The sequence below is a fragment of the Drosophila miranda genome, assembly GCF_003369915.1.
Source record: "Drosophila miranda strain MSH22 chromosome Y unlocalized genomic scaffold, D.miranda_PacBio2.1 Contig_Y1_pilon, whole genome shotgun sequence".
NCBI lineage: Eukaryota > Metazoa > Arthropoda > Insecta > Diptera > Drosophilidae > Drosophila > Drosophila miranda.
Window position 1 is genome coordinate 37707134 of NW_022881603.1, and position 71885 is coordinate 37779018.

Consider the following 71885-nt stretch of genomic DNA (forward strand, 5'->3'; position numbering starts at 1 on the left):
CCACAAATCTAATATACCCCAATACTCATTTTGAGTATCGGGTATAACGAGGGGGAACGTTGTGAGTTGCTGCGGACACCGCAACTCTACGGTTATACCCGATACTAAGTCAGTAGATCCAAAACATCGTTGCTCTAGCTCTTATAGTCTTTGAGCACTAGGCGCTGAAGGGGACGGACAGACGGACGGACAGACGGACAGACCGACAGACGGACAGACGAACGGACGGACAGACAGACATGGCTCAATCGACTCGGCTGTTGATGCTGATCAAGAATATATATACTTTATGGGGTCGGAAACGATTCCTCTGGACGTTACACACATCCACTTTTACCACAAATCTAATATACCCCAATACTCATTTTGAGTATCGGGTATAATAACTCTCCTCCGGCAGACGCCGCTAATATTAAACGACACGACAAAGAGTGCGTGCGAGAGAGACAGAAAATCAGTCTGAGCGTGACTTTTTTTTTTTTTTTTTTTTTTTTTTTTTTTTAATTTTTATTTTATTAGAAATCAGCTTTACTTAAACTATGATCTAATATTAGTGATATTTACATTGGCTTACTACATATTATAAGAGTTTAATGATTAGGTTTATATATACATTTTAATGATGTGTTATTCAGCAAATTTTTCTATTTTTTATGTTCAATGGGTGGAGACGTTTGAGTCTGCGTGGGATTTGGGGGTGCAGTAATCCTCTAGCTGTTTCATTTGGATGGTTAATGAGCCTATCGTTGTATCGACTGCTATTGGTTTATTTGATCTCCAATTTTTGGGATGAGGAGATCTCTTTCCAGCATTGTGGTCCGAACAAACCCCGGGGCACCTGTCATCGCCCTTAGAGCCTTCGCTTGCATGACTCTGATTTTATTCAGATGCGTCTTCGCTGCACATCCCCAGACTTGAATGGCATATGTCCATATAGGGATTATAATTGCCTTGTACAATATGACTTTATTGCGTAGGGGAAGCTTACTTTTTGAGTTCATGAGCCAGTGCAACTTTTTGAGTTTGTTTTGACATTTGATGACTGTAGCTCTGATATGCGGTCCCCAAGTTAGGCTTTTATCGAAGTGGACACCGAGGTAGCAGTGACTGCTCTTGCGCGGAATTATATTTCCGTTGAAGGTTAGGTCTGGTGGGTGCTTGCTTCTTAGAGTAAAATTTACGTTAACTGACTTTGTTTCGTTAATTGTGATGTTCCATTTTTTTGCCCATTTTTCCACGGATTCGAGGTAGATTTGAAGTTGTTCAGCAACGGCTCTGTAGCAGGTGGATGACGAAAGAATAGCAGTATCGTCGGCGTAAGTGGCGACCAGGAAGTTGCTTGGGTTGACGTGCGGTAGCGGCATGTCGCGTGTAAACAATGTGTACAGGATTCGCCCAAGGACGCTGCCTTGTGGAACTCCAGCTCTGATAATTTTTATGTCTGAAATAGCGTCCTTGATTGTGACAATAAACGTTCTTTCTCCCAAAAATGACTTTATGACTGAATACTGGGGGGCGGGTAGTAGCATCTTTAATTTATATAAAAGTCCCTTGTGCCAGACTTTGTCGAAAGCTTGTTTCACGTCGAGAAACACCCCTGAGCAGTATTGCTTAGTTTCATAAGCGTTGAGGATGTGTTGAGCCACTCTGTGTACTTGTTCCGGAGTCCCGTGCTGTCTTCTGAAACCGAATTGGTGCTGTGGAATAGCTTCCTTGACGCAGCTTTCAGCCACCATTCTGCTCAAGAATATTCTTTCGAATATCTTGGAGAAAACTGGCAGTAGGCTTATTGGTCTGTATGACTCTAGGGCTGACGTTGGTTTACCTGGCTTTAGTATCATCACAATCATTGCACACTTCCATTGGGTGGGGAAGTGGCCGATGCGGAGGATGGCGTTGTAGAGTGCAACTAGAAACATAACTCCCTTGCGTGGAAGCAGTTTTGCGATGCGGGCATCTATTAAATCGTGCCCAGGAGCTTTGTTGTTCACAAGAGCTTTTATTTCCGCTTGGACTTCAGAAGGTGAAACTGGCTTGGTTGGTATCGACATCTGTAGGGGCGCTTCTAAGTACCAGGAGAGTGCTCGCGTGTGATCTTGAGGTGCTACATCGGCTGGAGTGAATCTGGTCTCTAAATTTCTAGCGAACGCTTCTGCTTTTTCCAAGTCAGACTTCACCCAGGTACCGTTGTCGTTTCTTAATGGAAAGCTGCACAGTGGCTGCCTCTTGATGCCACGGGTGAGTTTCCAGAGATTGACCTGGCTACTTTCGGTTGTATCGGCTCTTTTTAGCATTTCGTCGAAGTGTTTCCTGCTTTTCTCAGCGAGGGCCTTTTTTAAGTTTCTGCCCGCTCTGTGCATCTGAGCTTTAGTGTCTGGGTCGTGAGTTCTTATGAAAGCTTTCCTTAGTCTTCTCTTGATACGCACAAGGTTTTCGATGTGAGGGTCAGGTGATGCAGCAGGTCGGGTCGAGCGCTCCTCGGCCGTGGGTGGTTCTGCGGAGAGAGCTGCTTCCTGAATGAGGCTATTAAGCGAGCGTACAGCCGCGTCAATGTCTTCTGGAGACTCGAATCTCTCGTTAAGTCGGATGTGATCTTCCAAATGGGTTTGAAAAATCTCAATGTTTGCTCGACTGTGCAGGAGCTTCTGTTTAGTGGGGTAGTTGACAGGGGATAAGTGCATTTCTATGAGAAGCGGTAGGTGATCGGAGGGAAGGTCGAAGTTCGCTTGTATGTGCAGGAATCTATGGGGAACGCCTTTGTAGATAGCGAAATCCAAGGCACTAGGCGATCTGTTGGAGTCGTATGGGTAGTGGGTTGCAGAGCCAGTGGCAAGAATGTTGGCTCCACTTGAGACTATATAGTCGTGGATTTCGCGACCTCTAGGGCAGGAGCGAGGGTTTCCCCACCATTGGTGCTTCGCATTCCAGTCCCCAGCTGCAATGTATTTTGGCCCAAAACTAGATAATAAAGAGCGGAACTGAGAACTTGTCCATAGGGTAGCAGGAGGACAGTAGATAGCCAAGATAGTTATTTCTCCTAGAGAGGTGCTTAGCACCATGTTAGCGGCTTGAATTTGGCCATCTGTAATGGGGTTGATTGGGAAGTGCTTGAGGCTGCTGCGGATGAGGATAGCAGATCCTCCTCTAAAACTATCGGAGGGATGATTTGCAGTGTAGAGTTCGTATCCTATTAGTTTGAATGTTGTTCTGCTGCAGAAGTGCGTTTCCGAGAGAAGCATTATGTCGATTTGATTCGATGCAATGAAGTTTTTGAGTTCTAGGCTTTTGTTGGCTATGCCCGACGCATTCCAAATACCTATACGGTAAGGCATTTTGAGAGGCTAGTGGCTGAGAGAATGTTGAGGATCTGCTCTTGCATTTTCATAAGCCTGTTTTGCATTAGCATGAATTGGTCTAGCTTATCTGCAAGATTCATTAGCTTGTTCTCAAGAGGCGTGTTGTGAGGTGATTCTGGTTGGGTACGAGTACGGGATGGGTTCCGGTTTCCTGGTTCTCTTGCTATACTCCTTGATCGGTGCTGGGCTCCTCTAGCGACCTCAGCATAGGATATATGTTTTTCCTGACTTTTTGGCTGGGAAATGGACATATCGTTGCGTGGCATGTCCCTCTGTCTGCTGCTTCTCGAGAGCGAGCGAGAGTTTTTCTGGGTGCGCCCGGAAGTATTCTTTCCCCTAGGTTGCGCCTGATGAGTGTTTTCCCAATTTACCTGTGGTGGTTGTGGGTAAAATTTCAATAGAAGCTGTTGGTAGACCCTACAACCTCTATAATTGGCAGTGTGGGAGCCAAGACAGTTGGCACACTTGGGCTCGACGTCTTGTGGCTTTGAGCATTCTATGGTGGCATGCGGACCCCCGCATTTAACACAAACAAATTTTTTGTTGCAATATCTTTTGGTGTGTTCGTATTCTTGACAACGGTGACACTGTGATATCTCCTGTTTGCGTTGTGGCTGCTCAACAGTTATCTTTTGTCTGCAGAGGTCTGATACTTTGAAAATCTCTTTATTATTTTCATTTGGCTCTAAGTCCACGAAAAATAAGTTGAGCTGCTTCTTGGTCGCTCTGTTAAGAGGATTGTGGATGAATCGGGCTAGATGCCCCTTGGCCATGAGATCTTGCTTAATATAATCAGTTGGGGTGGAGTGGTGAAGATTTTTGATTACTACTCTATATGACCGTTCTTCTTTCAACTGGTAGCTATGACAGAGAACGCCTTTAGCCATCAACGCGGAGGCGATTTTGCGGTAAGTGGTTGAGTCGTTGCATAGGAGTCTAATTTGTCCTCCAGTGCTTGTTTTTATACGGTAATTTTCGGGGCTTGCCAACGTATCCAGCATTGACCAGAACATTGCGATGTCGTTTACCCCGGGTATGATGATTGGAGGAGGCAGAGGGTTGCGTTTGGTTATAGGGGATTCATTACATTCCTTGTGAGGGCTGAGGTCCATATCTTCGGTACCGTCGGCAGTTGAGTCGTCAGTGTCCGCGAGTGGCGCATAGTAGTTTGCGAAAGAAGGGTTTCGACTACTTGGGAGACTGCGTTCAGTTGAGTGAAGTTTCTTTTTTGGAGGAGGGAGAGCTCCTCTGTCCTGCCAAGAAACATGAGGGTCGTCAGTTGGCTGTGGGCATGGTAGTGGGGAATGTTATTGGGACCATCCGTAGCACGTTGGTCGTTAACTTGCTTTTGCGTAGAATTAAGTATTGTCAGTTCTGAAGTGAGCTGGGCTTTAAGAGCTGAGGCAGTAGCAGAACTCATTGGATCAGCAGTTGACGGTTTGTTAATGCTACGAGAGACTTTGGGAAGGGACTTAGATGAACGTAGTTCCATTTTTAAGTCAGGGAGATTTGGGCGTTTAACCCAGACGAAGTTGAGGTCTAGTCTGTAGGCGCGTGCACTGACCGTAGGTCGCGCCCGCTTTGGGGGCCCGCGAGCGACGGGGCCAAACACGAGTACCGCGCGCTAAGGAACCCGAGCGGCGCTTAGTGCCACTGGTACCGCGCGCTTAGATTCACGAGCGGCACTTAGTTTCACGAGTACCGCGCGCTTAAACGTTTTCGCACAAGTAAGTTGTTTGTTGTTGCCACTGTAGTGGGCTTGTCCGTTTTTATTGCTTTTGCAAAGTCTTTCACAGCGATGTTGGAACGCGTCCGTATTCAACGAGAGCATGATCGAGACTTACTTTTGTAATTAAAGATTTCTTCATTTTCGTTATTTTCGTATTAATGCAAAAAGTATGGGTAACTAATCACAGTCGCATAGGTGTGAAGCACCTGCTGCCGCTGATCTGCGCTAAAGCTTAAAGCTTCCAAAGCTCTTGAGCTTTTCGTGGGCTTAAGGCCTCTTTACAACAAAAACGAGGGGGAACGTTGTGAGTTGCTGCGGACACCGCAACTCTACAGTTATACCCGATACTCAGTCAGTATGGCTCTCCTCCGGCAGACGCCGCTAATATTGAACGACACGACAAAGAGTGCGTGCGAGAGAGACAGAAAATCAGTCTGAGCGTGACGTCGGGCGCTGCGTAGCCAGTGCAAATTGATTTGTTCCTTTTGGGTATAAAAATGATCCGATCTGATCCAGATTCAGCAGTCTGATAGATATGGTCATTATCTATGATTCTGCGTTTTTATTTTCTCGAATCTGCAATATTGTGGATGCAACAGATTTTCGTCCTTTGTGGGGGCGGAAGGGGGTGGGGCGAAATTCTGAGATATACGTTTTATAGTGAGATCTAACAAAAGTGCGGATACCAAATTTGGTTACTCTAGCCTTAATAGTCTCTGAGATTTGTGGATGCCCCAGATTTTCGTCCTTTACGGGGGCGGAAGGGGGTGTGGCGAAATTTGGACACGAAACGGTCGAGATCCGATATCACAGGAGTGTGGATACCAAATTTGGTTGCTCTGGCTCTTATAGGTTCTGAGATCCTTGAACTCATATTTTGCAATTGGCAAAGCCGACCATGAAACCTGTGTGTTAGAGAGAGACAGAGCGAGAAAGAATGAAATTGTTTTCTTGATTCTGGCTATAATAATTATACGATCTGGTTGAGATTTTACACTCTAGAACATATAGTCATCCTCTGCGATTCTGCGTTTTGGTTTTATCGTATCTTTAAACATGTGGATGCCACAGATTTTCGTCTTTTGTGGGGGCGGAAGTGGGCGGGGCGAAGTTTTGAAATATTTTTGTAGCAGTGACATATCACAGAAGTCTAGATCCAAAACATCGTTGCTCTAGCTCTTATAGTCCTTGAGCACTAGGCGCTGAAGGGGACGGACAGACGGACGGACGGACAGACCGACAGACGGACAGAAGGACAGACGGACAGACAGACATGGCTCAATCGACTCGGCTGTTGATGCTGATCAAGAATATATATACTTTATGGGGACGGAAACGATTCCTTCTGGACGTTACACACATCCACTTTTACCACAAATCTAATATACCCCAATACTCATTTTGAGTATCGGGTATAATAACGAGAGAGACAGAAAATCAGTCTGAGCGTGACGTCGGGCGCTGCGTAGCCACTGAAAATTGATTTCTTGCTTTTGGCTACAAAAATAATCCGATCTGATCCAGATTCAGCAATCTGATAGATATGGTCCTTATCTATGATTCTGCGTTTTTAGTTTTCTCGAATGTACAATATTGTGTATGCAACAGATTTTCGTCTTTTGTGGGGGCGGAAGGGGGTGGGGCGAAATTCTGAGATATACGTTTTATAGTGAGATCTAACAGAAGTGCGGATACCAAATTTGGTTACTCTAGCCTTAATAGTCTCTGAGATTTGTGGATGCCCCAGATTTTCGTCCTTTGCGGGGGCGGAAACGGTCAAGGTCCGATATCACAGGAGTGTGGATACTAAATTTAGTTGCTCTGGCTCTTATAGGTTCTGAGATCCTTGAACTCATATTTTGCAATTGACAAAACCGACCATGAAACCCGTGTGTTAGAGAGAGACAGAGCGAGAAAGAATGAAATTGTTTTCTTGATTCTGGCTATAATCATTATACGATCTGGTTCAGATTTTGCTTTGTAGAAGATATGGTCATCCTCACCGATTCTGCGTTTTTGGTTTTATCGTATCTTTAAAAATGTGGATGCCACAGATTTTCGTCCTTTTTGGGGGCGGAAGTGGGCGGGGCGAAGTTTTCAAATATTTTTGTAGCAGTGACATATCACAGAAGTCTGGATCCAAAACATCGTTGCTCTAGCTCTTATAGTCTTTGAGCACTAGGCGCTGAAGGGGACGGACAGACGGACAGGCGGACGGACGGACAGACAGACAGGGCTCAATCGACTCGGCTATTGATGCTGATCAAGAATATATATACTTTATGTTGTCGGAAACGATTCCTTTTGGACGTTACACACATCCACTTTTACCACAAATCTAATATACCCCAATACTGATTTTGAGTATCGGGTATAACGAGGGGGAACATTGTGAGTTGCTGCGGACACCGCAACTCTACGGTTATACCCGATACTAAGTCAGTAGATCCAAAACATCGTTGCTCTAGCTCTTGTAGTCTTTGAGCACTAGGCGCTGAAGGGGACGGACAGACGGACGGACAGACGGACAGACCGACAGACGGACAGACGAACGGACGGACAGACGGACAGACAGACATGGCTCAATCGACTCGGCTGTTGATGCTGATCAAGAATATATATACTTTATGGGGTCGGAAACGATTCCTTCTGGACGTTACACACATCCACTTTTACCACAAATCTAATATACCCCAATACTCATTTTGAGTATCGGGTATAATAACTCTCCTCCGGCAGACGCCGCTAATATTAAACGACACGACAAAGAGTGCGTGCGAGAGAGACAGAAAATCAGTCTGAGCGTGACGTCGGGCGCTGCGTAGCCAGTGCAAATTGATTTGTTCCTTTTGGGTATAAAAATGATCCGATCTGATCCAGATTCAGCAGTCTGATAGATATGGTCATTATCTATGATTCTGCGTTTTTTTTTTCTCGAATCTGCAATAGATTTTCGTCCTTTGTGGGGGCGGAAGGGGGTGGTGCGAAATTCTGAGATATACGTTTTATAGTGAGATCTAACAAAAGTGCGGATACCAAATTTGGTTACTCTAGCCTTAATAGTCTCTGAGATTTGTGGATGCCCCAGATTTTCGTCCTTTACGGGGGCGGAAGGGGGTGTGGCGAAATTTGGACACGAAACGGTCAAGGTCCGATATCACAGGAGTGTGGATACCAAATTTGGTTGCTCTGGCTCTTATAGGTTCTGAGATCCTTGAACTCATATTTTGCAATTGGCAAAGCCGACCATGAAACCTGTGTGTTAGAGAGAGACAGAGCGAGAACGAATGAAATTGTTTTCTTGATTCTGGCTATAATAATTATACGATCTGGTTGAGATTTTACACTCTAGAACATATAGTCATCCTCTACGATTCTGCGTTTTGGTTTTATCGTATCTTTAAAAATGTGGATGCCACAGATTTTCGACTTTTGTGGGGGCGGAAGTGGGCGGGGCGAAGTTTTGAAATATTTTTGTAGCAGTGACATATCACAGAAGTCTAGATCCAAAACATCGTTGCTCTAGCTCTTATAGTCCTTGAGCACTAGGCGCTGGAGGGGACGGACAGACGGACGGACGGACAGACCGACAGACGGACAGACGGACAGACGGACGGACGGACAGACGGACAGACAGACATGGCTCAATCGACTCGGCTGTTGATGCGGATCAAGAATATATATACTTTATGGGGTCGGAAACGATTCCTCTGGACGTTACACACATCCACTTTTACCACAAATCTAATATACCCCAATACTCATTTTGAGTATCGGGTATAATAACTCTCCTCCGGCAGACGCCGCTAATATTAAACGACACGACAAAGAGTGCGTGCGAGAGAGACAGAAAATCAGTCTGAGCGTGACGTCGGGCGCTGCGTAGCCACTGAAAATTGATTTCTTGCTTTTGGCTACAAAAATAATCCGATCTGATCCAGATTCAGCAATCTGATAGATATGGTCATTATCTATGATTCTGCGTTTTTAGTTTTCTCGAATGTGCAATATTGTGGATGCAACAGATTTTCGTCTTTTGTGGGGGCGGAAGGGGGTGGGGCGAAATTCTGAGATATACGTTTTATAGTGAGATCTAACAGAAAAGCGGATACCAATTTTGGTTACTCTAGCCTAAATAGTCTCTGAGATTTGTGGATGCCCCAGATTTTCGTCCTTTGCGGGGGCGGAAAGGGGTGTGGCGAAATTTGGACACGAAACGGTCAAGGTCCGATATCCCAGGAGTGTGGATACTAAATTTGGTTGCTCTGGCTCTTATAGGTTCTGAGATCCTTGAACTCATATTTTGCAATTGACAAAACCGACCATGAAACCCGTGTGTTAGAGAGAGACAGAGCGAGAAAGAATGAAATTGTTTTCTTGATTCTGGCTATAATCATTATACGATCTGGTTCAGATTTTGCTTTGTAGAAGATATGGTCATCCTCACCGATTCTGCGTTTTTGGTTTTATCGTATCTTTAAAAATGTGGATGCCACAGATTTTCGTCCTTTGTGGGGGCGGAAGTGGGCGGGGCGAAGTTTTGAAATATTTTTGTAGCAGTGACATATCACAGAAGTCTGGATCCAAAACATCGTTGCTCTAGCTCTTATAGTCTTTGAGCACTAGGCGCTGAAGGGGACGGACAGACGGACAGGCGGACGGACGGACAGACAGACAGGGCTCAATCGACTCGGCTATTGATGCTGATCAAGAATATATATACTTTATGTTGTCGGAAACGATTCCTTTTGGACGTTACACATATCCACTTTTACCACAAATCTAATATACCCCAATACTCATTTTGAGTATCGGGTATAACGAGGGGGAACGTTGTGAGTTGCTGCGGACACCGCAACTCTACGGTTATACCCGATACTAAGTCAGTAGATCCAAAGCATCGTTGCTCTAGCTCTTATAGTCTTTGAGCACTAGGCGCTGAAGGGGACGGACAGACGGACGGACAGACGGACAGACCGACAGACGGACAGACGAACGGACGGACAGACGGACAGACAGACATGGCTCAATCGACTCGGCTGTTGATGCTGATCAAGAATATATATACTTTATGGGGTCGGAAACGATTCCTTCTGGACGTTACACACATCCACTTTTAACACAAATCTAATGAGTATTGACTCATTTTGAGTATCGGGTATAATAACTCTCCTCCGGCAGACGCCGCTAATATTAAACGACACGACAAAGAGTGCGTGCGAGAGAGACAAAAAATCAGTCTGAGCGTGACGTCGGGCGCTGCGTAGCCACTGCAAATTGATTTGTTCCTATTGGCTATAAAAATGATCTGATCTGATCCAGATTCAGCAATCTAATAGATATGGTCATTATCTATGATTCTGCGTTTTAGTTTTCTCGAATGTGCAAAATTGTGGATGCAACAGATTTTCGTCCTTTGTGGGGGCGGAAGAGGGTGGGGCGAAATTTTGAGATACACGTTTTATAGTAAGATCTAACAGGAGTGCGGATACCAAATTTGGTTACTCTAGCCTTAATAGTCTCTGAGATTTTTGAATATCCCCAGATTTTCGTCCTTTGCGGGGGCGGAAGGGGGTGTGGCGAAATTTTGAAACAAACTCGTCTCGGTCCGATATATTAGGAGTGTGGATACCAAATTTGGTTGCTCTAGCTTTTGTAGTATCTGAGATCTAGGCGCTAATGTTTTACTCTAAGCAAAGCCGCCTGTGCTACGTGTGTGTTAGAGAGAGACAGGGCGAGAAAAAATGAAATTGTTTTCTTGATGCTGGCTATAATAATAATACGATCCAATTCAGATTCCGCAGTCTTAAAGATATGGTCATTCTCTACAATTCTACGTTTTTGGTTTTCTCATATCTTTAAAATTGTGGATGCCACAGATTTTCGTCCTTTGTGGGGGCGGAAGTGGGCGGGGCAAAGTTTTGAAATATTTCTGTAGCAGTGACATATCACAGAAGTCTGGATCCAAAACATCGTTGCTCTAGCTCTTATAGTCTTTGAGCACTAGGCGCTGAAGGGGACGGTCAGACGGACAGACGGACGGACGGACAGACAGACAGGGCTCAATCGACTCGGCTATTGATGCTGATCAAGAATATATATACTTTATGGGGTCGTTAACGATTCCTTCTGGACGTTACACACATCCGCTTTTACCACAAATCTAATATACCCCAATACTCATTTTGAGTATCGGGTATAACGAGGGGGAACGTTGTGAGTTGCTGCGGACACCGCAACTCTACAGTTATACCCGATACTAAGTCAGTATGGCTCTCCTCCGGCAGACGCCGCTAATATTAAACGACACGACAAAGAGGTCGTGCGAGAGAGACAGAAAATCAGTCTGAGCGTGACGTCGGGCGCTGCGTAGCCACTGCAAATTGATTTGTTCCTATTGGCTATAAAAATGATCTGATCTGATCCAGATTCAGCAATCTAATAGATATGGTCATTATCTATGATTCTGCGTTTTAGTTTTCTCGAATGTGCAAAATTGTGGATGCAACAGATTTTCGTCCTTTGTGGGGGCGGAAGAGGGTGGGGCGAAATTTTGAGATACACGTTTTATAGTAAGATCTAACAGGAGTGCGGATACCAAATTTGGTTACTCTAGCCTTAATAGTCTCTGAGATTTTTGAATATCCCCAGATTTTCGTCCTTTGCGGGGGCGGAAGGGGGTGTGGCGAAATTTTGAAACAAACTCGTCTCGGTACGATATATTAGGAGTCTGGATACCAAATTTGGTTGCTCTAGCTTTTATAGTCTCTGAGATCTAGGCGCTAATGTTTTACTCTAAGCAAAGCCGCCTATGCTACGTGTGTGCTAGAGAGAGACAGGGCGAGAAAAAATGAAATTGTTTGCTTGATGCTGGCTATAATAACAATACGATCCAATTCATATTCTGCAGTCTAAAAGATATGGTCATTCTCTACGATTCTGCGTTTTTGGTTTTCTCATATCTTTAAAATTGTGGATGCCACAGATTTTCCTCCTTTGTGGGGCGGAAGTGGGCGGGGCGAAGTTTTGAAATATTTTTGTAGCAGTGACATATCACAGAAGTCTGGATACAAAACATCGTTGCTCTAGCTCTTAAAGTCTTTGAGCACTAGGCGCTGAAGGGACGGACAGACGGACGGACTGGATCGTATTATTATTATAGCCAGCATCATGAAAACAAGTTCATTTTTTCTCGCCCTGTCTCTCTCTAACACACACGTAGCATAGGCGGGTTTGCTTAGAGTAAAACATTAGCGCCTAGATCTCAGAGACTACAAAAGCTAGAGCAACCAAATTTGGTATCCACACTCCTAATATATCGGACCGAGACGAGTTTGTTTCAAAATTTCGCCACACCCCCTTCCGCCCCCGCAAAGGACGAAAATCTGGGGATATTCACAAATCTCAGCGACTATTAAGGCTAGAGTAACCAAATTTGGTATCCGCACTCCTGTTAGATCTTACTATAAAACGTGTATCTCAAAATTTCGCCCCACCCCCTTCTGCCCACACAAAAGACGAAAATCTGTTGCATCCACAATATTGCACATTCGAAAAAACTAAAAACGCAGAATCATAGATAATGACCATATCTATTAGATTGCTGAATCTGGATCAGATCAGATCATTTTTATAGCCAATAGGAACAAATCAATTTGCAGTGGCTACGCAGCGCCCGACGTCACGCTCAGACTGATTTTCTGTCTCTCTCGCACGCACTCTTTGTCGTGTCGTTTAATATTAGCGGCGTCTGCCGGAGGAGAGCCATACTGACTTAGTATCAGGTATAACCGTAGAGTTGCGGTGTCCGCAGCAACTCACAACGTTCCCCCTCGTTATACCCGATACTCAAAATGAGTATTGGGGTATATTAGATTTGTGGTGAAAATGGATGTGTGTAACGTCCAGAAGGAATCGTTTCCGACCCCATAAAGTATATATATTCTTGATCAGCATCAATAGCCGAGTCGATTGAGCCATGTCTGTCTGTCCGTCTGTCCGTCTGTCCGTCCGTCCGTCTGTCCGTCTGTCCGTCCCCTTCAGCGCCTAGTGCTCAAAGACTATAAGAGCGAGAGCAACGATGTTTTGGATCCAGACTTCTGTGATATGTCACTGCTACAAGAGTATTTCAAAACTTTGTCCCGCCCACTTCCGCCCCCACAAAGGGCGAAAATCTGTGGCATTCTCAAATTCAAAGATACGAGAAAACTAAAAACGCAGAATCATAGAGGATGGTTATATCTTCTAGAGTGCAAAATCTGAACCAGATCGTATAATTATTAAAGCCAGAATCAAGAAAACAATTTCATTATACCCGATACTCAAAATGAGTATTGGGGTATATTAGATTTGTGGTAAAAGTGGATGTGTGTAACGTCCAGAAGGAATCGTTTCCGACCCCATAAAGTATATATATTCTTGATCAGCATCAATAGCCGAGTCGATTGAGCCCGGTCTGTCTGTCCGTCTGTCCGTCCGTCCGTCTGTCCGTCCGTCTGTCTGTCCGTCTGTCCGTCCCCTTCAGCGCCTAGTGCTCAAAGACTATAAGAGCTAGAGCAACGATGTTTTGGATCCAGACTTCAGTGATATGTCACTGCTACAAAAATATTTCAAAACTTCGCCCCGCCCACTTTCGCCCCCACAAAGGACGAAAATCTGTGGCATCCACATTTTTAAAGATACGATAAAACCAAAAACGGAGAATCGGTGAGGATGACCATATCTTTTACAGTGCAAAATCTGAACCAGATCGTATAATGATTATAGCCAGAATCAAGAAAACAATTTCATTATTTCTCGCTCTGTCTCTCTCTAACACACAGGTTTCATGGTCGGTTTTGTCAATTGCAAAATATGAGTTCAAGGATCTCAGAACCTATAAGAGCCAGAGCAACCAAATTTGGTATCCACACTCCTGTGATATCGAAACTTGACCGTTTCGTGTCCAAATTTCGCCACACCCCCTTCCGCCCCGCAAAGGACGAAAATCTGGGGCATCCACAAATCTCAGAGACTATTAAGGCTAGAGTAACCAAATTTGGTATCCGCACTTCTGTTAGATCTCACTATAAAACGTATATCTCAGATTTTCGCCCCACCCCCTTCCGCTCCCACAAAAGACGAAAATCTGTTGCATCCACAATATTGCACATTCGAGAAAACTAAAAACGCAGAATCATAGATAATGACCATATCTATCAGACGGCTGAATCTGGATCAGATCGGATCATTTTTGTAGCCAAAAGCAAGAAATCAATTTTCAGTGGCTACGCAGCGCCCGACGTCACGCTCAGACTGATTTTCTGTCTCTCTCGCACGCACTCTTTGTCGTGTGGTTCAATATTAGCGGCGTCTGCCGCAGGAGAGCCATACTGACTTAGTATCGGGTATAACTGTAGAGTTGCGGTGCCCGCAGCAACTCACAACGTTCCACCTCGTTTTTTCTCGCTCTGTCTCTCTCTAACACACAGGTTTCATGGTCGGTTTTTCCAATTGCAAAATATGAGTTCAAGGATCTCAGAACCCATAAGAGCTAGAGCGACCAAATTTGGTATCCACACTCCTGTGATATCGGACCTTGACCGTTTTATGTCAAAATTTCGCCACACTCCTTTCCGCCCCCGCAAAGGACGAAAATCTGGGGCATCCACAAATCTCAGAGACTATTAACGCTAGAGTAACCAAATTTAGTATCCGCACTCCTGTTAGATCTCACTATAAAACGTATATCTCAAAATTTCGCACCATCCCCTTCCGCCCCCACAAAGGACGAAAAACTGTTGCATCCATAATCATGACGATACAAGAAAACTAAAAACGCAGAATCATAGATAATAATCATATCTATCAGATTGGTGAATCTGAATCAGATCAGATCATTTTTATAGCCAATAGGAACAAATCAATTTGCAGTGGCTACGCAGCGCCCGACGTCACGCTCAGACTGATTTTCTGTCTCTCTCGCACGCACTCTTTGTCGTGTCGTTTAATATTAGCGGCGTCTGCCGGAGGAGAGCCATACTGACTTAGTATCGGGTATAACCGTAGAGTTGCGGTGTCCGCAGCAACTCACAACGTTCCCCCTCGTTTTTTTATTATACCCGATACTCAAAATGAGTATTGGGGTATATTAGATTTGTGGTAAAAGTGGATGTGTGTAACGTCCAGAAGGAATCGTTTCCGACCCCATAAAGTATATATATGCTTGATCAGCATCAATAGCCGAGTCGATTGAGCCCTGTCTGTCTGTCCGTCCGTCCGTCTGTCCGTCTGTCCGTCCCCTTCAGTGCCTAGTGCTCAAAGACTATAAGATCTAGAGCAAGGATGTTTTGGATCCAGACTTCTGTGATATGTCACTGCTACAAAAATATTTCAAAACTTCGCCCCGCCCACTTCCGCCCCCACAAAGGACGAAAATCTGTGGCATCCACAATTTTAAAGATATGAGAAAACCAAAAACGCAGAATCGTAGAGAATGACCATATCTTTTAGACTGCAGAATCTGAATTGGATCGTATTATTATTATAGCCAGCATCAAGCAAACAATTTCATTTTTTCTCGCCCTGTCTCTCTCTAGCACACACGTAGCATAGGCGGCTTTGCTTAGAGTAAAACATTAGCGCCTAGATCTCAGAGACTACAAAAGCTAGAGCAAAAGCTACAAAAATTTCGCCACACCCCCTTCCGCCCCCGCAAAAGACAAAAATCTGGGGATATTCAAAAATCTAAGAGACTATTAAGGCTAGAGTAACCAAATTTTGTATCCGCACTCCTCTTAGATCTTACTATAAAACGTGTATCTCAAAATTTCGCCCCACCCCCTTCCGCCCACATAAAGGACGAAAATCTGTTGCATCCACAATATTGCACATTCGAGAAAACTAAATCATAGAATCATAGATAATGACCATATCTATCAGATTGCTGAATCTGGATCAGATCAGATCATTTTTATAGCCAATAGGAACAAATCAATTTGCAGTGGCTACGCAGCGCCCGACGTGACGCTCAGACTGATTTTCTGTCTCTCTCGCACGCACTCTTTGTCGTGTCGTTTAATATTAGCGGCGTCTGCCGGAGGAGAGCCATACTGACTTAGTATCGGGTATAACCGTAGAGTTGCGGTGTCCGCAGCAACTCACAACGTTCCCCCTCGTTTTTAAAATAGATCTTGGGGATATATTATAAATTCTAAGCTTGAGGATGTGATCTACAGTGTAATTTTTGATCGTCTGAATATTCCGCGTTGGCAAGTTCTGCTTCAATAATTCTCTGGAACCAATGAATGGATCTGAACCGAATGTAAAAAGAAAACATAAAATGTACCATATACATTTTACATGCACTCTACACAAAAATTTCGAAGAATATTAAGCTCCATCTACATGCCAGTAGCGATACCACGTCCATCAGTTTCATACACCTCGTTTTTTTTTTCGAATGGCAACTCGACACCGGTAGTTAGTTATAGAGCGAAGAGCTTTTTCAGCTTTTTGTGTTAGATAAACACCTTTACGGTTTAAAGCTGGGCTAAATTATACCCAGGCCGAAAGTTTAACCGCTAGCAATTAAGTAGTAGGAAAAATAACAAATTTTTATTCAAACATGCAAAACCATTACTTGTAATATAACAGTATTTTTAATTTATTGTAATATTTAAAAAATAAATGATTGTCAAATTGAATTACACATTGAACGGGCTAAGGAAAAGCTTAGAAGCTTTATCACAATTTAATTTAAATTTGAGATAAATCTGCTTAGAAATAATAAAAATCAATTACAATGGTTTGAAGCGTGGCTAATTTATACCGCAACCGAAAGATAGCCCGTTAGGGGTTAAACGGTAGGAAACCGCTTAGAATCAAAATTTTGTAATTTTAACGTACAAAAACCATTTTTATACCCGATACTCAAAATGAGTATTGGGGTATATTAGATTTGTGGTAAAAGTGGATGTGTGTAACGTCCAGAAGGAATCGTTTCCGACCACATAAAGTATATATATTCTTGATCAGCATCAATAGCCGAGTCGATTGAGCTCTGTCTGTCTGTCCGTCCGTCCGTCTGTCCGTCTGTCCGTCCCCTTCAGCGCCTAGTGCTCAAAGACTATAAGAGCTAGAGCGACGTTATTTTGGATCCAGACTTCTGTGATATGTCACTGCTACAAAAATATTTCAAAACTTCGCCCCGCCCACATCCGCCCACACAAAGGACGAAAATCTGTGGCATCCACATTTTGAAAGATACTATAAAACCAAAAAAAGGACGAAAATCTGTGGCATCCACAATTTTAAAGATATGAGAAAACCAAAAACGTAGAATTGTAGAGAATGACCATATCTTTAAGTCTGCGGAATCTGAATTGGATCGTATTATTATTATAGCCAGCATCAAGAAAACAATTTCATTTTTTCTCGCCCTGTCTCTCTCTAACACACACGTAGCATAGGCGGCTTTGCTAAGAGTAAAACATTAGAAGCTTAGAAGCTTTATCACAATTTAATTTAAATTTGAGATAAATCTGTTTAGAAATAATAAAAATCAATTACAATGGTTTGAAGCGTGGCTAATTTATACCGCAACCGAAAGATAGCCCGTTAGGGGTTAAACGGTAGGAAACCGCTTAGAATCAAAATTTTGTAATTTAAACGTACAAAAACCATTTTTATACCCGATACTCACTATGAGTATTGGGGTATATTAGATTTGTGGTAAAAGTGGATGTGTGTAACGTCCAGAAGGAATCGTTTCCGACCACATAAAGTATATATATTCTTGATCAGCATCAATAGCTATAAGAGCTAGAGCAACGTTATTTTGGATCCAGACTTCTGTGATATGTCACTGCTACAAAAATATTTCAAAACTTCGCCCCGCCCACATCCGCCCACACAAAGAACGAAAATCTGTGGCATCCACATTTTTAAAGATACTATAAAACCAAAAACGCAGAATCGTAGAGGATGACTATATGTTCTAGAGTGTAAAATCTCAACCAGATCGTATAATTTTTATAGCCAGAATCAAGAAAACAATTTCATTCTTTCTCGCTCTGTCTCTCTCTAACACACAGGTTTCATAGTCGGCTTTGCCAATTGCAAAATATGAGTTCAAGGATCTCAGAACCTATAAGAGCCAGAGCAACCAAATTTGGTATCCACACTCCTGTGATATCGGACCTTGACCGTTTCGTGTCCAAATTTCGCCACACCCCCTTCCGCCCCCGCAAAGGACGAAAATCTGGGGCATCCACAAATCTCAGAGACTATTAAGGCTAGAGTAACCAAATTTGGTATCCGCACTTCTGTTAGATCTCACTATAAAACGTATATCTCAGAATTTCGCCCCACCCCCTTCCGCCCCCACAAAGAACGAAAATCTGTTGCATCCACAATATTGCAGATTCGAGAAAACTAAAAACGCAGAATCATAGATAATGACCATATCTATCAGACAGCTGAATCTGGATCAGATCGGATCATTTTTATACCCAAAAGGAACAAATCAATTTGCACTGGCTACGCAGCGCCCGACGTCACGCTCAGACTGATTTTCTGTCTCTCTCGCACGCACTCTTTGTCGTGTGGTTCAATATTAGCTGCGTCTGCCGGAGGAGAGCCATACTGACTAAGTATCGGGTATAACTGTAAAGTTGCGGTGTCCGCAGCAACTCACAACATTCCCCTCGTTTTATAATATAACGAACACTTCTTATAAATTTTACAAGTACAATTTTACAAATCCAACTTCGCGGAACAACCATAATCAATATCCAAGATCCAAAACAAAAGAAAGGAAAAGTCAAACAGCCGGGAATATGTTAAGCAAGAGTAATGCGTTACACGAAACTGCACTAAGCTGATGTTCCCCTTTTGCGCATTTTTTGTGTGCTGGGCGCCTCCTTGCAGAACAAATCGAGCGAAACGCAGGACGGGATGCCTGAACTTTGAGCAGCGGAGGGACAAGAAGCCCGTTTCGGCCTAGACAAATTACCACTGAGTTTTCCAGTGGAGCCATCCGTCAGAGTCGCATTCGGAGTCGGAGATGGAGATGGAAACATCGGCCGACAATAAATGGCTATCATCCTATGTGTACCCCAATGCTAATTAGGCGTGTCCTGCTGGACTCTCTCGGGGCCACTGGACCTGGGCCAATTAAAAAAGCTTAAGCTGGCTTTTCGGTTCGAGCTTGTCATAAATTTTGACTGATTATGCGTATTCATCTTTGTCGCTGGAAGCTGCTACTGCTTTCTACTGTCCTAGGGACCCCTTCCCGGCATCCTTTGTATGAGGACTTCGTGAGGACTGAAGATGTTCCTTCAACCCGTGCCAGCGCCTTCCTCCTCCCCAGTGTCCGGCGCAATTCATCATTCAATTAAATCGACCGCAATCGCTCAGTTCGTCGACATTTTCTTGAGTTGAGTTTTAAAGTAGCCTCAAAGTCAAATCCTTTAATGCGCTGCTGACAGCAGTCAGTCGCTGCCATTGATTATCCTTTCAATAAAATGCCGCGGCACGGAAAAAAACCAACTTTTTACCCCTCAAATTGTATTCCTACTTCGCTGCTCGTGTATTTTTGGGGATATGATATCTTCTGAGGTTGATTTATGCGCTGGCTTAAAAGCGAATTGTTGTGAGCTGCTAACTGGAAATCTGTTTGGATGCACGTACTTGTTGGTCCTCCGCACCCCGCCCGCCACCCGTCGCCAGCTACCAGTCAGCCAACCAGCCCACTCTCCTCACTTTGGGCGGGCTTAAACGATTACCAAAAAATGCTTCGTTTCGTGCATGCCAAAAGAGCAGCCAAAGCCGACTCATTTGCATTTGAGCTGGCGATTTTGCAACAAGGCTTTTGGTATGCCGAACCAAGAACCTCAAGGATTTCGCAGCTGTCGTAGTCACAGTCACTAGCCGGATCTCCCTGGCTTTTGTCAAAGTGATTTACGACGAACTCATGCCCAGCATTCAAAATTGAACCCCAATCGACAGCTCCTCCCAATGATTAGCCTCGGCAAATGTTGTGAAATTCAATAGTTCTCTACCCCCAAAATTTATTCTTGTGGCTTTTGTTGTGCTGTTTATTTCATTCCGAATACGCTTTTGTTTAATTAACACTCTCAAACGTTGTTTATTGGTTTTTTTTCGTAATGGCAAAAAGTAAAAGAATCGAAATTCGTTGTAGAAGCTCTAATAAGCGAGCCAACACTGTATTGAGATGTTATCACGATTTGTTTCTCTTGTTTGCTTTATAATACACTAACCAAAAATTGGGGGAAACATTTTTATGGCCTAAGCGTTGAGTACATAGAGGAAAACCTCCATATTAGATACCGGGAATGGAGACTTGGCATAAATTTAATTCAAAGTTTTAGTCAAACATACATATATTTATCATGTATCATAAGAGTATCCGTATCGTACTTAGATGACACAATTAAATTATACACTGAAATGCATTTAACAAGAACAGCGCATAAGCTTTATCACAATTCAGACGGACTAAATTTGAATTAATCTGTTCAAACCTAATTAATTCACAAAGGAATGTGTTCCAGATTGTGTCTAACTTACAGTATGCAACGATAATTCACGTCTAAGCTAATAGGGTTTTGACCCTTTAGAATATAAGCAGCAGTTCATACGAACCAAGCATTTTTAATTCAATTTTTTATACCCGATACTCAAAATGAGTATTGGGGTATATTAGATTTGTGGTAAAAGTGGATGTGTGTAATGTCTAGAAGGAATCGTTTCCGACCCCATATATTCTTGATCAGCATCAATAGCCGAGTCGATTGAGCCCTGTCTGTCTGTCCGTCTGTCCGTCCGTCCGTCTGTCCGTCCCCTTCAGCGCCTAGTGCTCAAAGACTATAAGAGCTAGAGCAACGATGTTTTGGACCCAGACTTCTGTGATATGTCACTGCTACAAAAATATTTCGCCCCGCCCACTTCCGCCCCCACAAAGGACGAAAATCTGTGGCATCCACAATTTTAAAGATATGAGAAAACCAAAAACGTAGAATTGTAGCGAATGACCATATCTTTAAGACTGCGGAATCTGAATTGGATCGTATTATTATTATAGCCAGCATCAAGAAAACAATTTCATTTTTTCTCGCCCTGTCCCTGCTTTGCTTAGAGTAAAACATTAGCGCCTAGATCTCAGAGACTACAAAAGCTAGAGCAACCAAATTTGGTATCCACGCTCCTAATATATCGGACCGAGACGAGTTTGCTTCAAAATTTCGCCACACCCCCTTCCGCCCCCGCAAAGGACGAAAATCTGGGGATACTCAAAAATCTCAGAGACTATTAAGGCTAGAGTAACCAAATTTGGTATCCGCACTCCTGTTAGATCTTACTATTAAACGTGTATCTCAAAGTTTCGCCCCACCCCCTTCCGCCCACACAAAAGACGAAAATCTGTTGCATCCACAATATTGCACATTCGAGAAAACTAAAAACGCAGAATCATAGATAATGACCATATTTATTTATTAAATTATTAAATTAACAAATTATCTGTTAATAATGGTACTTCGTTACTAAAGGCGGAAAAGGATAAGTTAAAAGTTAGCTAAATTTAAATGATTATAAATATTGCATGCAATTAGTTTAAGAGACAGTTCAGGGGATAGGGTTTGACAGAGGGAGTTATAATTATGGCATAAAACCCTAAAAGGTTCATGATCAGCATAATTAGACCTACATATGGGTAGACGGATAGGCCTAAAAGTACGGGTAGGTCTGGATGGAACGGCCAAGTCAATCTGACCCAAGAGAGTTTGGGAGTCAACAGTCCTAAGAAGGAGCTTGTGCACGAACATTACGCCATTGCATATTCTGCGATGGTGCAACGACGGCAGGTCAATAAGATTTAGCCTAGACCGGTAGGGTGGCAAGATTCTACCCGAGTCCCAGTTAAAGTTCCGAAGGGCAAAAATTAAAAATTGCTTTTGCACGGATTCAATAACAGCCTGCTGCTCTTTATACTGCGGGCTCCCCACACAAGAACAATACTCCAATATAGGACGTACTAACGAGATGTACAGTTGTTTCGTAACGTACGGGTCGTCAAACTCCTTGGACCAACGCTTGATGAACGCTAAAACACCCTTAGCTTTATTTACAGTTGCAGCTATATGGGTGTTGAAACACATCTTATGATCAAAAAGGACTCCGAGGTCATTTGAACTCGAAATTCGCTCAAGGACATGATTTCCTAGAACATATGAGACAAAATGAGGAGCGCGACGGTAAAACGTCATAAGTTTGCATTTGGAAAGGTTCAGAAAAAGAAGATTAGTTGAACACCACAATAGTAGTTCACTTAGATCAAGTTGAAGGCGTGTGTGCAAATACCAATCAGAGTAAGAAAGACAGATTTTGACATCATCAGCATACATTAGTGTAGTAGAGTATGTTATAACTTGAGGAAGGTCGTTCACAAATAAAATAAACAGAAGCGGGCCCAGATGACTTCCCTGTGGCACACCTGAAGTAACATTAACAGTATTTGACAACACGTTAGAAAACAAAACACGTTGAGTACGGTTAGAGAGATAGGACAAAATCCAATCTAGAAGATTCGTTGGGAACCCTAATAAAGAGAGCTTTTGAATAAGCAGAGCATGGTTCACAGAATCGAATGCCTTGCTGAAGTCCGTAAAAACTACATCCGTCTGCAAACCAATTTGAAAACCACGGTGGATTAGGTTAGAAAACTCAAGAAGGTTAGTCGATGTTGAACGATGTCTGAAAAAACCGTGTTGCGACGGAGATATCAAGCTGCAACAAAGATGTTGCAGTTGCCGGGTGACCAGGAACTCAAGAAGCTTCGGGATGGCGGAAAGCTTTGCGATACCACGATAGTTTTCAATGTTTGATCTTGAACCTTTTTTGTGAAGCGGAATGATGTAGGACTCATTCCAAATTACTGGGAGACAAGACTGTTCCAAGGAGAGGTTGAAGAGAAAGGTCAAGGGTTTGCAAAGGGACTGGGCACAGTGTTTTAGGATGCAACTTGGTACTTTATCTGGACCCGCAGAAAACGATATGTCCATAGATGAGAAACCTTCCAGAACAACGCTTTCCTCGAAAAAGGGCAGAAAAATGCTGTTAGCTTGAGGTAGCTGGTACGGATACGGAGTGGATGCGTTGTAAATATGAGACGAGTACGTTGTTTGGAAAAAGTTAGCGAATAAATTTCCAATACCAACAGCAGAAGCTTCTGTTTTGTTCTGGTAATGAAGGGACGGAGGAAAAACGTTTGACTTGCGCTTAGAATTAACGAACGAATAGAATTTTTTAGGATCACTACGAAAGTTACTACTACATTGTGAAAGGTAATGATTATAACACTGACTATTGACGGCAAGGAACAGAGAGCGAGCGGAGGAGTATAGAGCTAAGGCCAACGTGGAGCCCGACTTCTGGTACTTTTTATAGAGCCGGGATTTATTATTTTTTAAGTATGACAAATACTTGGAGAACCAGGGAGGCTTGGACGATACAGGTACAGTGATATCTGGAACAAACGTATTAAGGGCGGAGTAAATAGAACTATAAAACGAGTTAACAGTTGCATCTATGTTCGGTAATGAATAAAGAAACGACCAATCAACACGCGAGAGATGTAGATCTAAATCAATAAAGTTTGTTTTGCGAAAACACTTTATGTGACTGTCAGCACCTCCAGATTGTGTACACTCCAGTGATATCAACAAAGTTGGATGGTGAGGATCTTCAGGGAGAGATATTGGGCTTGCTCTAGATACAGTAGCAAGAGAACCATCGTTAACAAAAACGAGGTCAAGAAGTCTGTCCCTAATGTTTTTAACGGCATTAATTTGGAGAAGGGAAATATCCGTTAGCCCATTGATAAAGTCATTATGGCAATTGGGAAACAACAGGTTAGCGTCATTACAAGGCAGCCAAGAAAGAAATGGGAGGTTAAAGTCCCCCATGACAATAATTCGATCATTGCACCCTAATGTAGAAACAACATTATTAATTGCTGAAAGGTGGTGTAAGTAAAGCTCAGCATCAGACCTGGGAGGAATGTAAGAGCAGGTTAAATAGAAAAATGCGGAGCCAACACGAACTTTGACTGCAACAAATTCAATTCCATGAATGTTATTGAATGGGAATAACTCAGATGAGAAAACAGATTTAACTGCAATCAGAACCCCACCTGCAAAAGATGGGCGGTCCATTCTATAAATAGTGTAACTATCAATGAAAATTTCGTGATCATTGACAGAGGAGTTAAGCCAGGTTTCGGTAAACGCGATGGCATCGAAATCAAAGGACGCGCTATTAGTATGAATTTGACGCAACTTTCCCAGCAAACTGCGAACGTTCTGATAGTGCATGGAAAAATAGTACATCAGTTTTTTGGAGCATGTTCGGTAATTCTTGGATTCGAGTTCGAATCTTTGAGAAGGAACTCATGCACAATTGTATGCTCAGGCCATATTGACGGTTCTAGAGAACAGGATAGTAAAGAATCAGGGAGAAGAATTTTAAAGGATGATATGTTGCGCTTATGTTTAAATGTAAATTTAGTCACAACTATATCAACAGGCGAAGTGTTAATTTTAGCGGCAAGATGTTGTTTAACATCCTCCGTTGTAGCCTCAGGAATAAGACGAGAAACAAATATTGCTTTCCGAGGGACCACTGCTTTAAGTTGAAGTCCCGAGCGAGATCGAGATGGTGGAGCCACTCCTAAAAGAGATCTCGGTACAAGGGCAGAGGAATTGGCAGCAATGGCTGTAGCAGGAATTGGAGTAGGAATTGCAGCAGGAATTGGAGCAGGAATTGGAGCAGGAATTGGCAAGACGTCGTCAGCAACCAGCACACCCGCACTAGGAGCACTCACCGCGTCAGAAGTGACGGCCACAGAAACTGCAGGGATGGGATTGATGCTGTTGGGGAGTTGGGTGCTCGAAGGAAGCACATTGCTCGGTGTAAAGAACTCCGGAGCCACCGTTGGCGGATTTACAGACAACGGCGTGGCATGCCTACACGGAAATGCTTCCGATGGATGAAGGTGGGAGGCAGGCGTACCAATCGGATTAGGTTGCAAGAGATTGGTATCATTATGCGGAATTTTCCGTCTAGGGGATTCGCTCAAGAGTTTGAGCCCAAGAAACTGTGATTCAAGGGCAAGAAATTTCTCGTTGAGAGCCACAAATTGTTTCCGGACATCCAGAAACCCAGTTCGAGTCTGTCTCATAAATGTGCGCATTTCGGCCTCAATCTCCCGACAAGCCAGACATGACCAAGACAGGCCCATGCGTTTCGAGATCAGATCATTCAGCCGGCCAAAATTTCCACCACCAGCACATTTTATGTGGGCAAAATTGTCGCACAGCCAGCAGCTAAGAAATGAATCACCAATGATAACACCACCGAATTCACATTTCTTTGCACTACAAACGATTGCCATTATTGACAGCAGTAGAATCACTGTGCACGAATAATAAGAGAACGGAGTGAGATCGCAGGTAAAGTAGGAGAGCAGACAGCAGAGCGAGCCAGACAATCAGCTGCAGCGGCAATAATTCAAAGCAGATGATCCAACGAAGTGCAGAAAACGAGCAGTAAACTCACAAAAGCAGAGACACAAAAGAAAAGTCCACAGAGAGGGAGAGTATAGGCAATCCAGAGAGAGTGAGAGCAACAATGCGAGAAGCCCGCGTATGCTCACGAGAGAGTGTGGGCGATGCAAACGCTGATGCGCGAGAACAGTGCACACCGAAGAAGCGATAACGAAAAGCAGACTGGGCAAAAAACAATAACAAATTGCCTGCACGAGTCCGATGTGTTACGTTGCAATATTGAATTTATATTTAACACTTGTTTACAAACAAAACACTGGTGGTTAACACAAAGTAGAATCAAATTAAAGAGATGCGATAATAAATCAAAACAAAGACACAACAATGTTGTATGATATTTAGGCAAAGGGCGGAGAATGCGGGAGCAAGAAAAAAAACACAACCGGCTTAAGCAAGAGCTAGAAGCTACTAGAAGCAATCTATCAGATTGCTGAATCTGGATCAGATCAGATCATTTTTATAGCCAATAGGAACAAATCAATTTGCAGTGGCTACGCAGCGCCCGTCGTCACGCTCAGACTGATTTTCTGTCTCTCTCGCACGCACTCTTTGTCGTGTCGTTTAATATTAGCTGCGTCTGCCGGAGGAGAGCCATACTGACTTAGTATCGGGTATAACTGTAGAGTTGCGGTGTCCGCAGCAACTCACAACGTTCCCCCTCGTTTATTTTTCATTCGACTAGCAAAACGGATACATACATATAATAAGGCTAGGGATGAGTAGCTTCGAGAGCCGAAAGAGTAGATATCCTTGCGCATCTATTATTTGATTGAGCAGTAAGTTATCGGTTATTAATACTGATAAAGACTTTAAGTATCAAATATGTAAATAAATTATGGCGTTGTGAATGTTTCATTTTTGAGCGTTGCAAAAACTTTGTTTATTATCAAAATGGCCTCTGCAAGATTAAAGTATAGAACGAACGGTTCTCTTTATTCAATTTTATATAATTGTGACTCATGTGGCTGGAATATCCAGAGAGCATCTGAACGAAAAAGTCGACAACGAGTCCAATAAAAATAAATTTGATAAAAGTATTAATAATACAAATAATATTCACAACAAAAGTGATGGTATAAGTAAATAATTTTGTTTCAAAGCCCACAACTATGTAAACTCTTTGTGACTAGCGCAATAACATAAAGTATAAATACTGTGGCGTTAGGAATATATATACGTACATATATGAAAATAAACATAAACGAATGTGTGACTCCATTCCGCATGTCTACAACTGATTTGTTTTTGTGCATTCTTTTCGTGGTTTTCATTTGGTCCTTTGAGTTTTTAATTAACGCTCCTGCCATAAGGGGTACGAGGCCAATGGAATATAATAAAATGAATGAATGGAAAGGCGAAGAGAAAACTGTAGACCAACCATCCAGGGAACAAGTGGCGAGATAGAGAGACAGAAAGAGATAGAGAGAGAGAGAGAGAGGGAGAGGAGAGCGAAATGGGTGGAGGAGATCCTTTGAACCGTGCGGTTACCATGACAAGTTCTCATTTTGGTCGGCATTCCGTTGTCTGGCTAATTCAACATTTGTGCAGCATGCAAAATATTATCAAAATTCCGCTGAAAGTTCAGGGGACCTACCACCCGCAACCCCCGCATTTATATTCCAACCAAAACACGGGCGGAAAAACAGACCGGGCGGAAACAGAAACTAATAAACGACAACAGGTGAAGTTGACACGTGGCAGAGATGCTGCGGAGGCAATTCAGGGAGCGAAGAATGTAAAAAAATCTGAGACCTGCCCACCACCGAGGAGCGGACTTTTGGCAATAACTGTGAGCCGGACGAAGATGGTTGCCAAAGCAACCAGTTGTCGAACAGCTTGTGGGTGGATTCGGGAGACGGGAGGTCACCATCTATCAGTTATCGATAGGCCCAAGGACGGGCTATCGAAATGGGCGCCAAAACTGGAGAAATCCCGGAACACTCGCGCTCGTTCGCCCATTGGCCAGAGCACAGTCTAGGGCGGGGCCCATTGCGCACAGCTATCGCTGGTTATCTCGCTCTGGCTCGGAAGATGGCTGAAAGCAAGATGGCAGCTGGCGCTTGTAGCTGTCCCTCTTCCGCGCTCACCGATTACTTCTGGCTTCTATTTAGTGTGTTTTTTTTGCAAATCAATGCAGGAGATAACCCCGCAGGCGGAAACGCCAGGGGGGGCGAAAGATAAACAGTGTCTCGTAGCGCCAAGTGAATCCGAGCCCGGGGGTGGGTGACCAGAGCTGCGTGGAGGGTCGATGGGAGGCGATTTGATTCGACACCAGTGCGCAGGGCAGCGACGATGTCTGTCGACGACGTTATCAGAGCCGGAGTCAATTCGTTTTGATTTTTTCGCGCTTGTCTCAAATGCAAGCGAGTCCGCCTTGGCAGCGCTACGCGGTAGTTTCCGTTCTGCTCCGTTACGTTCGGTCCCGCCACGCTAACCAAAGCCTAACTCAAGCCTACACTCAAACCCTAAGTCAAAACCCGTCGCTAAAGTCAAGATAAACTTTCCCAAGATCGACAATGATTTACTGAGACCCGAATAACACGATTTATAAAAGTGAAAATGTACGAAAATCAAAGAGGTTGACGGCATTTAACGCAATCAATTAAAACAAAAACGAAAAACAAGAGAAGTAGACCGCCCCCGAAGACAGGGAGGAAGACCCGGGGTTCGGTCAAACAGCTCATCAATAAACGATACGACTTCCGTTTCCTTGCGTGCTTTACCTGTGCATGGCTATATGTGTGCGTGTGTGCGTGTGAGTGAGTGAGCTAGCGATTGTGTGTTTGTGCGTGCCGAAGGAAACTTTCCAACTTCCGGCCAAGTGACATCGATTTAATTTCTTTGGTTTTTTTATGGTCAAGGCATTTAAATAATTTTACTATGGCAGTTTGGGCGTCTCAGCCGTCTACCCTGGTCTGTTCTGGTCAGCCCCGAACTATGAACTGAACTCTGACCGCTAACCCAACGACTTGCCACACACATAAAAAGGCAGTAGCAGCAGCAGCAGAAGACGACGGCGGAGGAGGTCGATCTCCACGTAGGTAAGTTTTAGGCCAAAATGAGCAATAAAAGTCAATGCAAAAACAATCGAAGGTCTGCACAAGTTGCTGCGGTTAACGAAACTGAAATGGATTTAGTTTTCTAGGGAATCGAATCGAAGCTGAAAACGGAAAAGGAATGGGGATTTGATGCGGGTTAGCACTGATGACATACCATTTTAAAGATGTAGTAATTAATTAGGCTTTCTGTATATGTAAACTGCAGATCTGAACAATTATTTATTTGGTTTAAACATAAGGATAAGGACAAGGTGAAGAACGAGTGGAAATGGTTTCTATTTGATTTCCTGAAGAGTATGTAAGTAAGTAAGTATTCGTCAGAAAATTGCGAGACTCCTCCTAAAGTTAAATTGAGAGAATGGTAGATCATGGTAGTTAATCTTTTGTACCATAGATTCCAAAACTTAAAGCTCATACGTCAACAGATTCAATTATATTATGTTTTGTATATTACACTTAAAGTGCACAGCAAATATATGGATATAAATACATATGGGATTGCTTCTATTAGGAGTGCCAGTCCCAGATCAGTCTCTACATACTAATAGCTATGTTTGCTTCCAGCCACTCCCATTTGGAAACAGCACCAAGAAATTGAAATGTGAATCGAACTGAAGATGAAGACGAACATAAACGGACTGTGATAGACGAGTATACGAGCAGAACATCTCACTGGGATTCTGCCCCAAACACGATTTCCGATTCAATCAAATTGAATTCGGAATTGGACATTGAAACGATTGGACCTTCACTATTCAAGCGGGCTACCAGCAAAAGGCGACAAGCTGTCGACATTATCCATACGCAACTTCTCGGCAAACATGCTGAACAATCTTGGGGCCAATGTGCTGGGTAAGTACTCGATTGTATTGTAGTTTTTCCGCTCCGCTCCCCTCTGTGGGCGAACAGACGGAACAGAGGCGATCAGAGAGGGGGTAGTACGTATATAATATTGTAATTAAGATCGGCAAGTGAATTACGCTAATATATAATAACGTGTGTATTAATCCATCCCAATCCATCCCTTCCCCACCGCTTGGCCATAATTAAACTAATTTCTTGAGCACACCTGCAGGCGTGTATCTGTCTATATGAGGAGTGGGTAAGGGTATCGGAGTGGTCTGTAGTTACTTCCGATCTTCCGATTGGCATCTCAGATTTTCATCTGCTAAATGTCCTATAATTGAGACGTCTAACCAGCTGGCGCTTGAGCGCTTGTCGCGTGCATTTAGCAATAATTAAGTTGTATATTTAACTAACTCGGCAGGCTCTCTCCCACTCCCATTCCCACATAGCCATACCCATTCCCATTCCCATGCCCATTGGAATTCCCCAGGTGGGTGTGGGTGTGTGTGTTAATTGATATAATTGCTCTTTTAAATATGCCGCAAATTGTGAATTACTTTGTGCAGCGGGAGCACGCACATAATTATCAAACCGTTCTGGCCAGCACATATTAATATTTATATTGTAAAACATATTAATACGCTGCAAACAAACTGATTTCGCCACATTGTTGATCAATTGTTCAAGCACTTTCAATTTCGGCAATCAATTTGATGTTAGCCCTGCCTGCACCTGCACCAGCACCGCAACGGCACTACCACTACCTCCGACTGCAGTCCATTGTGCGGGTGAATCTCTGAATGAATGAATTATGTTTGCGTTTTTATTCAATTTTTATTGCCAGCCGGAAGGCGATTCTGGCCCCGGATCCTTCGGCGCGCTGTAATTAATTACTTTTATTAATTTATTGCCATTTTTCACACGCCAGTTGTCGCTGTTGCCGGGAAAGTGCGAAAAATATGCAAAGAAGTGCTTTATTGAGACCAATCGAGAAAATCGATTGTCAAACCATCTACCCAGGGCGCAAAACGCTGAATTATGGTAGACAAAAATCCTCTTTAATGGGTCTTAAAGTCAGCCCCCACTCTGCCTCCTGGAAAACTATAAATTTCAATGACTCGCATTGCGGAATCTCCTGCACAAATCCCGCCTGCAGTGCGAGGGGCTGCCATAATAAATTTTGTATGCCTTTTTTGGGCACAACAAAACGGGGCCTCAGGATTCAGAGGACTGGCAACAGTTGCAGGGCATTCAAAAACATTTGCATATTGGGTGCCTGTGCCTGTGCACCACTGGTGGGGAAAGAGGGATTGGAGATGGCGATGGAAGTCCACACAATTAAGACAATTTGCATGCAAAAGAAATGCGAGAACTTTTCCTTCTACTGCCTGTCTCTCTCTGGCTCTGTGAATGAGACTTGAATCGCATTTTATTCCATTTTCGGCTGGAGTTTTTGGTGTTTCTCGCATTAATTAAATTAATTTCGTGATTGCAAATGTAATTCGCGGATACCCCTTTCTGGGACCCTCATTATTGGGACCCAATACTAGTAACCCGCGCTCTCTGGCGCCCCTTGTGTGCTGGTATTTTTGCGGTGGCCGGAGCTAGTGAAATTTGTGCTTAAGCCCCCAAACCACGATCGCCCACGCCACTGCGAGGCCTGGCATCCATTCTGTATTGAAATGTTTTGCGGTTGCTGTGGATTCTGTTCCCTGTTGCGGTTAGTTGTTGGAGCAGCCTGAACCTGAGCTTGAGCCTTCGCAGGAGTTGGAGCTGGTGCTGGTGTTGGTGCTGAGACCATGCCGGAGCCTATGCTCTGGTAGGCAGCTGCTAAAAACCGCACAATTTCCAAATTTCAATAATTATGCACATTGCACATGCAACTGACGATTAGGGAGAGACAGAGGTGCATAGGCTCGTCCTATCCTGGTCAAGTCCGGCCTATCCTCGTCCTCGGCCACGTTCTAGGCCACGTCCGTACATTTTGTGGCAGATATTTGCATTTCGCGCTCGCTCCCAAAACAGACAAACTGATTTGCGCAAATTGTGCAAATTGCTTGCGCGATAAATTCATGTTTGCCAATTTTAATTAATTAATCGCTTTGTGCGGTTTTCATTTCATTTCGTTTTGTGTCGCTTGGCCTGGTCTGGACCAGAGACCAACTAAAATGTCCGCTCCAGGCCAGGTGTAAAAGCATCTGCATTTGTATCTGTGCATCCGTATCTGTATCTGTACCTGTATCTGTACCTGTATCTGAGGCTGTGTCTCTGTGTGTTTCAAAGTTTGTTTGTTTGATTGTTATAGCTCCCTATAATTTAATGTCCTCTGTGTTTGCTAACTGAATAACTATGATGCAATGATTGATTCGAATATGCTGTTCTATTAGGCTGTACCGCAACTTTGCGTGAGTATTTGTTATATATTAAGGGTGTAATCAGATCTATATTATGTTATACAATATTTCATCTGCAGGAACATATTTGAATTACCATTGCTACCATTAGATTTGTGGTAAAAGTGGATGTGTGTAACGTCCAGAAGGAATCGTTTCCGACCCCATAAAGTATATATATTCTTGATCAGCATCAATAGCCGAGTCGATTGAGCCATGTCTGTCTGTCCGTCTGTCCGTCCGTCCGTCCGTCCGTCTGTCCGTCCCCTTCAGCGCCTAGTGCTCAAAGACTATAAGAGCTAGAGCAACGATGTTTTTGATCCAGACTTCTGTGATATGTCACTGCCCCGCCCACTTCCGCCCCCACAAAGGGCGAAAATCTGTGGCATCCACAATTTCAACGATACGAGAAAACTAAAAATCGCAGAATCGTAGAGAATGACTATATCTTCTAGAGTGCAAAATCTGAATCAGATCGTATAATTATTATAGCCAGAATCAAGAAAACAATTTCATTTTTTCTCGCTCTGTCTCTCTCTAACACACAGGTTTCATGGTCGGTTTTGCCAATTGCAAAATATGAGTTCAAGGATCTCAGAACCCATAAGAGCTAGAGCAACCAAATTTGGTATCCACACTCCTGTGATATCGGACCTTAACCCTTTTGTGTCAAAATTTCGCCACACCCCCTTCCGCCTCCGCAAAGGACGAAAATCTGGGGCATCCACAAATCTCAGAGACTATTAACGCTAGAGTAACCAAATTTAGTATCCGCACTCCTGTTAGATCTCACTATAAAACGTATATCTCAAAATTTCGCCCCACTCTCTTCCGCCCACACAAAGAACGAAAATCTGTTGCATCCACAATATTGCAGATTCGACCATATCTATCAAATTGCTGAATCTGGATCAGATCAGATAATTTTTATAGCCAAAACCAACAAATCAATTTGCACTGGCTACGCAGCGCCCGACGTCACGCTCAGACTGATTTTCTGTCTCTCTCTTATACGCACTCTTTGTCGTGCCGGAGGAGAGCCATACTGACTAAGTATCGGGTATAAATGTAGAGTTGCGGTGTCCGCAGCAACTCACAACGTTCCCCCTCGTTTTTATTGTAAAAACCGGGAAATAACTAAACTACAGGAAGATTGAAGAATGGTAATCTCTGTGGTTTATATTTTAGGTACAAGCCAACTTAAAGACCCTACATGAATGGACATGGACCTAGCTGCTGGCCACTGGAGAGTACATCTCCTCGATCTGCATACTCAATGCACAGTTAGGACAGCACTTGTCCTATGTGTGTCTGTTTATTTTTAATATTTATGTGTTACAACTGTAAAAGACGAGGTGAAAAAATCAAAGTTGGTCGAAACAACTAACTAACTAACTAACTAGCCTGCTGGCTGACAGAGTGACGGAGCGAGTGAGTGGCTGGACGATTGGGCAGGGGCGGGGAGATGGCTGCCCATTGCCAGGGAAGTGCGATTTCGAGAAGTGACGCTATTTTATGGCTCCCAAACGTGGCCCAAACGCTGTCCAAATGTGCTCGAGTGTGTATCTATGTGGATTTGAATTGAGGAAACAAAAGGAAGCGGGAACAGTTGGATGTTAAAAGTCGCACTTCTTTGGAGCATCAGAGCAACAGAACGACGTGTCGTTTCCCCCCTGAGAGTATACCGTAGATACAGATACATGTTTGAGATGTGGCCATCGAGCGTGAACGTTCGGATGGAGAGATGGATGGATATCACAAAGCATATGGAGATGGAGATATCGCACCTAACACCGCGCCTTAAATTTACTAATCACGAGCAGAGTTTGAATTTGCTTTTCCCCTGAGCTCCCGCTGCCCTGGCACTGCCGTTTACTGTGCGTACTGCGTAATGCTCTAAAAATATAGCAGTCATTAGGGGTGGGAGCTGACAGACAGAGGCCATGTCCGAAGACTTTCTTTTAGGTGCTCCAATCGTGTGCTACAATTGCAGTGTCAAAGTCCACGTTCCACCCGACTTAGGCACCTCTTCAATATAGAGCTCTTCATGCAGCTTCCGTTGTGGGGCTTGGGGCTGATGGGGCACGATTGGGGACGTCACCATCTGAAAATCGCTAATGAACAGTAGCCGTACTGGGTGTATGTGTAAAAATTAGCACTTCCCCAGCAGCGCCTTCTCCAGTGACAACAACAAAAGCGGCTTACAGGGAATGTCGCTTGTGACCAGAACCCCATAAAAGCGGAGCTCCGGCAGCTGAACTTCGAGTCCATATCTTTTATTTGCTGCCACTTATATTTATGATTTTATGCGGCGTCTTGGGCTGCACTCGTTCACCTGTTGACTGCATTCCAGGTCGGATCTCGGAGCTCGGATCTTGGATCTCGACTACGATTCGTTTGCCTCTGATGTTGCCGAAATTTTAACAATTTCGGTTCGAAAACAATAAAAATCATTGAGGGCCGCCATACCCCCGCCACTGACAACATCAAAGTCGGCAATGGGCAATGGAGCGAGTAGAGCTGGATGGGAGGGAAGCGCAATGGAGGAGAGTGGTCAAAGCGGACAGATTTTTTCCAGCTTAGAGGGATTTGCATTTCGGCCTCGCTTTCATTGGAAATTGCACACCGCCACTAGCCGCCTACACCTTCACTTCGGGCATAATCAAATGACAATCATGACAACATCCCGCCTATAGCCCGGTCCTAGGTCCCGGCTCGCCCCCCAAAGGTTGTGCGCGACTCTATGGCTGCGGACAAGACGAGAGTTCGCGTTCACTGGTGATGAGTATTTTGTTGACTTGTAGCAACAGTTGAACACGGCAACGGCAGCGGCAGCGGCAAAGGCAACAGCAACAATCAAAGTGAAAAGAGGTAAAAAGGGGAAAAAGAGTTGGGTCGAGCCGGAGTCTCTCTCACACGTACATGTTAAAAATTCCAAGCGTACGATGAAGATGATGCGGCCTCCGACTCTGGCCAACTCTGCATCCATCTCTCGGGATGTATGTTGCTGCCGTTGCTGCTGGTACTCACTGACATGAGCTACACGGAAAAATAAAATGGGAATAAAACAAAATACAGATACGTTACGTCGCCGAGTGAGACCAAAAGGTAGGAAATGAAAAGGGGTTACCACTCGCTTACTCGCTCGCTCGCTCGCCCGCTCGCTCACTGTCTCGTATCTGTATCTGCGCCTGCTGCTGTATCTGTATCTGTGTGTATCACACCTCAGTTTGTCGTTTGTCTCTCTCTCCCTCTCTCTCTCTCTGGCTCACCCGTTCGTTTGTGACTGTTTTTGGCATCTTTTTCTCCTCCTGAATGACAGGTTGTTGAAAAATTCAATTTATCCGATCGCATCAGTTCGGTCCGAGCAATACTCTAGGTCGTTACCTTACCGCTTCCAACCAGAGCCCCGCGTAGATACCGAAAAAATTAATTAATACCCGTAGACAGACGATTAGCCCTCCCCCGAGAGACTTTAAGAGATTTAATTTAACATCTCAACAATAATTCAACAAACGCAACTTTCATCATCGAGTTCCGTGTGTTTTATATGTTGTGTGGCTGGTTGAGTGGTTTATAAAATTTGACCTTTAATCAGTGGAACTATCAGTGGATCGGTGTAAGCTATTGATCATTCGAATACTTATGTTAAGCTTTTGGAAAGTCCCTGATTTTTAATCAGCCTTCCATTGGGTTGTCGCATTTGTTGGGCGCCACGATTTGGAATCATATTTTGAGGCGGAACGGACTCCCCCAACCATTATGCACTGCAGATCACCGCAACGACACCGATGGCCACATGAAACATCGCCCCCAAAATAAGTTTCCACATGATCCAGTGTATTACCACGCTCTTTAAAACCAAGGTCAAAATTTAAATATTGACCACGAAGTTCGACATTATTGAAAGCAAATTATAACAAATGCAAAAAATTTTGTGCACTGCAAAATTCCGAAATATCAATACGATACATTTGACCGTACAGATATCTAATGCAGAGACCTTCTGGTAAAGAAGCAACAAAAGAACAATTGCCCAAATGGGGAACAAATATAAATGTAGATGTGAAGAATTCGATATCCAAATCGAAACTTGACTTGAAATTTAACAGAAACGCAACAAAATTTGAAATTAAAAGTATTATAGACGATTCTTATTGAGCCTCAAAAAAATCTTATGTATTTCGCTGCAGGCCCCAACGATTGTGATCTGCCCAAGGCCGCACTGACGGCGCTGCACGCGGGCGTTAACAGCTTCGGACAGTTGCCCGGTGCTCCGAATCTGGCTGATCTCGGCGGTTCGGGCGGGGGTGGCGTTGGACTGACAGTTGGAGGTGGCGTGTCACGCCTCCACATCTCCGGTGGACTGTGCGACAACGCGAACAACAGCGGCAACAACAGCAGCGGCGGAGGCGGAGGTGGTGGCAGCGGCAACACCAACATGCAGCAACAGGATCAGGTGAGAGAATTAGCTGAGCAAGAGAGAGAGAGAGAGAGAGAAAAAGAGAGCGAGAAAGAGAGAAGCAGAGCGAGAGCGAAAGTGATAGATATATAGTTTATACCAAACTTTTTTTAATAATCCATGTTCTTTTCGATGTATATTTTCCCTTCAAATACTACTCTGCTATGCCAAAAACAAAAACAAAAAAATAAAATACAATTCAATTCGAAATTCCATACAAAACGCAAATCTGTTTCCAAAAACGTGAATGTGTGTGTTCTGAATTGTGTAATGAACCTATTAAATGTGCCATGACTCATATTCGTAATAATAATCACATAAAAACCAAAAGTAAGTGTACCTTGATTTCCATACTTAGAACCGTAGAACTCCAATCCTATCCTACTTAAACTGTTCTGTACTACTGTAGTGTACTGTAGCTTGAAGATTGCATTCCTTGGTAGTTAGTGTGTACTTAAGATAAATATACACATACATATACACATCTCATTCATGTGTGTGCCTCTCTTTTCTCTTTTGGTTTCTCTCGGTACAGCTCCTGGACAAAAACAAACAGAAGAGACACCGCACGCGCTTCACCCCGGCCCAACTAAACGAGCTGGAGCGGTGCTTCTCAAAGACCCACTATCCGGACATTTTTATGCGCGAGGAGATCGCCATGCGCATCGGCCTCACCGAGTCCCGTGTCCAGGTGAGTGCGCTGCCCCTGCCCCTGCCCCTGACCATGCCCCATCACACTTTACGTGGTTTTGTCCTGCGGTTCGACGGCTGTCAGATGGAGCTCCCTCCGAAATCGGCTTAGCTCGTTTTGGGGCTGACATGACATTTCACTTGTGTTGCACAAAACCGCAGCAGCCAAGAGGGCGGATTAGGGGTCTGCGGCTCTCTTATTATTGGGGGGATATTTTCTCAGTTTTCCTTGCAGCAGTTTACGAGGCACTGCAGTGCACTGGGCTGCTGGGAGGCTCCGCCGAATACCATTTAAGCGCCCAAAATTATACTTTATTAAAGCTCATAAAGTCACATTTAGTCCGGCATTCAGGCACGACCCCACCCAGGCGTTCACGGCCGACCCAACGCCACAACGCCACAACGCCCCAACGCCCCTCTTTCGCTCTGGTTTCTCTCCTGCAAAAGTTTTTATGCGAAGCTCAGACACTCACGCACACATGCACAACGGGCATTATCCTTTTGCGGCTGGCATGGCTCCCCTGTGCTGCTGCTACTACTGCTGCTATTATACTTGTCTCTGTGGATGCTTCTCCTCCGGCTCCCGCTGCTCCTCTTCTTTAGGCGGTGGTCCTTTGCATTCGCTCGGGCCTTTGTTTATGGGACAATCGAATTTACTGCTTCATTAAATTTGTATTGAAGCTTCCGTTTCCGGTTGTTCTTACGTCTCTCGCCAGCCAGCCAGTGAAGCAATGCGAGAATTGTTTTGCGGTTGAAATAAATGCCAAAAACTTTGTCTTATTGGCCATAGAAGGATTTTCTTTCTCTGCTACTGCTACTGCTACTGCTCTGGCTAAAACAATTAGCCATGAGTGAGAACTGCTGCCTACTCGGCGGGGGCGAGCGACATCTTCATGATGATCCTGTCCCACAACCTCCGCCTGTACGAACCTGCCGGATGTGTTCTACTTTAATAAATTGTTTTAATAATTGCGTATCAGTGTTGCCTGTTAATGCTTTCCCCCCTCTCCAAGGGACAATGCAGGTAACTGTCACAGGGAGAGGGTGGATGATGCAGGCGGCGGGGTGGCTAAAGGCTGAAGGCTGAAGGCGTCTGCCGTCGGCCTTTGGCTGATTTTCTCCTTCCAGCCGCTATCCCGCTGTTCTAATGTTTGATTTTGTGTTGTCGTTGCGGCTTAGAGGATGTCAGGCCGTTGGATTAGTTTCGGGATTGTTGTTTAATAAAATTAGCATATAAATTAAGTTGGCCCGCTGTTAGTCGCAATGGTAGTGGCACTGGCACTTTCAGTGGCCGTGGCCGTGGCAGACTGAAATAACACATTTAGTGGCTCCTTGGAGCATTGGATGTATTTTCACACTTGCAAGAGGTCCGACCGTCATTCGATATGCACACACACGTCTGGCCCTAAATCAATCTACCAGGATTTGCAGCTAATGACGGCATAAAGACAGCCTCCAGATCCCTGCTCCCTGCCGTCACCTCCCAACTAAATTCCAGGAAAATTCCTACCCGTATTACCACAAAAATCAAGTCAAAGTTCCACATGTGAAGGGTGAAGGGGGTGGCAGATGCATAAGTTATGAGGCTCACGTAGCGGCCGACTGGCTAAGAGAGGAGTTTCTTCACAGCGACAGACACACAGCACCATTTATGGTAAATATAATTTAATAAATACATAAAAGCCAGAGCGAAGAGCATCTCTTCCTACTTCCTTCCTAATCGGATCTGCCGAGGGTTGGGGTGGAATTGACACAGTCGTAAGCCCAGGGCGGGGCCCAGCAGGAGGCTCCCCGGCAATTGTTAATTTGTGTTTTCACAGCAGCAATTGAACAATTTACGTGGCCTCGGGTCAGGGTCCGGGTCAATCTGTTCGTCACACGTGACATCTCCACAGGGGGCGCCGGCGGACTGGGGAGGACTGAATTTGGATGGAAGATGACCCGCAAAATTGACTTTTCATGATTCGGCATTGTCAAAGGCATTGTCGGAGAGATTGTCAAAAGCATTGTAATGGCTTTGTCTGGAATGTTAACATTTATTGGTTTGTTTATTAATTTGTTGCAGCGAGCGTCGTCCCAGCACGTGCCTTTGTGTGTGTGTGTCTGGGCACTAAATGAATTTCTCACATGATTAATTTGCCAAGGCAGCGCAGGTCTCTGCAGGTGAAAGTGGCAGGAGATGGGATTGAAAAGTTCATAAGGTTTATATCCAATTAACCGCTTGGCAACGGATTTAATCTTAAATTTACAGCTGGATATCTCAAGATCTTGTCTGAGGAAGCTCTTCTAGAGACCCTACTACATCTCTTTCTTGGAAGTTTTTGTGTATTTAGTTCCCTACTTTTCAGCTATATGATCGGTTAGCTGAAATGGCTAGAAAGAAGATAGGCTCTGCCCCTAACAGATTGTTGAAGATGATTAAGTATTCCAAATTTGTGTTTTTATACCTGGTACTCAAAATGAGTAGAGGGGTATATAAAAATGGATGTGTGAAACACCCAGAAGGAATCGTTTCCGTCCCCATTAAGTATATATAGCATCGGCAGCATCAATTGCCGAGTCGATTGAGCCATGTCTGCCTGCCTGTCTTGATTGACGCCTAGTTCTCAGAGACTAAGAGAGCTAGAGCCACAACATTTTGTATGCAGACTCCTATGATATCGGACTGAATCAAGTTTGTTTCCACAAAGAACGAAACTCTGTGGCATACATAATTTTGAAGATACGAAAAAACCAAAAACTCAAAATCTAGAGAATGACCATATCTTCCAGACTTCCGATTCCGGGTCAGATTGGATTATAATTATAGCCAGAAGGAACAAAAAGGCGTCCACGTGCTTAGTCATTTTCGTCTCTCTCACTCACACACTCTTCATAGTGCAATGAGTACGCACTCCGGTGGAGAGGAGCTATGTATACTGACTGAGTATCGGGTATAAATGTAGAGTGGCAGCCGTAGCTGCATCTCACAACATTAGACTTACACTAAATATTCAATACATAAAATAAAGAATAAACTGAACAGGGCGGAAAAAATCAAGTCAATTTTCAGTTTTAAATTTTTGCTTTATTATTATTTTTTTTTTTTAACAGGATTTGTTGCCACATCGATTTGAACTGAAAAGCGTAGTTCAATGCAATTCAATTGTCTATCCAAAAATTAATGCAGAAAAGTTTTATCCGTACATACGTATATACAAAACGAGGGGGAACGTTGTGAGTTGCTGCGGACACCGCAACTCTACATTTATACCCGATACTTATGGCTCTCCTCCGGCAGACGCCGCTAATATTAAACTACACGACAAAGAGTGCGTACGAGAGAGACAGAAAATCAGTCTGAGCGTGACGTCGGGCGCTGCGTAGCCAGTGCAAATTGATTTGTTGGTTTTGGCTATAAAAATTATCTGATCTGATCCAGATTCAGCAATCTGATAGATGTGGTTACCTATGATTCTGCGTTTTTAGTTTTCTCGAATCTGCAATATTGTGGATGCAACAGATTTTCGTCTTTTGTGTGGGCGGAAGAGAGTGGGGCGAAGTTTTGATATATACGTTTTATAGTGAGATCTAACAGGAGTGCGGATACTAAATTTGGTTACTCTAGCTTTAATAGTCTTTGAGATTTGAGGATGCCCCAGATTTTCGTCCTTTGCGGGGGCGGAAGGGGGTGTGGCGAAATTTTGACACAAAAGGGTCAAGGTCCGATATCACAGGAGTGTGGATACCAAATTTGGTTGCTCTAGCTCTTATGGGTTCTGAGATCATTGAACTCATATTTTGCAATTGACAAAACCGACCATGGAACCTGTGTGTTAGAGAGAGACAGAGCGATAAAGAATGAAATTGTTTTCTTGATTCTGGCTATAATAATTATACGATCTGATTCAGATTTTGCACTCTAGAAGATATAGTCATCTTCTACGTTTCTGCGTTTTTAGTTTTCTCGTATCGTTGAAATTGTGGATGCCACAGATTTTCGCTCTTTGTGGGGGGGAAGTGGGCGGGGCAAAGTTTTGAAATATTCTTGTAGCAGTGACATATCACAGAAGTCTGGATCCAAAACATCGTTGCTCTAGCTCTTATAGTCTTTGAGCACTAGGCGCTGAAGGGGACGGACAGACGGACAGACGGACGGACGGACGGACAGACAGACATGGCTCAATCAACTCGGCTATTGATGCTGATCAAGAATTTATATACTTTATGGGGTCGGAAACGATTCCTTCTGGACGTTACACACATCCACTTTTACCACAAATCTAATATACCCCAATACTCATTTTGAGTATCGGGTATAAAAACACTCCTGAATTATTATGATTCAGCAGGAATAAGCAAAATCGATTGGCTTAAGCGCAGGGCCAGTGACAGTCCAGGCCATCCAGGCCCTACCAGTCCCGTACGGGCCAATCCAGTGCCGTCCGAGCTCCTTCACGACTTTCCTTCCCACTGCGAGCATTGATAAATTATTGCCTCGACTCCAGACAGAACTAATTTATTTGCTGAGCCGCTTAATGCCCCTCTAATAATAGCCCACTGAATTCTGGAGAGGGGGAGCCACTATCATGTGGGCGGGGATGGGGATGGGGATGGTGCCGGAGGAGGAAACATGCGAGATGTATGTATAAGCTGAATTTCTATGACGCCCAACCCATATCTGAATTTTTTCCTAAAATAAGACTGGATATTCTCATAAAAAGGGAGCAGGATTCAAAGGGCAGGACTCTGCTGGAAGGAGAAAGCCCTCGAAGCGGGTCCTGAGGCGACTGGGTCGTCTCTGGTATAACCATGGCATCGCAAATTTTAATTAAACTTTAATTGAAATACCAAAAACGAAAATATGCAACAAACAGAAAAATGTGTCAACTGCGGCAGGAGCAAAGAGTGAGGAAGAAGGGGGCCTGTGGACGACGGAGTAAGTTTAGTGGAGAGCTTTAAAAAGAGCCAGAGACAGCAGAAATCCCGGAGACTGGAGGCCAGGGGTCCCTCTATAAAATGCACATAAAGAGCATCAAGAAAATCTGGCACGCATTCTGTTTATGGCATATGAAGCAATTCCAAAAGCAATTTCGTTGATACTTTTCATTGAAATGTTTGTGTGAAAATGGCGTGCCAAAGTGCCCGATGGGCAGGGGCACAGACGACGCTGGCATGGAGCTGGGATAAGTTGCTCCAACTGAGGCTGCCATTGATAGAATGGCAAGAGCACCACCCCCACGCAGACCCATTCACGAAAAAAGGTTGAAAAACTTTTCCGAGAAGCCCAAAAGCTGACAAAACCAGAGCAAGTCAGGGGCAGATTGAGAAAGAGCGAAGAGGAGTGGAGGGGGCGGATTGGACCTGCGCATGCTCCTCAAATGCACCAAAAACAATTTCGGGGGTTGCATCACATGGTCCATAACACCACGCTCCAACCTCTCGAAAGTGGGGGCTGCAGTTGTCCCGGCAACCCCCCAAAAGCAAAAAAAATGAAATGCAGCAAATATTCAAAACTATTTCATAAATCAAAAGTTGGACTCGTCCGGAATTGGCTGTTGTTCCCCCGCAAATAACCCCCCAAAGAACCACTTTGATGATGTCTATCAAAGGGCAGTGCGACACATTTCTCCAAGTGAAACGAATAGAGAGGGAGAGCAAGAGAGACGGCTACAGGGAGAGCGCGGAGCGAGATAGGGAGAGAGAGAGACGGGCATAGTAGACTTTGAGCCAGTCTCAGCGGACTGGCCCCTGCTCCATGGGGGTCTGGCGTTGGGAATGGGGTGGGGTCTGGGCCTCGAAGCAAGTGTTGCCGGGGCCGACTCGTAAAGCAGGATTTAAAAGATAACATAAAATAAATCGACTCGCATTTGTGTGTTTGTGTGCGTGTGTATATGTGTGCGGGAGTGAGGTAAATGGAGGGAGAGAACGCTTCGCGGAGACGGCATTTTATGAATTTACACGCATTTTTTATATGCTCAGGAATGAAAAGATATTGTCCGAAAAGCGATTTCCATAAACCACTCAGAGCCGCAGTCAGAGAGGGAGTTGGATCAGAGGTCGGAGTCCGTCCTCGCCAAGGATATGAAAGGACCAATAATCATAATAAAAAGATGCTTGAACTGAAAATGAAGACATGCTGAAGGCAGAAAGGGCGTCCGCCCAGTCAGGCAAACATCAAAGGCCAACAATATCCAGGGGACAGCTTGGTGGAGACCGGGCCCCTCTTGAGTGGTCTTCTCATCTCCGGTTGCCTGGCAGCCACAAGAGGGCCAAGGAAAGCAATAACCCGGCCAATTGATTTTTGACTATAGCCCAGCAGCAACAATATCCGAGAGATACTCGTACTCGCACTCGCACTCGCACTCGTACTTGTACTTGTGAAGAGACAATATCCAATCTCCTGTCAGGCCACAGATCCAGCAAAAACGAGGGGGAACGTTGTGAGTTGCTGCGGACACCGCAACTCTACAGTTATACCCGATACTTAGTCAGTATGGCTCTCCTCCGGCAGACGCCGCTAATATTAAACGAAACGACAAAGAGTGCGTGCGAGAGAGACAGAAAATCAGTCTGAGCGTGACGTCGGGCGCTGCGTAGCCAGTGCAAATTGATTTGTTCCTTTTGGGTATAAAAATGATCCGATCTGATCCAGATTCAGCAGTCTGATAGATATGGTCATTATCTATGATTTTTAGTTTTCTCGAATCTGCAATATTGTGGATGCAACAGATTTTCGTCCTTTGTGGGGGCGCAAGAAAGTGGGGCGAAATTTTCAGATAAACGTTTTATAGTGACATCTTAAAGGAGTGTTTGTACCAAATTTGGTTACTCTAGCCTTAATAGTCTCTGAGATTTGTGGATGCCCCAGATTTTCGTCCTTTGCGGGGGCGGAAGGGGGTGTGGCGAAATTTGGACACGAAACGGTCAAGGCCGATATCACAGGAGTGTGGATACCAAATTTGGTTGCTCTGGATCTTATAGGTTCTGAGATCCTTGAACTCATATTTTGCAATTGGCAAAGCCGACCATGAAACCTGTGTGTTAGAGAGAGACAGAGCGAGAAAGTATGAAATTGTTTTTTTGATTCTGGCTATAATAATTATACGATCTGGTTTTTAGTTTTCTCGAATCTGCAATATTGTGGATGCAACAGATTTTCGTCTTTTGTGTGGGCGGAAGAGAGTGGGGCGAAGTTTTGATATATACGTTTTATAGTGAGATCTAACAGGAGTGCGGATACTAAATTTGGTTACTCTAGCTTTAATAGTCTTTGAGATTTGTGGATGCCCCAGATTTTCGTCCTTTGCGGGGGCGGAAGGGGGTGTGGCGAAATTTTGACACAAAAGGGTCAAGGTCCGATATCACAGGAGTGTGGATACCAAATTTGGTTGCTCCAGCTCTTATGGGTTCTGAGATCATTGAACTCATATTTTGCAATTGATAAAACCGACCATGGAACCTGTGTGTTAGAGAGAGACAGAGCGATAAAGAATGAAATTGTTTTCTTGATTCTGGCTATAATAATTATACGATCTGATTCCCATTTTTTTCACTCTAGAAGATATAGTCATCTTCTACGTTTCTGCGTTTTTAGTTTTCTCGTATCGTTGAAATTGTGGATGCCACAGATTTTCGCTCTTTGTGGGGGGGAAGTGGGCGGGGCAAAGTTTTGAAATATTCTTGTAGCAGTGACATATCACAGAAGTCTGGATCCAAAACATCGTTGCTCTAGCTCTTCTAGTCTTTGAGCACTAGGCGCTGAAGGGGACGGACAGACGGACAGACGGACGGACGGACGGACAGACAGACATGGCTCAATCAACTCGGCTATTGATGCTGATCAAGAATTTATATACTTTATGGGGTCGGAAACGATTCCTTCTGGACGTTACACACATCCACTTTTACCACAAATCTAATATACCCCAATACTCATTTTGAGTATCGGGTATAAAAACACTCCTGAATTATTATGATTCAGCAGGAATAAGCAATATCGATTGGCTTAAGCGCAGGGCCAGTGACAGTCCAGGCCATCCAGGCCCTACCAGTCCCGTACGGGCCAATCCAGTGCCGTCCGAGCTCCTTCACGACTTTCCTTCCCACTGCGAGCATTGATAAATTATTGCCTCGACTCCAGACCGAACTAATTTATTTGCTGAGCCGCTTAATGCCCCTCTAATAATAGCCCACTGAATTCTGGAGAGGGGAGCCACTATCATGTGGGCGGGGATGGGGATGGTGCCGGAGGAGGAAACATGCGAGATGTATGTATAAGCTGAATTTCTATGACGCCCAACCCATATCTGAATTTTTTCATAAAATAAGACTGGATATTCTCATAAAAAGGGAGCAGGATTCAAAGGGCAGGACTCTGCTGGAAGGAGAAAGCCTTCGAAGCGGGTCCTGAGGCGACTGGGTCGTCTCTGGTATAACCATGGCATCGCAAATTTTAATTAAACTTTAATTGAAATACCAAAAACGAAAATATGCAACAAACAGAAAAATGTGTCAACTGCGGCAGGAGCAAAGAGTGAGGAAGAAGGGGGCCTGTGGACGACGGAGTAAGTTTAGTGGAGAGCTTTAAAAAGAGCCAGAGACAGCAGAAATCCCGGAGACTGGAGGCCAGGGGTCCCTCTATAAAATGCACATAAAGAGCATCAAAAAAAACTGGCACGCATTCTGTTTATGGCATATGAAGCAATTCCAAAAGCAATTTCGTTGATACTTTTCATTGAAATGTTTGTGTGAAAATGGCGTGCCAAAGTGCCCGATGGGCAGGGGCACAGACGCTGCGTAGCCAGTGCAAATTGATTTGTTCCTTTTGGGTATAAAAATGATCCGATCTGATCCAGATTCAGCAGTCTGATAGATATGGTCATTATCTATGATTTTTAGTTTTCTCGAATCTGCAATATTGTGGATGCAACAGATTTTCGTCCTTTGTGGGGGCGCAAGAAAGTGGTGCGAAATTTTCAGATAAACGTTTTATAGTGACATCTTAAAGGAGTGTTTGTACCAAATTTGGTTACTCTAGCCTTAATAGTCTCTGAGATTTGTGGATGCCCCAGATTTTCGTCCTTTGCGGGGGCGGAAGGGGGTGTGGCGAAACTTGGACACGAAACGGTCAAGGCCGATATCACAGGAGTGTGGATACCAAATTTGGTTGCTCTGGATCTTATAGGTTCTGAGATCCTTGAACTCATATTTTGCAATTGGCAAAGCCAACCATGAAACCTGTGTGTTAGAGAGAGACAGAGCGATAAAGAATGAAATTGTTTTCTTGATTCTGGCTATAATAATTATACGATCTGATTCCCATTTTTTTCACTCTAGAAGATATAGTCATCTTCTACGTTTCTGCGTTTTTAGTTTTCTCGTATCGTTGAAATTGTGGATGCCACAGATTTTCGCTCTTTGTGGGGGGGAAGTGGGCGGGGCGAAGTTTTGAAATATTTTTGTAGCAGTGACATATCACAGAAGTCTGGATCCAAAACATCGTTGCTCTAGCTCTTATAGTCTTTGAGCACTAGGCGCTGAGGGGGACGGACAGACGGACGGACGGACAGACGGACAGACGGACAGACAGACATGGCTCAATCGACTCGGCTATTGATGCTGATCAAGAATATGTATACTTTATGGGGTCGGAAACGATTCCTTCTGGACGTTACACACATCCACTTTTACCACAAATCTAATATACCCCAATACTCATTTTGAGTATCGGGTATAATTATCAATAAAAACGAGCCGAAAATTACGAGTATTATTGCACTTTCTGGCTTTTACACAATCAACGGTTTATTAAGAGGGGATCGAGCTGCACTAGCCCTCCGTCCGTCCTCCGTCTCTTTGGCAGGATGAGTAGATGAATAACATTTGCACTGCAGACTAATCGAATTTTGATTGCAATTTTCTGCACTATCGCGGGACTGAACGAGCAAGAGTATGCGATGCCCTCTCATGGGTATATGTGCATATATCCGGCTCTGTGCCTCTGATAATTTTGAAATTGGCTGTTAAAGTGCGGTTCTTTGTGCCAAAGTGCATTTCTATGTTGTCATAGGTACTCGTGTTGTGTTGCCTGTCATATGGAAATTGCGGGCTGCAGTTGCAGTCCGTTCGAAGCTAGCCGGATTCTTTTGAGGCTGTTGCTACTATTGGCCTCGTTATCCTTACAGCTGTTAAATCAGCCATTAAGCATAATGTGCAATTAATGTTGCATAACGAACCGAGCAGAAATCATAAACAAGGCTCAAGCCGCGAGGATGGGCCAGTGCCCGTGCCAGTCCGCTATGACAGACAGAGACCATTATGACATGGGACTGGGACTAACGTTGGCAGGGGCTGGATGACAGCAAGGGCGACACAATAAACAGGTTCATTATAAAAAGCCGTTGGCTCTTTCACACCCACCCTTCAGACCTTACAATCCACCCTCCCGGAACTGCGAACACCATCCACCCATTCAGCCCATAAAATCAAAGAAAATCACTTGTTATCCCATTTCCAGCCGCAGTTCCAGCTCCCCAGCCCTCACCTCACCCTCATCCTAGGTATAGCCATGTAACTTAGCCGATACTTAATTCCTGACTTCTGCCTTCATTTGGTCTGTCGTCTCCCCTGCCGGCTGCGGGTCTTTCCGGATCAGGGTGCTAATATCTGCGGCCTGCCGCAAGAAATTGCTTTTTCATAAACTTGACTCATTATACCCGATACTCAAAATGAGTATTGGGGTATATTAGATTTGTGGTAAAAGTGGATGTGTGTAACGTCCAGAAGGAATCGTTTCCGACCCCATAAAGTATATAAATTCTTGATCAGCATCAATAGCCGAGTCGATTGAGCCCTGTCTGTCTGTCTGTCTGTCCGTCTGTCCGTCTGTCCGTCTGTCCGTCCGTCTGTCCGTCCGTCCGTCCGTCTGTCCGTCCCCTTCAGCGCCTAGTGCTCAAAGACTATAAGAGCTAGAGCAACGATGTCTTGGATCCACACTTTTGTGATATGTCACTGCTACAAAAATATTTCAAAACTTCGCCCCGCCCACTTCCGCCCCCACAAAGAACGAAAATCTGTGGCATCCACATTTTTAAAGATACGATAAAACCAAAAACGCAAAATCGTAGAGAATGACTATATGTTCTAGAGTGTAAAATCTCAACCCGATCGTATAATAATTATAACCAGAATCAAGAAAACAATTTCATTCTTTCTCGCTCTGTCTCTCTCTAACACACAGGTTTCATGGTCGGCTTTGCCAATTGCAAAATATGAGTTCAAGGATCTCAGAACCTATAAGATCCAGAGCAACCAAATTTGGTATCCACACTCCTGTGATATCGGCCTTGACCGTTTCGTGTCCAAATTTCGCCACACCCCCTTTCGCCCTCGCAAAGGACGAAAATCTGGGGCATCCACAAATCGCTGAGACTAGAGAGGCTAGAGTAACCAAATTTGGTATCCGCACTTCTGTTAGATCTCACTATAAAACGTATATCTCAGAATTTCGCCCCACCCCTTTCCGCCCCCACAAAGGACGAAAATCTGTTGCATCCACAATATTGCACATTCGAGAAAACTAAAAACGCAGAATCTTAGATAATGACCATATCTATCAGATTGCTGAATCAGATCGGATCATTTTTGTAGCCAAAAGCAAGAAATCAATTTTCAGTGGCTACGCAGCGCCCGACGTCACGCTCAGACTGATTTTCTGTCTCTCTCGCACGCACTCTTTGTCGTGTCGTTTAATATTTGCGGCGTCTGCAGGAGGAGAGCCATACTGACTAAGTATCGGGTATAAATGTAGAGTTGCGGGCCCCTTTCCCTCCCTCTCTCTCTCTCTCTCACTCTCTCTCTCCCCGCTTTGTTTGGCTTTTTGCTGGTGTTGTATTTTCTTATTTGTTGGGTTTTGTTGCTTCTGTAGCTGCAGCAGTGTCAGTCGTGAAGTGAAAATTAAAAGTCAAACATGAAAATGCTTTTGTGGGAAACATATGGCTGAAATTTTTTGTCGGCTTCTGTTTTTTGTGTGTCTGCCTGGCAGGGCAGCCTACTGTTGAAGGATTGTTGTTAGAGACTGGAGGTACGGTACGGACGGAGGGTTGAGAGCGTGATCGAATACTAAAAACAATAAAAACACTGAGGTTGGTAAAAATCCATTCACTGCCTCAGTGGGAGATTAGGCAAAAGTTATTCCTTGACTATTTGTTTTTGATATTATAACTCATTAACTCATTTGTTGTTTAAAATTTAGTTACAGTATATTTTGCTTATTTTATAAATTCTTTAACAGTGAAAAGTTAAGATCCAGTCGAAGATTGGGAAACCCTTTCGAATCATTCTTACGGCAGCTTTATGATATATAGAGGTCATAGCCGCATGCTTGCGAAATATGATATACCTAGTTAAAATAGAATGAAACACTTTTTTAGTATTTCATTAAGGAAGTTTTAAAACTGGTGGGACCTTTGGGAACATTTTTCTTAATCCCGAAGAAGTTTCGTGTATAGGATGCACATATGCTGGGTATAATCTACAAACCATAATCTATAAACAAAGCAAAGCAGGTTCCCATAATCTAACCGGGTATACCAATGTTATTTTACTTGATTTGTGGGGTGTTTCTCTGGGGTTTTTCTGGAACCGGACATAAGAAAACAACCTACAGATCTACAGAATCTAAAACAGAAATATCTGGTCCGAATTAAAGCTTAACCTCTAGTTTAGTAATCTCTGAAGGTGAAGGCCTGACACAACCTTCTACACTCGTCCATCATACCATTTCGCTCTGGGAGTATCCTGTAAACACAAATCAGTGAAGCAATGCGCTCCTGGGGCGGGAGTTAGGCCACTCAGCGGCTGATAATTTATGCATAAGGGTGAAGCTTAAAAAATTACCTTAGACACACAATTTAACGCGACATAAGGAGCATTTTTCGGTTTTCTTTTTTATACCGATTTTCGGATTCACGCTTGAAATTGGGCGCAGCCAAAAAAAAAGCAAGTAAGGAAGGAAAAGGTAGGGAAAAAGCAAGCCGCGGAAAACAAATCAAATGCAAACGGAGACACACATACACACACAAACGCATGTTGTTTTTTGTGTCCGCACACACCCTCCCATAAAAGTAGACGCACGCACACACACATTCTAGCATAGATGGTGGCAGGGATATTGGGCATAACAAATAATTGTTTTGTTTAACCGACATTTTAACGCCTATTTACGTGCCGGGCACGTCATGCACGTTATGCCAATTTAATGGCTATCTCAGCCCCCAGCCCTCAACCTTAGACCAGGCCAACGGAAGGCAATGACTTTTGCTTTTTGCTGTTGGCTTCTTCCTCTGTTTCCTCTTCTTCCTCTCCGCCTTGTTTCCGTTCGTGTTCTGTCCTGCTGCGTAGGTGTGTTCTGGCACTCACGAATGTGGCAAGCAAAATAAAAGCAGCAAGCATATTTAATTTGCCAAACTCAATGCGGCAGAAAGAGGTAGCAAGTGGTAGAGAGAGAGGTAGCTACAGAAAGAGATAAAGAGAATGAGAGAGAGAGAGAGAGAGAGAGATAGAGAGAGCAGGAGGGCAGACAGTCAGACATTGTCTTAAATTATTAAATTAAAAGTTTATGAATAGAGAGCGAGGCATAAACACGTAAAAAACGTAAACAAGTCAAGGTCGCCGACACACCCTCCCCCCACCCTTTATCTTTTCCACAATGTGGCACATTAGCGTCCCTGGCATACCATCCAGCCAACCTGTGATAGTTCATTTCTGTTTAGCTTAGTCCAGTTCTGTTCGGTCGAGCTTGAGTGGAGTGGAGTTCTCTTCGGTGGTGTCTGCCGTTGTCCGACATATGACAAACCCCCCAGGGACCATCTGAAGCCAGAAGCATCAGAAGGCCTTACAAGCAAAGTTACTTTGCGCAAAACTTGCCATTTTTCTTTCTCACTCAGACTCTCTCACTCTCTCTTTCTCCTGTACATTCACTGTCCCTGTCTATCCTGTTTCCTGTGTGTGGCTCTCTGTTTGGTCCTGGTATTCCTTTGCCATTCGTCTGGCGCACTCAGACAGAAACAGTCGACAGTCGGTGACAGCTCAAGATTTGCCACGAATGCTGGGATTTATAAATTCTATATCACTGTTTATATTTATATATAGTAGTAAGAGTGGGTAAAGGTGTGTGTATAACGGTTAAGTTGTCAACCCGACTTTCGAGTGATGTGGATGCGAACGGCCTGATGCCTTGATGGCGGAAAAATCGTTTTCATGTCACTAGTCATTCACTCGCTGGGACTTTGTTTTCTCATTTTCCGCCTGCAAAAAGATTGTGGAAATCAGCAACAAACAAAACAAAAAAAGCACTTTAGAAAAGCAGAAAGTTAAAAGTGGAGATATTCCAATCGGAGGTTCTCATACGGTCTGGCTCCGGCCCCTAGATATAGGCAACACTTTGGCCCCCCGACCCGGAGCTTGGGTGTGTGCTTGGAATGCTTGTGTTCGTGTTCTGCCTTGTAAATGTCAAAACCTCAACATGTCTACGTGGCCCGGCTCCGCTCTCCGTTCTTATGCATATGGAAATGCCAATTTGAAGCGAACACAGTATACATAAGACAAAAACGTATCGAAGGGCCAGTCCCGTCATTGTCCTGGCGATGACCAAAGATGCGGTACCTGTTGGAGAGGGTCTGTGGCTGTGGTGGGGTTTGGGGTTGGGGTTGGGGCTTGGGCGGATTTCTCGCCAAATAGCTGATGGCCTTGTTCTCTGCATATGGATGAAGAATTTACATATGGAATTTATGCGCATGTAAATCTGCTTGTACAATACTCGCATGTGTGCGTGTTTCGAGACATGTTTCGACTGTCACGACGGTAATTGATCTCGATTAAGACCATGTAGGAGGCAGATTTTGGAGTGGGTTTTGCGATGCGGGGTGGGGTTGCAGCTGCTTAACAAGGAGCCGAAGCACAAAGTTACAGGTATGTGTATGCTACTCATACACACACAATGGAACTATCTGCTAATAAAGAATACCATCTTGAAATCGAAAAAACTGCATACTACTTGGATTACAGATGCTTGGGCTAAAGATTAATATGACTTAAGTCTAGATCGGTAAGGTAGATCGCAGGTCCAGTCATTATTTTTCATCTAGCCTTACTCCAATATTGGTTGGTTAAAACTAGCCCAATAGCTAATACCATCCTCCAATGGTCTTTTCCAGGTCTGGTTCCAGAACCGACGCGCCAAGTGGAAGAAGCGCAAGAAGACCACCAATGTCTTCCGCACCCCGGGAGCCCTGCTGCCCTCGCACGGACTCCCGCCCTTCGGGGCCAATATCACGAATATAGCCATGGGTGACGGCCTCTGCGGCACCGGAATGTTTGGCGGCGACCGCTGGAGTGTGGGGGTCAACCCCATGACAGCAGGTGAGTGGATCAGTCAGCCCAGGCTCCTCGCCACTTCTATCTCTACTAACCCGTATCTCGTATCTTGTGGATCCCCTACTAATCGCTGCAATTGGGAAAAGGCTTTGGCCAGCTAAATCAGTCGTCGCCGCTATCTTCCTCGCTGAACAGCGGCCTCAACTCGGGCATTAACATGGGCTCCGCCCTGGGGGCGGGCAGCTATCAGCACTACGGCCTGAATGCTCTGGGTAGGTGTTGCGTCAGGCCCTGAATCCCCTGCTCCCCCACTCCATATCAGAATTATCTGAGCTGTCACATGCCCCGAAAATTTTCCATCTGACTTTCGGACGAACAAAAGACAAGCGTTGACACTTTTTCGGTTTTTTCATTGGTAATACTCCTATTATTTCTGTTTTGCTTTTGTCGTTCGTTTCCTTCTGCTGATGTATTTGCTTAGCTTTCGATACAATCCATTTCCAGTTCCAGTTCTCCCGACAATTGACCAGGCACGACACAATCTCTTTGAACTCATAACACTTTTTTTCGGTAGCCCCAAATATTGTGTGGTACGATATCGCATCGCATAAGGTTTATAATGCCCTGGGCCGATGGATCGCTGGAACGCTGTTCGGGCTGCTTATTTGTTCGATCAATTAGCGAACAGTCGTTTAATTTTCAGGAACACCCGTACCCAAAGGCATTTCGTTGGTCTTCTGTTTCGTTTATTTGGTTTCGTATAGCTGTGCTAATTAAAATTTTGGAGACATGTTTTTTGGCTGTCAGCAGCAAAGTTTTCATTGTTACACGTTTTTGTTGAAATATAAAATTTGAAACTTGAAATCGGGCTCTGCTTGCACCAATCACAGAGACAAAGGCAGCCATTAATCTGGGTTTTCTCTCTTCAGGAGACTCCATGATGTACCAGCACAGTGTGGGCGGGGTAGCCTGCGGGCCGAGCGGCTCCCCGAGCGCCACAACACCGCCGAACATGAACAGTTGCTCCTCGGTGACCCCACCGCCAATCTCCACACAGCCAAACGCCAGTCAGAACGAGCTGAGTGGCGAGTCCATGGTGAGTTTATTGCCAGTACCTAGCCGGGACACCCACCACTGTTAAGTTACATTGTCCTTTGCAGCCGCTCCACCAGCAGCAGCAACAGCAGACTCACCAACAACAGCAACAGCAGACTCACCAACAGCAGCAGCAGCAGCAACAGACTCACCAACAGCAGCAGCAGACTCACCAACAGCAGCAGGTAACTACAACCCCTGGAGAGCTTTATTCCAACCCCCAGCTAAAGCTTTCACCGCTTACCTTACAGATGGCTCCGCCGACTCCATCGCAGCAGCAGCAGCAGGAAGGACTCCACTGCCACCAGTCGATGCAGTCGCCTACAGACGGTGCAACCGACGAGGACGTGTGGCGAGGACATAGCATTGCAGCGCTGCGGCGGCGAGCCTCGGAGCTCAACGCCACGGCTATCCCATCGTACTTGCACCATGCCGCAGCCGCCCACAACAACTACGAGCATCACAATTCGGTGTACTGAAATTTGTTGAAAAGCTTTGAAAGCTTTTCGGATTACGGTTTTACCCATTGCGGGAACCATGACTTCTAGGGCCCGAACCCGAACCCCAACAATTTGACAGCCACTGGCAATGGAAGCGAGTGGAAGCGAAGCGTTATAAGATAACCAACTCCTATGCTTAGAGTATTGTACAATTTATGTATTTTCGTTGTTGGTTTCTGATTTCTTCATCCAAGGATGACCGGAGAGGTACCCGGATTCCCCGGGAAGAGAGTGTATTTTGGACTTAAAAGACTATAATGAATGTAAACAATGTATACGAGAAACAAAACTTGAGAAGGCGGCAACCTAAGAGGAACCCAAGTTGTTAAAAGAAAACCATATATATGAATGTATTCCAAAATAGAGTCATAAGCACACGCACATTCACATCCACACGGAAATTATAACTATTCCAGCATATACAATATATATCTAGATACTAAATATAACATTTACTGTATGAGTATACGAAAATTGTAAAAATTAAATTGCGGAATAGAGAGAGCAGTCCTTCGATGAGTCACAATAAATTTTGGCAAGGGAACATCTCAAAGTTCTCCGCTTAGTTCGTACTTATTTAAGCATACTTATGCCTAGGAGAAGGAGTGTATTTAAGTAGACCTATACTTTTGTAAGTGTTGTTGTTTTTGTGTATTGGCAGTGTTCCGTTCAGTTGCTATCACTTGATCTAACCATACGATACCAACATATGCAATATAAAACGAAATAAAACTCAAACTATAGGAAAATACGTACGTCTGTTTGTGTCAGGCAGACGCGACGCGACTCGATTCTGAATCTGTTCTGTTTCAGATTACTTTTACGATTTCCAATTACAAATTACAAATTATACAAATACGATTAAAATTATATATACGTGCATACGATTATTGCATACTTGTAATAGACTTTCTTGTATCGAATAAGCCTAACTTTAAATCCAACTAAACAAAAACGAAAAACATTTAATATGTATGTAACTATGCGTATTATTAAATAGTAAACTAAATTAAATATTGAACGTGATTTGCATAATAGAAGAACACATTTATATAACTATTGACATGGAATGCAATACATATACATACACGGCACTTGCAAGGCCCTTTTATCGGGAGTATTGAATACTCAGACGGTTTGGGTCGAGCCAGTAGTATCATACGGTTGTCAGAGGTTGCTCAAAATACTTACAGTTCTATCCCAACGATCTTCTGCTATGGGTACATCGGCTGGCTGCAATTTCCTTACCTCATCTGAATCTGACCCGAAAGATGCTAGAGTTTTCGTTCCCTTTGTCCATTCTGATGCAATTACAATAATTGAATGGGATCGGGTGGCAAGCTCCAGTGCTCGACTGCCAAACAAGTTTAAGCTGAAAATTGGCAAAATGGATAAAACTCTGACAGTCCACACACACACAGGCTGAGTGGTTTGACTGTGTGGGGCTACAGGGCAGAACGGCATTTGTCCATTGGCAATGACCCGGGGTCTGTCATTCCAGTCTGTCTGATTGGGGTCAGAGCGCTGAGCAGAGTAGACCAGACCAGACCAGAACTCGATCCGACTGCATACATGGGCTTATAAATTTTATAATGCTCGCATGACATTTGACATGCATATTGTCACGACGATTGGCCCATGGAGCCCGGTGTATGGTGCCTGGTGCCTGCTGCCTGCAGGTTGGAGTCTGGGCAGAACCTGGACTGGGCTGAGCTGCAGCCTGCAGCCTGCAGGCATGGACCCAACTTAATCACGCTGATGGCAGTTTTATGCGATATGCTCAGACATAAAAAATTTAATAATGCAAGTACAAACGAGCGGCAATTTTATATTCTGATGTGGAAGGTGGAGAGGAAGTCGGGGGCCCGGAGGATGACAGCTTGATAGCTTGCCATCGCCATCGACATCGGCCTCCTCGATTACCTTGTCGGCAATCTGCTGGTGCTCCTCCGGACTGAGCTCGTTCCTGGTCATTGTCGTCAGGCAGGACATGAGGTCGGCGTGCCCAATGAAGCCGTCGTGATCGAAATCTGTAAAGTTATGCCAGACATATAAGTACGTTTACACACATGATGTGAATGGGTGAAAGGGTGGCTCAGTGGGCATTGGGTGGGAGGATGTCTTACAAAACTTGACATGTTCTTGCACAAAAGTCAAGTGATGTGTGCCAAACGAAGTTTGTTGTGCAACCTCCTACGTAGCCCCAGCCCCCCGCATATTCGTATAGGTAATCGCTTGCTGCACGTTTCAATTTGTGTCAATCTAATAATGTAATAATGTACATTGAAATAAAGTGCAGGAGTGCAGTACACACTCTCTCTCTACCTATCCGGACTACCTTGAGTTCTGAAAGTTTACCCAAAAAATGTTACATGCACTCGACCTGAAAGACACTTTGGACATATTCGATTGGTTCGTCCCTGCCTCTCCTTCTCTGTGGATTTTCGCCCATTAATTTCGAGTGCCAAGTGCACTATCAATTTGCACAAGGTTTTGCTTCTACTTTTATGGTGGCATTTTTGAGATTCTAATTTAAATTTCAATTAAAATGCTTACTAGAATTTATTGCTGTCCTTGAACCTTGGCCCTGCACCAAGAACTGGCGACAACAACTGTATGTGTACTGTTGTTGCCTGGCACGGCGTCACAAATTGCAGTGCCGCGAGTGCGGGCCATGCGTTCCATGTAAATGCCAGAGACACAAAGTCACACACTACAACACCAACAACAACAATGAACACGCTCTGCGGAAATGCATAAACAAAAGCGAAAAATTCTGCCCAGCACCAGAAGAGCCTCTCCTCTCCTTTCCACACCCAGCCGCGTCACAGAAGTAGGAAATGAGGAGATGGAGTTGCAGCTGGAGCTGGAGCTGAGGCAGGGCCTGAGCTGCACCACTGCCAACACTTACCATAAATTTTGAAAGCGTAGAATACTTTAATGTCTCTCGGCGCCTGCTCGCTGAAGACAGAGAGAGCGTCCAGAAAGTCCTCAAACGACAGATTGCCCTGGCCATCGCGTGAGAAGGCCTCGCCTGGAAAATGGAAGATTGGTTAGGCGTGGAGCGTGCTCCGCCTATGCATGCTTTGGTCTTTTATTACTCACAGATGCGACGGCGAAAGGGATTCTCACGCAACTCGGGCATCTTCTCAATGCACTCGCAGGGAACCTTGACACTCGAGGCCTGACCCTCAGTCATTTGGCGGGGCACCAAATCCGGGCGTAGCTTACGAAACCGTTTGTGGACGCTGTAACAGACGAAGTGTGAGTGGAAGGGTGCAAGGTATTTTGGGTTGGATGCGATGGCAGGCTTTGTGTCCATGAGTCTGTTGTCTGTGCGTGTATATCATCCTTTTTTTGTGTGTTGCTGTTGAACAATGGGATGCTGCCAACAATGGCAGGCGGTGCTTTGTGTGGGTCATGTGAAATAAAATAGTTATAGCTTATTATGAAGATACAAATAGAATACCGCAGGATCTCCTTGCGCGTGAAGAACGTGCAATCCTTGCCGAACAAATGGGAGGAGAAAGGCAATGAATGTAAGTTAGAATTACGGTCGTTCCCTTCAAAACAGTACATCTGATGGATTGCCCACCTGGTAGTCATCCAATTGCTGCTCGGTAAATGTCACAACTTTGTTGACCATCGCTCTTGTCCACGCCGATGCCGTTTGTGCAGACGTCGACGGCCAAACTGGTAAGTCCCGAGTGCAGAAACCGACTGACACTGGCCCATGGCGGGGGCCAGCGCCAACTTCCTCATAAAACCATAAGATTGCATAGCTCCGGTGGTCCCGCTCTGGACACATCCTGCGGCGCCTTTCCAGCTTATGGCGCCCGCATTCGCATGGAAATTAATTAAGGAGTGTTCACTGCGGGCAATTCCATTTTCGTACCCTGTTCTCGAAGCTCTTAAAGGGTATATTGTATTCCGAAAATGTATGTAACAGGCTTGCTGCACGATTCAAGACTACCAAATACTATCACAATCAGATCATTTATACGGACTACCATTGTCTGAATGCCAATAAGATGGATTACGCCATATTCAACTCATTCATTCATGTAAGCATTCAGCGACTGCAGGATACACCTTAATAACGGCTATCTAATAGTTGAACTCCTCGGCTATAGCGATGTTACTTAATTCCACATGTTCCCGTACAACCATCCTGGCACCGCCCTCATTCTCACCACTGTTAGTGCCAGTGGCAAGGCGCCGTGCCGTGTATCCTGTGGTTTGTTTGCCGCTGCTGCCTTTTTCGCTGAAAACCGTTGTTAGAGGTGCGGCCCCGGCACGGCCCAAGCCCAGATCCTGGCGAGAGCTTCGAAAGAGCACGGAAAGCAGCGTAAAAAAAGGACTAAATTGATGTAGCACGGCAAACTGCTCGACAGTCAATGCGTGCGGTTTTTAGTTGTGAGCAAACTTTATTAATTAATTTAATGATCGGCAGCACTTTTCAATTTCACATGTCTGCTCTATGAATTTATGAAAGTGACTATCGGGCTTCGGATCCAAATCCAGCACAGAGAGCTTCGTTAGAAAGAGATGACCCAGCAGGGAGACGAGCCACGGCTGCAGCAGTTCAGCTCTAAGGCTACGCGAGCTGCGGCAAAAGGATTGGGAATTGGATTACGATTACCAGAAACCGCTCCATTGTGCGGATGATACTTACTCCTGGTCAGCGCCACCATCCGACTCGCAGTCGATTTCCACTTCCTGGAACGTCAACATAATCGAGCAGTCCAAGGCCGTGGCTCCCAGCAAGTACGCCTGTTCCGGCTGGAGTTCATCGGTGCCCGGCAGGGCCAGCAGTCCTCTGAGCGCGTCATACGTGGGCCGCGAGTGCCGGGCGTAGTTGACTCGCCACATATAATCGAAGTGGTGCTGCAAATGCCAAGAAACGTTACCTTCCGCTAGGCCACTTGGCTGCCACTTGCTCCACGGGTCATTTAGCCGCCTTTTCGAGTCCACTTCAGTACCCCCTCCTGCCTGTCAAAAGGCAAAAGCCATGAGAAAAAGCCAACTGAGACTCTATGAAAATAAAGAAGAGTCGGGTAGACAGTCAGCGGCGACCGTACTGCGAGCGGGGGCTAGCTTACCTTTACCAGCAATTGCAAATTCAAAATTTTTTGCAACACACAATTTTTTGGTAAGCGAAATATTTCCGCTTTGTTGATTTGTTCTTCACGTTGATTCTCATTTTCATTCTGATTCTGGTTCTCATTACGACTTGTACTCGGAGTTGGCTGTGTTTCCGTATCCGTTTTTGTTTCCGTTTGAGTTGCCACTGCCAACACATTGCCGCACTGTTGTTGGCTTACTGCTCCTGCAGTTGTTTCCACTTCTATTCCTGCCAACATTAGCGGCGCCAATTCCAGCTACACCAGCTCCAGCTTTTGTCTCCATTTCCACAATTGAAACGCGACTCTGGCTTTGACTCTGGCTGCCACTGCGGTCCCGGTCGCAGCTATGCGCTGCACTCACCCCACCGCTGTATTCCCTGAGCAGGCAGGCTACCAGCAAATGTTTTATAAGCACCATAATTTCACTGGAGAATTTCAGAGATTTTATGGCGATGGCGATGGCAATGGCGATGGCGTTCGTGTTGGCGTTGCCAATGGTACAATTTTGTTTGTTAGAATTTCCATTCCCATTCCCATTCCCATTTTGTGTGGTCGTTGTCAACGTTGTGCCAAAAGGTGTTGAGACGACGCAGCCACAGAGAACGGCAGGAAGATAGAAGTTGGGGGAATAAGTGAGAAAAAGCTGGGAGGCTAGGCTAGTCGGGGGAATGAGAATGCAACCAGGAGTAGGGCAACGGCAATTTCGGCATTTGGCACTCGAGAATTTGTGTTTGGCTTTCTGCATTATTTTCTGAAGACTTTCCTTCTCTAGCTAGCTCTTGTTATGGAAATTAATGTCAACGGGCAGGGAATAAGCCAAAGAGACTGTAATTATTTGAAAAGATAAAATATTTTTCAATGAATGATTGAAGTAGAACCAAGAATATATAAGAGTAAAATGAAGAAGATATGCTGCGTCGAAATGAATGGAAATTTGAAAGGATAATGCGAGGAAAGCCACCAAAGGAGACCTATTTTTGCAATTCGAGCAGACTTTTATGAGTGTTAAATGTGACCTTTGACTTCTCGGCGTATAGGAACACGTACATTTCTTCAGCCTGTCATGCGAGAGTTGTCATTCTCTCTGCCCATCAATTTCCCTTGGCATTCTCATCACTCAGGATGGGGCTTACTTACACGGGAATGACACGCGAGTGCAATTCATCGAAAGAAATCGAATTCGCATGATCGCCAAAAATTAATTTGCCGTCCTGAAACACACGTAAATTATTTTGCGGGCAGGCGAGAGGTGCATGCAGGGCATCAAGCATACGACTGGGTGCGCTAAAAAGAATATAGAGGAAAAACAATGAAAGCAGATCACAGCATGAAAAGCCGTTTATCCGCGTACGGTGCGAATCATAACTCTAAGGATTCAAGAGTAAGTCTTGTTAAAGCATATTTGTTTCGACTATAAGCAAGTAATTCATCAAATACATATGTACGTCACGAATCGATCTCACACTTGAGTCAACATTTGCATTAATTCATGAATAGACGATTTTATTAGTTTGTTCATTTTGTTAGTTGATTTATGGACTATGAAGAGATATTGAATGGGAGTCTTGATTTATCTATGCGGTTATCCGAAATAAATCAAATCGAATATACTATGTAGTGTCCAACTATTCGAAAATCAAAAGAAAAAGGAAAAGGTCGAACAAGTTAGGTACACTTTCTAGAAAGATACTTTTCATACCGCCCTCGCTAGCATAGCTCGAAGAAATTGGTGGAATACAGGAGATCCAGAAGATCATCCGATTGCACAGCTATGTTAAAGCTTAAAGCTCAGCTTAGGAATGCAATAGGTACAGGCGAATAGACTTTCTTCATGTGAAATCATTCCCCTGCATAGTTTCACTTACGGCACACGTATATATAGATTTTCGTGATAGCAATCGCAGAGTGAATGGTGAAGACACGTGGAGTTACATAACTTCCAATTTTTCGCTATTATTTAATCATCCACTGTTTATTTGGATTAATAAATCCGAAGAGTGGCGTTAGCTGAACTACCCGAGGGAAAAGTGCAAATAAAGTGAAATTCTCGAAAGAAGCAAAGGTACGTTAGTCCACCGTGGAAAGATAAGGTTCTGACACAGTTTTATTTAGGGATAGGAGTACTGGAAAATCTTAATACAGCCAAGCCGGCCAACCAATCTACGGTATCAACTACTAAAACAACAAAGCTGACCGTTTGGGAGTTAGTGCAGTGCACATCCACGGCGGCAAAGTAAAGGCTGAACCGTTGACGTTGGGCTAGCTCAATATCGGAAATCATTTACGGCTCGTGAAAGACCAACCACCATACACCACTGCTGGATGTCCGAACTTCAGTTTTAACCTGCCGATCTCAAAAAGCCGGAGGACATAATCGTCACCAACCTACGAAAATTTACAAAGGATTGAGCAATTAGGCTAGCCTAAACCACATTGCCTCAGAACCACTCTTGCTGTCAGCAGATTTTTGTTTTATTTTGATTCCCGTGTTTCTCAAGTTAAATTTCAAGTGCAAGTTCCCGTTTGCCTTTATCATTATCACATAAAAATCAATACGCTGCTGCTCTAAGAACCAGCTGTTTAGATCCACATATTCATATCTCGTTTATCATTGTGTTGATTAATGTAGTAACTAAATTGCTTCCTCCAATGAGTAAATTTGTAAAGTAACTGAAGATTTTGAAAACTGAGCAATATGAGTTTGGGATAATGTGTTTCTCTTTATATATATACATACATTTAAACTGACCAACCTCTAAATTGCACAGCGTATATAAATGAATCCGTCAAAGTCATCTTGGGCCCAACGATACACCGATGAGTTTCATCAATTACTGTGAGTACCACTAGTGGCTGAAACCACAATGCCTATACACCAATGCAGGCGTAAGTTTGTTAAGGTAGATATATATATACTGATTTGAAAGAATATTTCCCCCTCAAATGCTCAAATAATTTAGTTTTTTTTTTGCTGATCCAAGAAGAAGGAAGTTTGTATATTTTTGTTTCTTTTGTAAATGTAAGGAATCGGATTATATCTGTAATTTATGTAAAAAATATCAATACAATCTCTTATGGTTAGGGACATTTAACATAAAAATAAAATGAATTGGTAATCATGAATATGTCTGCCTAAACTAAATATTGTCTCCGTCCGTCAAGTACTTATGCTTATCTCCCTCAAAATGCACTAGAAGATGTTGGATCTTTGAATTGGGACAACGCCCGAATGTAAACGCGTTTGTCATGGTTGGGTGGGTAAAGACTAGGGACATATATCACCGCTGTTCCCTCCATCAGACAGAACACGAACTACACTTTTTCTAAGCGTTTGTAAAGTAGTGATCCTAGGCTGGGGTCAGTCTCAGTCTGCCCAGGGTCACCTACAGTTTATTTGTAAGTTGCTGAGACGTTGAGACTGGGGGGGGGGAGGCGGGTCGTTGGCGCAGGGATCGCCGAGCCGCCGTCAACGACGGGGCCTTCGGGAGAAATTAGGGAGGGGGGGGGGGAAAGCGGCGTTGGGCCGGGCGGCGCGAAACTCACCCGAGACGCTGCACTCCCCGACTTCAGCAGGGTAAAACCCCTGTTGCCAAGGTCGAAGTGGGCCGCGGGTCCGGGGAGGTGAAGGAAAAGGATGAGGGGGGGGCGCCTCTGTCGAAACGCGTACCACTTCTCACTCCAGCAGGGTAAAACCCTGTTGCCAGAGTCAGAGCGGGAGCGTAGTGACCGAGAACAGTCAGGAAAACGGGTGGGGAGGGGGTGGAGAGATGACCGCAGTCGGTGGTCCGACCAGAGAAAATAAATGGAAGCCAACGCGTTCTTAATTCTATGATCGAAGTTTTATTGGATTGGTTCCCCTCGCACTCCCTCCTACTCCTACTACTACCTTGGCCAGCGGCCAGCTCACCCGCGGATCCGGCGCCTGTGTTCCCGCAGCTCCTCCATGCTCTTCTCTCCTCTCTGGCGCGCGGCCGTTCAACACTTTTTTTTTTCTCTTCACTTCGATGTCCGCGACGTTCCGTCTTCGCTCACTTCCCAGAATCGACTCCTTCTCTCGCTACGGTCGCTCGACGTTCTCGCCACGCCTCGCGCTTGTTTTCGGGCCAACGGGACTTTTCCGAAAGAGCTCCGCTCTGCTGCCGGCTGAGCATGGCTCCCTCTCCTCGCCGTCTTCTTTGCGGTTGTTCCGTGTGAGCTGGCCGTTTGGCGGGATTTCGGCTATGCAAAACATAACTAGCTTATTTACTACTATAGCATATGGTTGTGAGTAATCCAATTATTAATATTATTATTATTATTCTTGTTACTATGTGAGGGTCCCAGTATGGGTCCTCACACCCTCTCCTTACTTCGGGGGCCCGTGAGCGAATAGTCACTTTGCTCGTCTTGCTGATGTGGACCTGGAAGAAGGTGTTGTCCGCCTCTGCCAAGAATCGGACATCTTTACGCCGCGGGTTGACGAGTTGTGCCAGGAGCCGGGCTTTCAGGGTGTCTGGCAGCCGGCCGTCGGGCGTACGTACTCTCCAATCCGCCTCCCCAGTCACCCAACGAACGGCTGGGTTGGGGGTCGACGTTTCTGGTATCTCCGGACGGCCGCCCTCGGGATGTAGGATGGCGTCCAGATCGCAGGCGTCCGGTAGCTCTGCGTCTTCGGTGGCGATGTCTTCGGGACGCAGGATGGCGTCAAAGTTGCTGACGGCCGGTAGTCCTGCATCTTCGGTGGCGATGTCTTCGGGACGCAGGATGGCGTCAAAGTTGCTGACGGCCGGTAGTCCTGCATCTTCGGGGGCGATGTCCAACCCGTCTATCCGTTCGAGAAGGTTGAGCGTATCAAGGGCCCCGAAGAGTGCCGGAAGCGGTGGCTCTTCCCAGCGGAGCACCTCTTTTTCGAACTCCGTCGGCTCGAATTGCTGGCGGTATCCGCGTGCGGTGGCACCTGGCAGCCCGTCAGGGATAGTGATGGCCTCTGCCCCCTCGTCGGGGCTCGGACCCGGAGCGGTGTAGTCGGCTGCTTCTCCTACGGTGGCGTGTCCAGGGCCCTGCGCGTGGTCTTCGGCGACCTGGTCGGGGTTGACCTGGCTGGGGCCCTGAGCATGGGTGAACGTGGCTCTGGCGGCGTTGCCAGGGCTTGGGTCCCTGTACGTCTGGGCCACGTCTCCTGTAATATTGACGTGATCGGGGTCTGAATCGTGCCCCTCGATGATCTGGTCGATGCGGGGCCAGCTTACGACGTCGCCGCATAAATTTTCCCAGCTGAGGACCTCTGGGTGGACTTGGAATTCTCGTGGAGTGGGGCGAAGAATCAGTTCCTCGATGATCTCCCAGTCGACTGGGGGCTCCGGCCTGGCTTTTGTCGTAGTTCTCCGACGGCGGGGGTCTCTCGCATTCGATGAGCTGTGAATAGGCATGGACTTGTTGACTACAGGCAAGAAATACTTTGATACTCTATGAGTGCGGCGGAGCGGTTATAGACTTAATGAGAATCTCCAAAATGTCGGCCTTGGTTGGTCCCTTCGGTACAATCACGGTTGCGGTTTGCCCTTGAAGGAACAGCCACGCCCGCTTCGTTTGGTGCGTCGTTCTTCGAAGGATGTCCGGGTCCCGGAAGCGGATGTGTCCAGGAGAAGCGGCCACGCACGCCTCGTTCGGTGCGTCGTTCCTCGCAGGATATCCGGGTTCCTGAAGCGGATGGGTCCAGGAGAAGCAGCCACGCACGCCTCGTTCGGTGCGTCGTTCCTCGCAGGACATCCGGGTTCCTGAAGCGGATGTGTCCAGGAGGAGCAGCCACGCACGCCTCGTTCGGTGCGTCGTTCCTCGCAAGATATCCGGGTTCCCGAAGCGGATGTGTCCAGGAGGAGCAGCCACGCACGCCTCGTTCGGTGCGTCGTTCCTCGCAAGATATCCGGGTTCCTGATTGGTTTCGTCTCTGTGTATCCGGGGTGTCAGCATCGTCGTGGCGGTTTGAGTAGATCTGCGTTGTAATCAAGATTGTTGTATATTGGTTCGGTCAGGGTCGTCTTCACTGTCCGTCCTGATCTGGTCGGTCTTTTCGTCATCTTCGTCGATGGTCGGGTAGAACGCCTTCAGGTCGTTCAAACTGGCTGATCGCTGCTTACGTCCGTTTAGAACCTGTAATCGGACGAGATTCGGAGAGAGAAACTTGGTCACCCGGTATGGTCCCTCGAATTTCGTGGCCAACTTGGAGGCGAAGCCTTCGGCTGCTTTGGACAGAGTGTGGCGACGTAACATCACTTGGGATCCAATAGCCGGTTTCCATTCCCTACGGCGGAGGTTGTAATGTCGTTTTTGCTCTTCTGATGCTTTGTCGCAGTTTGTTTTTGCGATTTCGAACACCTCTCTCATCTGTCGTGCCCTGGTCTCCGGGTCGGCGATGCTAGTTCCCGTTCCTGGCGTAACCTCGTCGTACAAGGCGCCTGGCAGTCTTGGCTCGCGACCTTGGATCAAAAACGCGGGGCTGAATCGCGTCGAATCGGACACGCTTGAGTTGATCGCGAGCGTGATTTCTGGCAAGAGCTCGTCCCAAGTGTTCTGTTTTCCGTCGATGTATTGCGCCACCATCGTTTTAATTGTTCTGTTCGCGCGTTCTGTTGGATTTTGTTGGGGAGTGTACGGGGCAGTATGCTGAAGTTCCATCCCTAGCCTTTTGCAGAATCCTTTGAACGATCGGCTGGTAAACTGTGCCCCATTGTCGCAAACGAAGGTACGAGGGGTACCAAAGCGGCTTAGGATTCTTTCTCGGAATGATCTTTCCAGGTGTGGCGTAGTTGCCTTGCGTAGAGGCACCAGTTCGACCCACTTACTAAATGCGTCGAAGAAAACCAGGAGGACGGTGTTTCCATGTTTGGAGCGGGGCAACGGCCCAACAAAGTCGGCGCATAACACGCTGAAGGGTTCGTCAACTTGTCTGGTGAACATTTTCCCCGCCGGTTTGAACTGGCTCACCTTGTATTTTTGGCACACTACGCATTGGCGAACGTATCTGGCGACTTCTCGGAACAGGCCTGGCCAGTAGTACTTTTGGGCGACTCGTGTGCTTGTTTTTCGGATTCCTAGATGTCCGGCCGTCGGGTGGTCATGGCATTCTTTTAGTACGCGTCGTCTATGTTCTGCAGCGACGCAGAGTTTCCATGGGGTGGAGTCTTCTTCTTCGGGCACGGTGTGCAGGCGCCGATACAGTTGTCCACTCTCGCTTCGGTAGTCTTCATATTTGCCCGGCTGCTGCCTGATTCTCGCCAACATTTTCCTGATCCACTTGCACTGTGACTCCTCCTCCAGAGCTTGATGTAGTAACTCCAATGGTTGGCGGGAAAGTGCATCTGCTACCACGTTCTGCTTCCCTCGGCGATAGCGAATATCGAATTGATATTGCTGCAGCTCCAAAGCCCAACGTGCTATCCGTCCAGTGGGGTTGTCGATCGAGTTGATCCATTTGAGGGCGAGATGGTCCGTGATCACGTCAAATCGGTATCCTTCCAAGTAACAGCGCAGCTTGCGGATTGACCACACTATTGCCAAGCATTCCTTCTCAGTAACGGAGTAGTTCTCCTCGGCTTTGGACAAGCGTCGACTCGCGTAGGCTATTACTCGTTCCTCGTCCCTTATCTTTTGTGTAAGGACGGCTCCTAATCCTTGTTCGCTAGCGTCGGTTTGCAATGAGAATTTTTCAGAAAAATCAGGGCAGGCGAGGACCGGCGCTTCGGTTAACCTGATCTTCAACTCCTCGAAGGCTTTCTCCTGTTCTTCCGACCATTTCCATTGCCGATCTTTCCTTAACAACGCCGTCATGGGTTCTACTATTTCGGAAAAGTTGGGTACAAACCGCCGGTACCAGGAGGCCATACCGATGCATCGGCGAAGTTCCTTGACACCTGCCGGAGGTTTCAGGTTGCGCACTGCGGCGATCTTGTCAGGATCCGTGTGTATGCCGTTCCCGCTGATGACGTGTCCTAAATACTTCAGTCTGCGTTTGAAGAAGCTGCATTTGTCCTTGTTGAGTCGAAGATTAGCCTTGCGCAGCCGCTGTAGAACTGTCCCAAGATGCCGCATGTGGTCCTCCACGGTGTGCCCGATGACGATAATGTCATCAAGATAGGCGAATGCGTGTGGTTCCATGTCGGGGCCAATCACGCTATCCAGTGCTCGCTGGAAGGTCGCGCCGGCGGAGTGAAGGCCAAAAGGCATCACTTTCCAGTGAAACAACCCGCGGCCCGGCACGGTGAACGCCGTGCACTCGCGGCTGGTTGGGGCAAGCGGAATTTGCCAGTAGCCGCTCTTCAGGTCCAGGGTCGATATGTACCTGGCATCTCTCAGCTGTTCCAATATGTGGTGAATCCTGGGGAGGGGATACGCGTCGGGGATTGATCGCGCGTTCAACTGTCGGAAGTCTATGCACATCCTGATGTCACCTGTTTTCTTGCCCACGAGGACAATTGGGGCGCTATGTGGACTCTTCGAAGGTTCAATCTGCCCTTCCTTAAGCAGTTCGTCGACCTGTTTATTAATGACGGCTTGCATAGCGGGGTTTTTTGGATAATAACGTTGTTTTATAGGCTTGTTGTCGCGCATCACGATGGTGTGTTCTGCAATGGGGGACACTCCGCTGAGGCCGTCGAATTGTTTCAGTTCCTGTTGCAACCATTCGGTGATCCGGGGTTCCAGGGGTTCGTCGTCTTCGGGCTCGAATCCAGGGCCAAAACGTCGGGCAATTGGGATATACTCACGGTGGCCACTGTTGCTCCCTGTGTCCGTTCCCTGGTGCGCCTACGGCGGGGCCCGTTGTCGCCGATGCCGGGCTCGAATCGCACTCGTTTCTTGGATCGCTGCTGTACCTCGTGTACCCGGAAGGGGTTTTTCAGCATGGCTCTGTGGTCGAGGCCGGGGAGCGCCGATGTCCATCCGGGTTGGTATCCTGCCGGGGTCGAGACCTCGCCCGAATTCCTAGAATTCCTTGAAGAAACGGCCACGCACGTCTCGTTTGGTACGTCGTCCCTCGCAAATTTTCCCCACCTCACCATCATGGATCCCAGGGGATCGGCCACGCGCTCCTCGTTCGGCACGTCGTTCCTCGTCGGTTCTTGATGCTGGGCGACCCGGTCTCGGCTGAGATTCGTAGGTTGATCCAGGCGGGCTGGGGATCCTATGTCTTGAGTCCTGGTATCATGGCTGTGTTTAAATTGCAGGCGCAAGGGGACTCCTCCACACTGCAGGGTCGCGTCTATTCCGCATAGGAAATCCATCCCGAGGAGGACGTCGTCCAGCACGTCTTTCATTACTAGCACCGGCATCTTTACTTGTTGATCTCCTAGTCGTATGTCTGCCATCAGCGCCTGAGTCAATTCCCGGAGGGACCCATCCGCCAATCTGATCGTCGTTCGCACCATCGCTATACTCTGTCCGTTGTCCAGCTCCAGGGCTTTGCGTTCGCTAACGAAGCTCCGTGTGGCGCCTGTGTCCAGAGTAGCGAGTAGGTCCTCTCCTTCCATGGTTACTTGCGCGCGAATTCGTCCTCTCTCCAGCCGCAGGGTTCCCTTTACTGCCTCGGGGTGGGATTGGCGGTCTTCGCCCGGTCCCCTGCCGAGTGAAGCGCCTGTCCGTTTCCCGACGAATTCCTGCGACAGCATTCGATGGTGCGTAGCCCGCGACGGCCGCAGTCCCAGCAGTACAAGACTTGGGGCTGTTTACACTCCCTGGAAAAGTGTCCGGACCCGCCGCAGTTCCTACAAGCATGCTGCACGTCGATTATGGGGTCGGCGTCTTGGAGGATGGTTCCATTCCTGACATCCGGCTGCTGCGAGTCCGTCGACCAATCCCTCACCTGGGTTCTATCGTGCCGGAGATCCTGTGTCCTCGCGGCCGCGTGATTCCTTGGTCCTCGTTGACCAGCCGTTGGCCCTAAAGTTTCCCGCGGATGGGTGTCTCGTGCTTGGTTCGCGTAGCCCGTGAGCTCCGACGGTCCCTTGTTACGCGTCACCTCGAAGTTCACAACCGGTTGCGTTAATTCGGAGAGAGAATCAAAATCTTTTCGTCTCGTAAACAACTGGTATTCCGGGAGCATGTTATCGTATATCCTTTCCAATTCCTGAGCCTCGGTGTATCCCGCGCGCTGCATCATTAGTCGAATGTCCACGAGGTACGTTTTAAACGCTTCTTTTGGTCGTTGAAAATGGGTTCGGATCTCGTCTTCTAGCCGTTGAAAGTACCGGGGAGGCAAAAAAAACTCTGAAAACTCTTTGCGAAAGGTCTCCCATGGTTCTCCACTAAGGCGGCTCGTTCGAAACCAACTCTCGGCCCGACCGGTCAACAACACGAGGATTCCTTGTGATAAGTGGCGTAGATCTATCTTATAAGTGGCTGCCCTCTCTTGCACGTGCTCCAGGAAACTTAACGGATCGCCGGACCCATCAAACACGATTCCCCAGCGGACCATTTTCTCGGTGATCGCAGCGTTAAAATGCTCTTCGTTCCAGGTGGACCCCTTCGTTGGTGGGTCCTTGCTACCGTGCAGGTTTCTCTGCGCGGCACCGACGTCGATGCCATGGAGTAGGCTCTCTGCCGGCACAGCGGATCCCGACGCCACGATACTACGGCTACTGGCGGGTACGACATCATACGCAGCCGGGGGATGGGGTTGTAGGTTAAGAGGCGCGAGTGTAGAAGGGCGGGGAGAAAGTGGTTTAACCTCTGGAGTCACGGCGACTCCGTACTGGGCCTCCAATTCCTCCAACCGAGAACGCGCCGTACTTGGTAAATCGGCCGAGTTTGCGAAGGTCGCGAGTCGACGTCTCAACTCTTCGACAGTTCCAGCGCTGTCTAACCCAAGCTCCGCGGTAATCATCTCCAACTCGTTCTTGCGCCTGACCGAAATCCACTTGACTCCCTTGTTGAGTTGGTCCGGGTCACTGTTGCTGCACGTGGTCTACGATCAAATGTCTGGATCGTCGCCCGAGGAGTCGAAAAACGTAGCTAAGGACGCGGCGAAAGACGGGGCTCTGAATCCTTAAACGGCGAGGACGCGTGCGAGGCTATTCGGTAGTGAATTACCGGTGGGCCGTCTTGGTCGTGGGCCTGGACACGGGGGCTGGCAATTAACACGCGCTTGTTCAGGGGTACTTCAGTCGTTGGTTTCTGCAGGATTGTTCCGGTTAGAATCCGTTGGTTCGTGTTCAGTTTCGGGGGGAGCGCGAGGTGGACAGAAGACGCGGGGATCGCTGTCTTTCGCACGTTGTATGCTGCGGGATAGGGACCACTGTATGCTGCGGGATAAGGACCACTGTATTTTGCGCGTTGTGTACTGATCGAAGGCAGGGGATCACTCTGTTTCACACGTTGTATGTTTGACCGAATGCTGAGGATGACTCTCTTGCGTTGTATACAACCCGGCTTATATTGGGTCTGGCTGAACGGCCGAGCCTCTGCCGACGTCGACGTCTCGGAGTCGGCCGAGAACACCACGCGAGAGAGCCGCGGGCGAATGGTTAGGTAAATAGTCGAAGATCGGGGGGTGCGGGTAGTATGAGAAAGGGATAATTTCATGTATTATACTCGTGGGTCGTTCGGCTCATGCCCGCCGCCGACGCCCAGAACTGTTCTCCGGTCTTCACCCCCTCTCTCCCCACTGAGATGTAACAGAGGTCTGGCTGCCCTTGGCTCTTTCCCCCCTGTACCGGGCGCTATGATCCCGCATGGTTTTGCCTGAGGATAACGGGGACCACAGAATTTTCGTTCTGCTTTGCGTGCTGCTTCGTCGCTGGTGTTTCGCTTGGATTTTTTTTTTTCTCTTTCTGCTGGACATGGGAAGGGCATCACTATGCTTTGCTTGGCTGCGGGCTGTACTTTCATTCTGTCGTTTTCCTCTCTCATTTCCTCTTTCCCGTTCTCTCCTCTTCATTTGCCGACGGCTAACGGGGATTGTACAGCTTTTCAGCCACGCTTTGCTCGCTGCTGGCCTGTACCTTCGTATCGTATTTTCTTATTGATACCCTATAAATTTCTCCTCGGTTTGATGCGGCGCTACCTACGCGATCTACTTGTGGGTCTTTAGGCCACGAAGGGTGAAATCCCCCCAGAAAACTATCGTTTGAATTGTCTCAACGGTCCCTGCTCGGGCGCCATCTGTAAAGTAGTGATCCTAGGCTGGGGTCAGTCTCAGTCTGCCCAGGGTCACCTACAGTTTATTTGTAAGTTGCTGAGACGTTGAGACTGGGGGGGGGGAGGCGGGTCGTTGGCGCAGGGATCGCCGAGCCGCCGTCAACGACGGGGCCTTCGGGAGAAATTAGGGAGGGGGGGGGAAAGCGGCGTTGGGCCGGGCTGCGCGAAACTCACCCGAGACGCTGCACTCCCCGACTTCAGCAGGGTAAAACCCCTGTTGCCAAGGTCGAAGTGGGCCGCGGGTCCGGGGAGGTGAAGGAAAAGGATGAGGGGGGGGCGCCTCTGTCGAAACGCGTACCACTTCTCACTCCAGCAGGGTAAAACCCTGTTGCCAGAGTCAGAGCGGGAGCGTAGTGACCGAGAACAGTCAGGAAAACGGGTGGGGAGGGGGTGGAGAGATGACCGCAGTCGGTGGTCCGACCAGAGAAAATAAATGGAAGCCAACGCGTTCTTAATTCTATGATCGAAGTGTTATTTGAT

General features: G+C 45.8%; 3 protein-coding genes across 3 annotated transcripts; 1 reads left to right on the plus strand and 2 right to left on the minus strand.

Annotated features, from left to right (window-relative positions):
- The first annotated feature begins 28049 nt into the window (after positions 1-28049).
- Positions 28050-55162, plus strand: LOC117191274 (homeobox protein orthopedia-like). The gene is made up of 9 exons (XM_033396184.1): positions 28050-28750; positions 29333-29620; positions 36201-36466; positions 37005-37160; positions 52357-52561; positions 52663-52788; positions 53446-53612; positions 53677-53738; positions 53856-55162. Exons 2-9 carry the CDS (start codon positions 29590-29592, stop codon positions 54088-54090), a joined length of 1248 nt encoding a protein of 415 aa, XP_033252075.1. The 5' UTR covers positions 28050-28750; positions 29333-29589; the 3' UTR covers positions 54091-55162.
- A 759-nt stretch (positions 55163-55921) lies between these two features.
- LOC108159963 (calcium and integrin-binding family member 2) lies at positions 55922-57757 on the minus strand. The gene is given in 6 exon segments (XM_017293641.2): positions 55922-55992; positions 55994-56141; positions 57023-57145; positions 57217-57359; positions 57581-57615; positions 57707-57757. Coding segments are annotated over 6 exon segments (555 nt in total). The 3' UTR covers positions 55922-55937.
- Positions 57758-58544: 787 nt separating this feature from the next.
- On the minus strand, positions 58545-59456 carry LOC117190015. The gene is made up of 3 exons (XM_033395106.1): positions 59214-59456; positions 58787-58998; positions 58545-58717 (listed from the first exon to the last, which is right to left on the minus strand). Exons 2-3 carry the CDS (start codon positions 58981-58983, stop codon positions 58546-58548), a joined length of 369 nt encoding a protein of 122 aa, XP_033250997.1. The 5' UTR covers positions 58984-58998; positions 59214-59456; the 3' UTR covers position 58545.
- Positions 59457-71885: the final 12429 nt, after the last annotated feature.

Excerpts from the sequence above, each read along its gene's own strand:
- LOC117191274 (XM_033396184.1), top strand. The coding sequence starts at position 29,590 with ATGCTGAACAATCTTGGGGCCAATGTGCTGG. Across the intron at positions 29,621-36,200 it reads TCTTGGGGCCAATGTGCTGG|GCCCCAACGATTGTGATCTG; the intron begins GTAAGTACTCGA and ends ATTTCGCTGCAG. Across the intron at positions 52,562-52,662 it reads GGTCAACCCCATGACAGCAG|GCTTTGGCCAGCTAAATCAG; the intron begins GTGAGTGGATCA and ends AATTGGGAAAAG.
- LOC117190015 (XM_033395106.1), bottom strand. The coding sequence starts at position 58,983 with ATGTGGCGAGTCAACTACGCCCGGCACTCGCGGCCCACGTATGACGCG. Across the intron at positions 58,718-58,786 it reads GATGGTGGCGCTGACCAGGA|CTCGCGTAGCCTTAGAGCTG; the intron begins GTAAGTATCATC and ends CTTTTGCCGCAG.